The 60948-nt window shown below is 44.0% G+C and overlaps 2 protein-coding genes and 1 long non-coding RNA gene across 6 annotated transcripts in view; 1 reads left to right on the forward strand and 2 right to left on the reverse strand.

The window, feature by feature from the left end:
• Positions 1–5040, forward strand: part of LOC130162054 (uncharacterized) — a 6307-nt gene extending 1267 nt beyond the window's left edge. The window contains exons 3-4 of the long non-coding RNA XR_008826224.1: positions 1095–4072; positions 4184–5040. This is a non-coding gene — a long non-coding RNA (uncharacterized LOC130162054). The remainder of the gene's footprint in view (positions 1–1094; positions 4073–4183) is intronic.
• Positions 5041–7529: 2489 nt separating this feature from the next.
• Positions 7530–10905, reverse strand: wfikkn2b (WAP, follistatin/kazal, immunoglobulin, kunitz and netrin domain containing 2b). Its single transcript, XM_056365938.1, has 2 exons — positions 9864–10905; positions 7530–9701 (listed from the first exon to the last, which is right to left on the reverse strand). Exons 1-2 carry the CDS (start codon positions 10110–10112, stop codon positions 8163–8165), a joined length of 1788 nt encoding a protein of 595 aa, XP_056221913.1. The 5' UTR covers positions 10113–10905; the 3' UTR covers positions 7530–8162.
• Positions 10906–15104: 4199 nt separating this feature from the next.
• Positions 15105–59945, reverse strand: abcc3 (ATP-binding cassette, sub-family C (CFTR/MRP), member 3). Of its 4 annotated transcripts, none has more exons than XM_056365934.1 (31): positions 59489–59939; positions 44892–45068; positions 43403–43528; positions 42214–42351; positions 39761–39886; positions 39478–39539; positions 38052–38183; positions 33918–34178; positions 31289–31466; positions 31016–31177; positions 30532–30624; positions 29951–30154; positions 29035–29181; positions 28823–28910; positions 28337–28403; positions 28119–28245; positions 27514–27690; positions 27235–27402; positions 26596–26779; positions 26395–26503; positions 26094–26250; positions 25681–25888; positions 23605–23918; positions 20283–20482; positions 19100–19226; positions 18029–18130; positions 17366–17512; positions 17118–17276; positions 16394–16560; positions 16094–16288; positions 15105–15840 (listed from the first exon to the last, which is right to left on the reverse strand). In XM_056365934.1, exons 1-31 carry the CDS (start codon positions 59522–59524, stop codon positions 15729–15731), a joined length of 4650 nt encoding a protein of 1549 aa, XP_056221909.1. In that variant the 5' UTR covers positions 59525–59939; the 3' UTR covers positions 15105–15728. The 4 variants fall into 4 exon arrangements, with proteins under 4 accessions (XP_056221909.1, XP_056221910.1, XP_056221912.1 ...); XM_056365935.1 differs by lacking the exon at positions 23605–23918 and adding an exon at positions 25018–25328 and having other exon boundaries at positions 59489–59936; XM_056365936.1 differs by lacking the exons at positions 15105–15840; positions 16094–16288; positions 16394–16560; ... (2 more) ...; positions 18029–18130; positions 19100–19226 and having other exon boundaries at positions 20364–20482; positions 23699–23918; positions 59489–59945.
• Between the last annotated feature and the right edge of the window lie 1003 nt (positions 59946–60948).

The raw sequence follows: 60948 nt of genomic DNA on the forward strand, positions 1-60948 counted from the left end.
CAAAGACTCTGTAAAAGAAGAAATGGTTTTGTCAACATCTGTGTCGTGATGCATAGAAAACTGTAAAACTCTGGTCAGAAGTTCCCACAGTGACACTGAAGTGATTGACAGTGACACTGGGAATGTTGCTCAGTTTTACAGTTTTCTGCTCTTTATCTCTGAACACAGACGTCCACAAAAGCTTTTCTTCTTTCCCTGTCTGAACCTCACCACTGATTTCTTCAGTTCTCATTCAGACTTTAAACAAACAAATCTCTTTCTACATGTGAAACAATTGTGGTTGTGGAAAACTTGAATTTCTCATGCAGATTTATTTTCCAGTCTAATAGATTGCAAATATAAAATCAGCTGGCTAGCATTTGCATTAGCAGCTAGTTTGCTATCATTAGGTTTGTTTTTTTTTTTGTGTGTGTGTCCTGGAAAGAAACAGGGTCAAACTGAAGGCAACATGGGGGGGTAGCTTATTAGCATTAGCAGCTAGCATTGTTCATTGATGAATTAACCTAATTTCATAAGAATGCAAAATAACGAGTAGACAAGTGAGTGTATATAAAGTGACATTGTATGTGTGTGTGTATATATGACAATAGTTAAAATTATAATTGTAAAAAAAACAAAACAATTATAATGCTAACAATGATATATTGAAATAAATGATAATGGCAACAATGAACTTGTGCACATACAGTACAGAGAGCTGACCCCATTTTAATTAGCGCTGGCCTTGGTCATTGATGAATTTAACGATTTCATTATAAAATTGCAAAATGACAAGTGGGGGGCTAGTTTGCTAGTATTAGCAGCTAGCTTGCTCGCATTGTTCATCGATGAAAGAATTTAACGATTTATAAGATTATTCAAAATAATACAATGGTAAAAAAAGTGAGAACTTTCTAAATGTGTCTAACTGATTGATCTGTCCAACAGCCGTCTCTAGTTTTCTTTCCCACCAGGGAGTTTCTCTAGGACGAGGTGTGATTCAGGCAGTTGATGTTCTTACAGCTGCTTTCACACCACTGCTGTTTTAAACTCACACACAACATTTGAACGTTAAAATTTGAAACCTTTTCTCCGTCTCTCTCTCCCCTTCCAAGTGACAAAGACGTTCGCTGGTGCTGCTTCTGAAACAGTTGCCTGGGTTACCAATGTTGGCGTTTTGGCTTTCCAGGATGGCGGCCAGAATGATGACGCCACATCTTGGAGGCTTTACTGGATTCTCTCTGCATCCAGGACATTTGGAGAAATTACAGTAGAAATGTAAAATAATCCTTCATAGCTCAGTGAGGACAGAGCAACAGTCTGACAGGTCGACCGGAAGCTGTTGCAGCCGTCCATAAGTGATGGAGGGAAGGAGCCGTTATTCATCATCAGTCTTAGTGTTAGAAAACGTTTTACAGTTTAACGTTAGCACACATGCTAACTTCAGCTACAATAACAAGTTACTCCTCACATATATGATATTAGCCTGTAAGACTAATGTAACAGTTGTGACAGCTAACCGTGTTAGCAGCATCTTAGCACGGCTCAGCCAGGAGCCTGTTGATGCAGGTGGGTTTACCTGGTGTCCTCGAGGACACAGGTCAGATCCACCCCTCCCTCCTCCCCAGCTCCACCCTCTCATCCAAATATAAAAGAAACCCAAGATGGCGACGTCGTCCAGTAACCCAAACTCATGGCTTCAAAATGGAAGTTTGCCACTTGACACAGACGCATAGACAACAGAACAGTGTTTTAGTGTTTGGTCTGACTGAAGATCTTGTTTATTGAACAAAGTTCCCTGAGCTGATGGAATCTGGTGCCAAAGCAAATGAATTGGTGATTGTCAAGTTTGTACTGTTTTCTTTTATGGTATATGGTGCACAAACACACAGACTAGTAAAGTCCAGGCAGGAAGAGAACAACAAGAAGCAGCTGGTTCAGCTTCAACCCTGGTTCTTTCCTGCAGTGTTGCGTGTTCTCCTTGTTTCCTCCAGGACTCTGATCACTAGAACAAAGACATGACATTTCATTCACTGAGGAATCTAAACTGTCCGTAGGTTTGATTATGTGTCTGTGTTGTGTGATAAACCATTTACCTTCTTTCCTCCCAGTGCATGCTGGGATACATTCCAGTACTTCAGACTTTTTTGTTTGAAGTTTGAATGTTTGATGTGATGAAGAAAAGTTTGTTTCATTTCAGCCAGAGTCACAAAGTTTGAATGTAGAAGTCACATAAATGTCAAACTAATTAGATTTACCCTGAAATTACAGAGATCTTTAAATTGTTTGTATTCACATTAACCTTTATAATAATAAGTTACATTTTTAATTACAGATCATTACTGTCCTTTTACACAGATTTGTATGTAATTTAAGCACAAAAAATACTGTATAAATAAGTAATTTCTCTTTACAAAAAATGGGAAATAAATCATTATTATTGGCGTAATGCTTAAAATTGAATTACAGACTTTTGTTCACAATTTAAAACAGAAAATTACTGTTAAAGTTATTTTGCTTAAAATTAGGATTTTTTTTTATAGTGTAAGACATTTTTAATTTTTATACCTTACTATACATACTTTTTTTAAATTTTTATGACACTTTACTATGACTTTTTTTTATTTTCATGCCTTAATTTACTGACGTTTTTATCCCTTACTAAACAAGGTTTTTATTCTCACATTCCTTGTTAGTACAGTGGATAAAACTGTCGCCTTTACAATGAGAAAGTTCTTGGTTCAAATCCTGAACACGGAGGGTTTTTTTTGACAATGTTACGCTTTACTGTAGTGTGACGTTTTTATAGCCAACTATACTGTTTTTTTTAATTTTCATGCCTTACTATACTATGTTTTTATGCCTGAATGTACTGTGAAATTTTTGGGCATTTTTATCACTTACTAAACAAAGTTTTTATTCTCATATTCCTTTGTAGTGCTTTGGTTAGAACAGCTGCCTTCCAGTGAGAAGGTTCTGGGTTTGAATCGTGGGCCTTGGGCCATTCTGCATGTTCTCCCTGCACCTTCATGGGTTCTCTCTCTGTACTCCTGCTTTCTTAAGGTTTCCTTAAAACGTTCACTGAAGTTTTCTCCTTATACTTAAGGAATCATTTAAAGTTAATGAAATCGTTGCTCAAAAGACCTTAGTGACCAAAGTAGGTAAAAGTCACCTCTGAGTTTAATGTGATGAATGGAGAAAATGAATGTAACCCAAGAAGACGCACCTATTCTACAGCTTTTCCTTAACTAAGGAAACCTTTACCTTTACTGTTACCTACACACACACCTTAGCTCCTGCTGTAGCTAACTATACATCTCCAGCCCCACTGCTTCCTGTCAGTAAATCTGTAGAGTATGGGTTGAGCTAAATACTCACAGCAGACCAAACTGTAGAGCCACCTCAGTCAACACCAGAGGATGCTGTGGTTCACAACCTGCACTGCAGGAAAAGAGGCAAACACACTCCTCTGCACTAATGAGATCGGCTTCACTGTGGTAAACACCAGCTTTATGTGTTTTTAACTGGGCAACAAATATGACCTAATTAATATCTCTTCATTTTGCCACAGTTGTGAAAACCAAACTAAAGATAAAGGGTGTAGGGGTGTAAAAGGTTTCATTATGTTCTGACCTGGAATCAGTCAAAAAAACTCACAAAGGCCCCAGACTTCTGCTGCAGGCCAAGAAATGTAGTTTAGTATTAAATCTTAGAGAAATCCACCAGAGGAGCCAGAATCAGTGACAGTGAGTGACACAAATGTAAAGTATCAGTGACAGTGTTTCAGGATCTCAGAGATGGATTTCACTTGTTTAAAGAAAAATAAGATCATTAGACTCAGAACTAGAATAATGAGTTGATGAATGTTTTTTTTCCTGGCTTTCAGTCGATCACTCGCTGATGGTCTTTTCAGAGAAACAGCATCTGTCACTGTTGACAAAGGAGGGTTTGTGGGTGAAGTGCCTTGCTCAAGGCCACAGGAGTGACAGCATTTCCCCCCCCACCCCCCAACCTACCAGCTTAAAGGCTTTGAGCTGCTGCTGCCCCAGGATGATATACTGCCCCGGGTCCTGCTCATCTCCAGTCGCTGCGTGTGAGTGGCTACTGTATCTTTTCAATAGACGTTCCAAATGATATGACCATAACAGATGCACATCATGAATCAAAGGTCTTAAACCACCCGGCTGGCTGATGTGTTCCACAGGTGCTTCGGTCCCTTCTCCTCAGGATACACAGCATGGAGGCAGCGCACAGAAATACACTGAGAGAGGAGCCGGCCCCGACGCTCCCCGCTCGGCTGTCAGCCGCTGTCCCTTCTACCTGATGCAGGTCTACGTCTGAGCCTCACATGGACCTCTCTGACTGCTCCTGCCTGGAGTGAACCGAGCCTGTGAACGCAATGACCCCGTCCAATCAACAGCCCCCGAGAGGAAGGAGAGGGGGAAAAAAAAAAAAACCTTCTGCGCAGCATATCAAAGCAGAACTCCTGTACCCCTCGCTTCAAATTAGAAAAGCATAAAAGTGCGAGAAAAATAAGCATCACACATGTTTCGAATATGCGGCGTTTTAATTGATAATAAATAGTGTTTTTGTGGACTGAAGTGCTGAGGTGGTAAAAGGAGGTTTTTTTTAATGGAAAATCAGCCGAGGAGAAAAATAATTGATGGTTGTTTTGATAGTTGAACCAGTTCCCTCAGCTGACCTGATGCTGCACCTGCGAATGATATTAACTTCAGTCAGACTCAATTGTTGCTGCATTAGAGGAATAATAATGTGAACATGTGTATCAGTGATAACCAGATTATCAGGCTCCAGTCCAGTGGCCCCCGACCTTTTACACTGACCATGAACCCTGTGACTCGTCTCTGCTGCCGCTTTTTAACAGAGACGTAAAATCCCCCAAAACGTCGTGACGTCTGAGTTCAGACAACAAGAGGCCTGAAGAGCTGAACGTGTCCGTTTTTAATGTAGATAGTCAAGGCAAGTTTATTTACAGAGCATCATTCAAACACAAGGCAACTCAAAGTGTTTTACAGAGGCGAAGAAATACATTAAAAACATTAAAAACATTTAAAAACATTAAAAACTCATTTGAATAAATAAAAATCGGTCATATGAAGATTTCATAAAATCACGTAGGACACCATTTTAAAAAGTGCTGCACATGGACCTCTGCAGTAAACTGGGATGTTTACAGGCCTGAGATCAGCTGACAGTCTCAGCTCAGCTCAGGTGTTCAGGAAGCTCGTGCCACAGGTGAGGAACTCAAAGCTGCTTCACCTGGTTCTGATTCTGGGAACACTGAGTGAACCTGTCCCTCCTCACCTGAGGGTCCACAAGTCTGTCGGACGAGAGTTTTCCTTCCTCTTTGTTTCTGTCACCACACACGTTACAACAGCTGACGAACACAGCAGCGGAGAAACTGTTACATCACAGTTACATCAGTTACATCACTGTTACATCACTGTTACATCAGTTACATCACTGTTACATCAGTTACATCACTGTTACATCACTGTTACATCACAGTTACATCACAGTTACATCACTGTTACATCAGTTACATCACAGTTACATCACAGTTACATCACAGTTACATCACAGTTACATCACAGTTACATCACTGTTACATCACTGTTACATCAGTTACATCACTGTTACATCACTGTTACATCAGTTACATCACTGTTACATCACTGTTACATCACTGTTACATCACTGTTACATCAGTTACATCACAGTTACATCACACTGTCACTGTCATAAAGGTTTGTTCAAACTTTGACTGAGTATCTAATAATGTTGAATTAGGAAGTCAAACATTTTAGAGTCACTGAACTAACTGACTGAGCTTCATCCACACGCACACACAGACGCACACAAAGATACACACACACACAGTTTACTCTGGTAATCTGAACATATATATAACAATACAGTATGTTATTCTCTGAGCTCGGTCTAAGTGTTTGCATGTGTGTGTATGTGCAGCAGGAGGCTTCAGAATAAGTGAATAATCACTTGGTGATTGTGTCCAAACCCTAATGTTGTGTCCCACTGTCCCACTGTCTCTCTGCACCACTGTCCCACTGTCTCACTGCACCACTGTCTCACTGCACCACTGTCTCACTGCACCACTGTCTCTCTGCACCACTGTCCCACTGTCTCTCTGCACCACTGTCCCACTGCACCACTGTCCCACTGCACCACTGTCTCACTGTCTCACTGCACCACTGTCCCACTGCACCACTGTGTCAGTCTTTGAACGACCTTAGCAACAACCTCACTGGCTCCCAGGATCTTTTAGAAGAGATTTGTTCGTGGTTCGGGGCCGACACACACACACACACACACACACACACACACACACACACACACACACACACACACACACTCTCTCAGATCTTCTACTGTCACACTTTTAAATACACACAGTTTTACACACAAGAAAAGAGGCAGTGCAGATTTTTATTTAAACTACAGAAAACCTGCCAAGAGCTGGAAGAGATGCTCAGTGAACATTTTTAAACTTGGCTTTTAATTAATTCTCTCATTGGTTTCTGTTTGATTTCTATTTTCATTCTCCTTCTTTTGCCCTTTTCTTATTCTATTTGATTTTTTTTATTGTGAAACATTTTCAGCTGCGAGTCTTTTATGAAAAAGTTTATTATATCATTAATATTAAATCATATTTTTCCTTCCAGCTGTTTCACATAAAGAATGAATGAATATTTGATTTAATCACGTTGATGTTTGATGGTTGTGTTTGGACTGAACACAGATAAACATCATGTGACCAGTGTGAACGCACCAGTCAAACCAGTGGATAAAACTGTTCCCCGTGAATCAGAAAGTGATAAAACGCTTGAGGAGCTGTTGTTGTGTTTGTGTTGTTGACGTGAGCCGATCTGGTCCAAGGTGCTGCAGATCTAATCCCTCTCTGCTCCAGAGCCCCAACAGCTGCTGAAGTGCAGGTCTGAGCTCCCCGGTGGTTTCGCCAGTAAAGGAACGCCGTACATGGGCCGGTCTCCCGCCCTCCCTCGCCGCTCTGGATGGGAGAAACAGAATCTCATCTGGGAAGGAGAACACCCTCGTCGAAGCCCACCAAGGCCTGTTCCCAGGAACCCAGAGATGCCTGCTGGCACGCCATCAAACACATAACTCTTGTAAGGGAGTGGATCTGAGGTTTACAGCTTGGGCTCTTTACCCAATTAGACTGGATGATGGAGGCAAAGCAAAATAGGGTGAAGTTTTTACAACGCCACAGGGGTCTTTAGAATGGATGGGCTCTGTTTGGGGGTTTTTTTTTTTTTTTTTGGGAGGAGGGTGGGGGCAGGGTGGGCTGGGGACACGCTATTCCCACGTCTCTTTTATCACAGGCTGTCAGAGGAGCCACACAGGTACATGGAGCGGCAGGTACAGACAGATGAACACGAATCTGTACAAGTCATTGTGTACCTCAGCTTGAAGAGACAAAACCCTTTCATCAGTCCTGCGTCTGTCATTCAGATATAACTGATGTAAACACAGATTAAAGAAGGAGACGGATGAAAAATCACAAATCTTTATTTTCTTTAACACAAAATGACAAAACGCCATTTCACTTCAGAGGGAGGGGAAGTATGAAACAAGACAAAAGAAAAGCCTACATGATAATAAATAGATAAAAAGTGATAAAAACATAAATGACGGGTTGTGAGAAAATGTGCTGGTTAATAAAATATATTACAACTCAGTTATCTGGATGAAGTCTTGTGTGCACAGGTGCTGCTGAGAAACAGAGTAAATGTTTGAAGGTAAAGAAAGAATCAGAGCTGGAGAAGAAAGAAGCAGAAGAAGAGTGACAGTTAAATCCTGTACATGAGAATCAAACGTGTCTGTTTTCTGCTTCACTGAACGTCTGCAACCTCCATCTCTGCCGGGGCGGGAGAGGGCACGCGGGGCGACGGGGTCTGGGGCTTTAAGGAAACGAGAGGATCGTGATGGATGTCTCCTGTGTTCACAGACATGGTATTTCAATCACCGGCAGCGGCGACCGCAGCGTAACAGGATGAAGACGCTTCTGTACGTTGGAGAAGTGGAACGAGCCGGTTCCTTCAGAACCGCAGAGAAAGTCCTGTGACTGTGGGGGGAACGTTAGCACAGTGACAGTCCAGAGGAAACAGCTGCTGCAGACTCCGCCCCTACTGAGGGCTGTTGGTGATGGCTTTCAGAATGTCACACGTGTTCTTAGAGATGACCTCTCTCAGCTTCCGTACGCGGCGAGGGCTGGAAGCTCCCACGTAGCTCTCCGGCTGAAGGACCGCCATGCCGTCGTTGACGTTGCCCATGATGATGACCTGACCCTCGGCGGCGGCGCCCGTGATGTTGGGGCAGGGGCAGTTCCAGTCCATGTTGAGGAAGGTGACCTGCAGCGGCTCCTTGCCAAAGAAGCGGAGCCCCATCTTCTCGTCCTTCAGGATCTCCTCCACCGTCACGAGGGCGTGGCCCGAGTCCTTCTCCTCCGTCAGCTCCGTCATGCGACCCAGGACGACGAAGTCGCTGCGGCAGAAGCTCGTCACGATCTTGCCTCGGGGCTTGCAGGACTTGCAGTGGTGGTTTTTGGGGAAGGGGCACATTTCCTCGCAGGCTTCCTTAGATTCAAAGTTGTTGTCGTTGCCGTCACATCCTCCGTAGATGAAGGACTGGCACTGACGCAGCACGCCGCTGTAGGCCCAGCGCGGCTCGTAGGCTTTACAGGGGCCCTGCAGGCTGGGGAGGCCGCAGGGGCCCGTGAGCTCGGGGCCGCAGCACTGTATGCACTTCTCATACGTGTCGAAGGCCTTCGCCGGCTGCTGGCTGTGGTCGCCGTGACAGTGGGTGAAGGAGACGCAGTTGTTGGCCTTGGGCTCGTAGTACCAGCTGACTCTCTCCAGCTCACTCCCACAATCCTCTGGGTTATCGGGGGGCTTCAGACACTCCTCAGGCAGGCAGCGGCTCACGTTCTTGGGCTCGGGGGTTTTGGGCGGCTCTGTGGGCAGCACCGTGAGCGGGTGGTTGGCCCGCACCGAGCCGGACGGGTTCTGGGCCGTGCAGGTGTAGACGCCTGAGTCATGCGGCTGGGCGTTGTAGATGACCAGCTGACCGATGTTGGTGACCACCATGTTTCCTCGCACGTGATTGGGCCTCATGACCACCTTCTCCGCCCCCTCAGGCAGCTGCTTCTCCCAGGTGATCTCGGGCGGGGGGCGACCCGTCACGTCACACAGGAAGCTGGCCGTGTCGCCCACGCTCACCGTCTGGTGCACGGGGCTGCTGACCTCGATTGGTGGCTGAGGGGGGGGGACAGTCGCCTGAAGGGGAGCGGTGGTGGGGCGGAGGGTGGTCGCCTGGGGCAACGAGGGGCTGGTGTTGGGCCAGGTGAGGTGGAAGCGGCAGGTGACGACAGACAGGGTGATGCCTTTGGAGCACGCCTCCGCGTCCATGTAGCACTTGTTGTAATACGTCATGCCGTCGGAGGCGCAGGTGAAGTGCGGCTCCCTCTCACAGCGGTCGCGGCATTTACACACCGGCTGCCCGTCCCAGATGTCGCACTCGGACCCCTGCTGCGTGCACATGAAGCTGGCGCACGTGGCTTCCTTCGGCATTCCCATTGGACCTTTCTGCCCGTCCACGTACCGAGCCGCCACGCAGCTGCGGTTCCCGCACACATTCTGGCAGCACTTCTCGAAGGACTCGCACTCCTGCAATGATGGAGTAAAAACCCAGAGAGCTCAGGAAATATGATGAATATGAATAAAAACACACATGACATTTCATTTCTATAATCCAGAACCTGCAGGTGAAACAGCTTCACGTTTACAAACTGTGCGGAGGATGAGCTTTGATCCTAAAGGTGACTTTACCTGGTCGGTGTCGCACTCTCGCGTGCAGGTGCTCATGGCGTCCACCCACAGGTTGGGGTTCATGTCATTCGGGCAGATTCCCGCGTGTGAGTAGGTGATTTGGGGCCGAACTCCGACCTGGACCTCCATCCACACTGACACACAGAGCAGGAACCAGATCCAGCGTGGAAACAGCATCCACCACATCTCCAGAGCGGAGCTGGACTCAGCACGTGGAGAAGACGAACACACTTCTTCCTCTCTCAACATAAAAAGAAGTGAAACTACAGAAACAATCAAACGCGCATCGCACGTGTGAGTCTGAGTGTGTGTGTGTGTGTGTGTGTGTGTGTGTGTGTGTGTGAGAGAGAGTCCGGGTTGTAGGTCCTGGTTCCGCGGCGGTGATGCTGTGTATCACCGGTCTGCAGCCGTTACCGTGACCCGCCAAGTCCCTCACAACATGACACAGAGTTTCTCCTGAGATGCTGAAGAAGCTTTTAAAAGTCAGAGGTCTGGGCTGGAGCTGCAGCTGCAGCTGGCGGGGCATCTGTCTGTTAGAGGCATTGCTGTTACCCCGTTAACCCTTTGTGAGCGGAGTGATCTCAGCGCTCAGACACTTTCACGTTATTAACGATCACACCAATTCAAACCACGTGTTCAGTTTAACGTTCAGAACTCACCCGTGTTATATATGTGAGTTAATATAGTTTAATTACATGTAATAGAAACTTAATAAAAAAAACATCAGTATTTATTGTTACATTCATGAAAGATTCATATTTATAAAATAAGAAAAATCATTTGCTGAATGGGTTTAATTTTTTTTTAATTTGCCATAATTTCGACACATTTATTTTTGCTGCAATAAAAATCACTTTGAACTGTAACGTTGTGGAACTAGAAACTGTAGCAGTTAAAGTTCGGGTCACAGTCACAGACTCGGTTCTGGGATGTTCAGAGCTTCAGTCCCTTTGACCTCAGACATTCAGATCAAATTCAACCTGTTTCCTCACACACAACAGACTAATATCTTCTGATCGATCGATGTGTGATTGATCCCACAGGAAATATACGACGCTGGGTTCAGATAATCATTATTATCTCTTAATATTACACAGTAGATTTTTAGTTAGATTTTTTCCTGAATATTATAATAATGTTTAGTTAAACCTTCTTACATTCATAAAACCAATTTATGAAAAATCTAATGTATTAGTCCTAAAGAAATGAAGTGGTTTTTATTTGTGTCCAACAATAATAAATGCAGAGTAAATTTATTTCAGGTTTCACCTGATTTATAATCTGTTCAAATAAAAAAGGACGAAACATTTCAATAAATAAAATCATATTAAATCTGAGTGCAGATGATTTTTACAGAACAAACACTGAACATAATTGTTTCTCCTGTAAAAAGCCTCATGATTTATTTGTAAAATCGATAAATAAAGCAGATTCAGAGATATGTTGATAATGGTTTCACACTTTTGGCATGTTGAGTGAATGTTGTGGTGATTAGGAGTTTTTCCTGTGACATGTGACCAGTGATGTGTTTCTGCTGCTGCTCAGCGTTCAGCCGTGGATTTAACCTCCACCGTCCACAGAGCCTGTTTTTCTACACAGGATTAGTTTCATCAGTCCAAGTGTTTTCTGTGAATTTATGGAAACTTACAGACTCACAGATATAAACAGTAGGACATTATACTGAGGAGAAAACTTTAATTGCAACATCATCAGTTATCAGTCAACACTCAGGTCTGAGTAAGAGTTGGCTCCAAATCTACGACTTAAAATAGCAAACAGCACTCTGGGCCAGCAGAGGTGAGATGAGGACAATACAACCTAAAAAAAACACTTTGAAGCTCAGGTGATGTGCTCCACAGTCGGTGTGTGTGTGTGTGTGTGTGTGTGTGTGTGTGTGTGTTGGCAGAGGATTTAATGAATGAAGGTGTTATTATAATTTGCACCACTCATTTCTCCTCTGTGTAAACTACTTTCCTCCACAGTTCAGCTGAGGACAGAGGAGCTGTTAGACCGCCTTCCCTGCAATAACAGCGGACTCACGCTGTGTCAGACTGTTTGTGCGGTAGATTGTTTGTTCTTGATGCAGACATAGTGATTTTTGAGTGTGTGTGTGTGTGTGTGTGTGTGTGTGTGTGTGTTCGCATGACAAGCAAATAAATAAAGCCTGTTTATCTGGAGCTTTCTGAGCTTCCAGAGCTGCAGGTCTCAATCCTGTAAGAAGGATTATATTTGCTCCATTTCACTTCCAATGACAAACAACTGCACATATTGTGCATGTATGATTAACTATATCAGCTCATTGTAACAGTTCCATAACAGCTCTAATTCTCATGTCTCAGGTCACTTTCTGCACAGTCTACCTGTAAAAACCTGTTTACATGTACGAGCTGATCATTACATTCATTCTCACAGCTGATTTTGTATATGTCTGTGTAGGACAAAAAAATATCAAATCATTTCCCTCGAGAGGAAGAAGTCAGCTCACCTCAAGCAACCCTCAGTCTGAAGCTGTAATTTACAAATGAGACGTTTTGTACGAAGGAATTAATAAACTCCAGTCAAACCCGGTGAGGATGGATACATCTGCAGGCTACAAATATACAGGAAATGATAGACTTTAATCAACTAACAGGAACCCTGAAGAGCACAGTCATCCAATGGCACGTTGTCAGGACAGAGGTTATCTGAGGATCCCAGTTTCAATAAAACTAACAGTTAGTCGTGAATTTCGAGGGGGTCGAATGTCAAAACATGTTCTGTGCAAGCGGAGTGCAATCACTGGTTTGGTTTTATTCTCGCAACCTACAAATAACACTGAAGATTCAATCCAACATGAGATGTGAACACGCAGAAACTTAGATATCGAATGAAATAAATAACGAACACAAACAAGGTGTTATGGAGAAAGCTGAAGCATGACTCCGTTTGTTGTGGGAAATACACTTATTCACTTTTTTGCAGAGAGTTAGACGAGAAGATGGATCTCGTGATTGTTCATTAAATATGAAGCTAGAGCCAGCAGCTGGTTAGCTTAGCTTAGCATGAATACTAAAGTATTAATATCAACCTACAGTTCCTCTAATGCTGGTCAACATGTTGTATCTCAGTCTGGACTGGCTGCCTCACAACCTCACTGTGAAAGGACGTCAACGCTTCCTGCAAAGAAATAGTCTGACATGTAAACCCTCGTAAAACTGACAACTTGTCTGTTTTTTGTGGATAAAAGCAACATGTTACTGATGGTTAGAGGAGCTGGTCGGTGGATCTGTGTCCTCTGTGCTGAGCTAACCAGTTGCTAGCTTTAGCCCCAGCTGACGGCGGAAACAATCATCTCATCTAACACCCCAAGAAAGAAAATACGTCAATTTCCCCAAATATCAACCAGTCCTCCAGCCTGAACAACCGTACAGGTTGTCATGGTTACAATAGAGCCGGACCTTTGTAGTCATGGTTACAATAATAAACGGTCATGACTTGGTTAGGTTTAGGAAAAAGTTGTTGTTTGGGTCATAAAAAGTAATTCCTCATTCCTTTGTTGTCATGGTTACAGCAATAATTTTGTCGAACCGTCATTAATGACAGAAACAACATATAAACAGCTGGTTTCACATGCGAATCGAACATCTGTCCGTCCACCACCATGTCCTGACTTGGACTCTGTCACCGACACTTTTCCCTTCGCTCCTGCATCATTACTACAACCACTACATGTCGCCTAGCAACAAAACGTGACCATAGGTCACAGTAACCTGCTGCAGAAAGCACATAACCACATATTATTGTTTTAACACGTGTTTGTATGAAGAAAAAACAAAACATGTTAGCAGGCTTTAAAACTGCTAGTAGGAGGACTAACAGAGCTAAGCTAGCTGATGAAGTGGTTGCTAGCTGTGGCTGAATCAAATGACTGATGATTGATAGATTAAATAATTTGCAACACCAGTAGCTGGTTAGCTTAGCTTAGCTTAGCTCAAAGAGTGGAAACATGGGGAGAAATGTAGCCTGGCTGCATCCAAAGGGAACAAAGTGGTGAACAATCTAAATAACATGATAACCAGCTTTACAGGTGCTGGTGGACAGATGTTGTCAGAGCCGGGCTAGCTGTCTCCCCATTTCCAGTCTTTATGCTAAGCTAAGCTAACCAGCTGCTGATTGTAGCTTCATATTTTGTGTACAGATATGAGTGATATTCACTTTCATGTTGAACGCTCAGCAAGAAAGTAAATAAGATTATTTCCCATAAACACTCAACTGTTTAGACAACTGTAGGTGGCCTGAAGAACAGAACAACCAGGATCAGATTGTTATTCAGACGTAACATTGAGCAACACTCAGACAAATCATGACTGGAAAAACAAGGAGCTTCTGGCTTTGTCACCACTCTGCTGAACACTGAGGATCCAGCGCCTGCAGCACAAACTGACGGGGCCTGTCAGCAGACAGCCAGCGCCAAGCCTCTGCCACTTCATGCAGCTTTGCCTATGGGCAGGCACATTACCAAAGAAGCTGGCAGCCAAGCACTCATTCATACTGGTGCTATCAGCATCTGTCAGAGACACAGAGCCAGTGTGTGTTCGGTGTCAGTAACTGGATGAGAACACTGCAGCGGTCCATGAAGAATATGTGTGTGGGGCAAGAGACGTCTTGCCGTGAGGGATCTGTGGTGAACTTCTTCTTCTTGGCACCGAGCAGTTGATGAAACATCAAAAAGATCAACTGAATCCGGTTGATACACAAAGTACACAACAAAATCCTGAAACCCTGTCAAGATGTTGATTGGGACGGTAATTACCACGCATTTAATTATTTGACATTTGAAATAAATGATTGTCCTCATTTAGTCTTCAGAGAAAGTGCAGCATCATGTAAACTGTGTGGTAACTTCAGTGTGATCTGCCTTAATGCTTTTATTGATAATCATCAAGTTTAAATATTATTTAAAGGAATCAGAGGGAGTTTATAATAAACTCATACTGCATATTAACGTCTCGTGGATCCTTGACTGACTGTGAGCGCACTCTAGTGGACGACTGGAATAATTACATTCTTCTGTAAAGTTCATTTTCCTTATTTTATTTTCCGATTATCACTCAGCACCAGGACTGATGATTTCTGTGGGATGTAATTAAAATATAAACTCAGCTGCAGGTTGATAAACCAACAGCAGCTTCAAGGACAAGTTCACATTGTTCACATCTTTCATGAACACATCTGTGATTTAAAGACAGCACACACACAGTCTTCTTCCTTTTTTTTTTTTAATAAAGGCATTATCATATTTAATATTTTGGTGGTACAGAATTCAAGTTTTTATAAATTTGGTTCACAGAAGAATCACATGTTAAACTGAGCAAACTTCCCTATGAGAAAAATCTTTAAAAAGTGGCTTAAATAAAGGTACAGTACAAAAATAAGTGGGTTTATCACAAAGTGTATGTTTGTTTTTTTTGTCTGAGGAAAGTACAGTGGCACAGCATTTCTCTGGTAGAAAAAATAAAATAAAAAAGCTCCTCCTTTTTGTTGTTTGTTTTGCAGCTGATTAGAAAACGATACATTCACTGGCTTCTTCGTCCCACTGGCAGAAGGCACTGAAGAGCAGACTTGGATCAACCAGCACTTGCACATATGGCTTGTTTTTGTCCTATATAGATACAAAAGGACCGTTTGCCCCACAGGACAATACGGTCAGTCACATGTCCTGATGTCGGTTCGACTGTTTGCAACTGCTGACTGATCCAAGCTGGGAAAGGAGCTCAGGTTTAGTTCAGAACCAGCAGGAAGTGCCCTGAAAATATACCAACTGCACGTGGAGGTACTCTTCAGTTGAACTGCCAGAATTCAGAGTCAAACTGAGCTGATCCTCATCTACTGCACCAGTCCTGCATCTTTAGCCATGCTGTAGAAGATTCCTCTCTGTGATATGAGGTTTGTCGGAGTGTCGAACTCAGCCACCTCTCCCTTGTCCAACACCAGGACCCTGCAGGAGGACAGAGGACACGGTGGTTCGGGTACAGAGTCTGGACAGTTTAGAGAACATGTTCACAAAGACACTAGATATACAGTTTATACAAGATTTTAATCTAAAACCACCCTGTGATGTTCCTGCAGCCCTTTTGAAGACACACGTGTGATCTGCGTCTGCTGCTGTAGTCTCTCCGCTAAAGGTTTTCATGTCCCTGTTTTGTTTGAGGGTGTGAAGACGCACATTCAGTGTTACGCAGAGATCTTACCTGGTGTAATCCATGACTGTGTTGAGTCTGTGTGCGATGGTGAAGACGGTGCAGTCTTCAAACTGAGTCCTGATGGTGGACTGGATCAGATCGTCCGTCTCCAGGTCGATAGCAGCTGTAGCTTCATCCAGGACGAGGATCCTCGTCTTCCTCAGGAGAGCTCGAGCCAAACACACCAGCTGCCTCTGACCCACACTGAGGACACAACAGCACAGGACACATCACAGCGCTGCAGACAGCTGCACGGACGTCTGTCCACTAACTAAGACCAGTAATGTCCGTCTCCTCCTCCGCACCGACCTGAGGTTCTCTCCTCCCTCTGAACACTCCAGATTCAGTTTGGACGGCTGGTTGCTGACGAACTTGCGGAGGTGAGAATGTTCCAGAGCTTTCCACACCTCCTCATCACTACACTGCTCAAAGGGGTCGAGGTTCATCCGCAGGGTCCCCGAGAACAGCACAGGCTCCTGAGACAGAGAGCGGCCGTGAGGTTAGACAGGAGGACGGAGCAGAGACTGACCCATCGCTGCATCCGTCCAAAACCTGAGGACTCACAGTTACAGTGGCCAAAAAGCCCGGGACAGAATCACCCTCATACAAATGCTGTTTAAATAATTCACAGGAGTCTGTTTATAGTGTTCACACGTGAGTGAAGTGTGATGTCACAGTTCATGATTTTATCTTTAAATCAGTAAATAACTCATCTGTTTTATCCATGTAATACATTTACAAATCATCTCAACTCCTTTTCAGGCAGACACAGGAAATTCTGGGGATTTAAGCTACTGATAAAAACATTTACTTCACATCTTTGACTGAAAATGAATCACTAATCATTTCACCAATAAAGTTTCCGTTCACTTTTCCTTCGACTGAATCTCAGAGACACAGCTGACGACGACCACCGAAAAGCTTTTCCCATCAGTCAAAGAGATCATCAGCTGTTCTGCTATCAGAAGCTCTGAGTCCTGTGTGTGTGTGTGTGTGTGTGTGTGTGTGTGTGTGTGTGTGTGTGTGTTGTTACCTGTGGAATGATGGTGAGTTTGGACCTCAGGTCATGCAGGCCTATCTCAGAGATCTTCACCTTGTCGATGGTGATCTCTCCTGCTGCGGCCTCCAGCAGTCTGAAGAGGCAAAGCGTCATGGAGGACTTTCCCGCTCCGGTGCGACCCACGATACCGATCTGCACAGAAACACACACAGACCTGATTAGTGAAGCCGTTTTCTTGACCCACCATCCTTTAGTGATTGTCCCACCACACCCTCGCCCACCTTCTCTCCTCCGTTGACGCTCAGTGTCAGGTTCTTCAGGACGAGGTCCAGTCCCTCTCGGTACCGAACGCTGTAATCCTGGAACTGCACGTTTCCCTCCATGGGCCATTCAGGAGGGGGCTTCTTGTCCTCCACCTCCCAGGGGGCCTGTGAAGGTAAACGCAGCGTTTCTGACCAGGGAAACTTTCTGAACAACTCATTAGCTGCTTGGCTTTTCACACAACTGATTTGTTTCTCACTCTAAGAACCTGAGTCGGTCGCCACAGTCACTCGGAGCTGCCAAACATTTACTTCCCCTCTGGGACAAACTGGACGCTCCAGACAAAGGCTTTCACTAACAACTATACCAGCGATAGAGGGGCCCTTATTGTGAAAGAGCTGCAAGAGTACACTGTGTACAGTACAAATGCCCTGTTTATCTTATGCAACACAGGGGCCCATGTTGGCATCAGGTAATCTAATATTTCTGGATCTAGTTATAGTTTATAGGTCCTGTGTTTGTAAGGAACATGACTTGGCAGCAGGACAATTTTTTTAGAATGTAAGTAAATTCCTACATTTAACAGCAGCTCAAAGCCGACGCTGTTTTACTCCTGAAAGCAAACACATGCAGAGTCCGACTGAAGCGTCTGCGGAGAGAGAGACACACTCTTCATAACACACCTCTGTCTTGGTCTCAGAATATTCCTTCACTCTCTCCACAGCTACGATGTTGCTCTCCAGATCTGACGTCATCCGCACCATCCAGTTCAGAGACATGGTCACCTACAAGAACAACACAGGCTTTAAAGTGATCCTTAAAAACAAAGGTTTGCACCCCACAGGGCGCTAATGCTGTTGGCCGGGATGGGGGTTACAGTTAGCTAAAAGCTAATGGATAAACAGTTAGAACAGTTAGCTAAAAGCTAATGGATATACGGTTAGAACAGTTAGCTAAAAGCTAATGGATAAACAGTTAAAACAGTTAGCTAAAAGCTAATGGATAAACAGTTAGAACAGTTAGCTAAAAGCTAATAGATAAACGGTTAGAACAGTTAGCTAAAAGCTAATGGATAAACAGTTAGAACAGTTAGCTAGAAGCTAATGGATAAACAGTTAGAACAGTTAGCTAGAAGCTAATGGATAAACAGTTAGAACAGTTAGCTAAAAGCTAATGGATAAACAGTTAGAACAGTTAGCTAAAAGCTAATAGATAAACAGTAAGAACAGTTAGCTAAAAGCTAATAGATAAACAGTAAGAACAGTTAGCTAGAAGTTAATGGATAAACAGTTGAAATAGCTGAAAGTATTTTTTTTGGCCACTTTGAGGCAGCAGAAGAAGCATTAAATATAGTGAACTTGTTAGCAAACAGTTATTTATCTACATATCCAGCAACTGTGAGCAATATCATTTGGAGTCATGTTTCTGTCTACCCGTCTTTTTTTATCTCTATTTTAGTGTTCAACAACTCCAGAGAAATTAGGTTCTCTAGATGCTAAATGCTCCTCTATGTTCTATGTTAGCTAGTCGCTAACTTTGTTTTTTCTGAGAGCTGAGTTTGTGGTTGGAAAACCAAAATAATGAGCTAAAAGAGACTAAAAGGTCTGGTGATGAGTCAGTTACACATTGTATGTAGTCATGTCATCCTGATCTAGCTAACTAATAAGGTAAAGGAAACCACCTTCAGCAGCTGAACTCAGACAGCAGTTAAATGCTCCATGCGGATCATTAACGGCAGGTATTTTGAAGCGTACCTGTAGAGCGTAGGACACAGACAGACCCACGAGGCCGGGGTTCAGATTCTCCTTTCCGGTCACAGCGAACAGAGCAGCAAACAGCACTATGCAGTTCCCGATGAACTCAATACGCACTCCCAGCCACCTGTGTGACAGAGTTACAGCACAGTTACAGGTAATAAGATATAAATAAGGTGATATAAATATGTAAGTGAGTGCAAAAACAATAAACTGTAAAATAAATCAGCATCAAGTCTTTTCAGGCACGCTGCAGAGTGACCTTACTGATTGACTTATCCTCCACATGAATGTCTCATATATCAGGGAGTGATATGTTTGTTTTCACAGTACTGATTAATTATTATAAGCTCTTTTCTCTGCAGACATTTTTACAGGCCAAAGCAGAAGAAGCATAATTACATTACTTATTAAGTAAAGAGGAGCTGGACGTGTGCTGTAAGACTTCTGTAACTAAGTATACTGTACAATAAGCATTCTGTATGTGAGTTTATACAGCGTGTGCTGTGCAGCTGAGGGAACTCGTCTCTCTGCAGCGAGACTCTGAAACGCTGGTGTGTGTTTGTTCAGTGAAACGTGTCAGCGGCTGCGTTCCAGTGTTGAAATCTTTTCATTTTCTTTCACCGGTTCGAAATGACTGGCAGTTTACTTTAGTGAGGTGATTATTAGGGATCGACCGATATGGTTTTTTTCAGGGCCGATACCGACATGCCAACACAGAACTACTGCTGTATGAGGAACCTACACACTACATCCTCCACAGCGATCATCTACAACTGTCTAAAACTATTTTAATAAAAACTGTAATTATAATCTTCATGAAGGAGGATTTACTGCAGGACTGACTACATCAGTTTTACCTACATGTTCCTAATAAACTGAACACTGAATGTATATTAGTAATTATCAGCTGTGTGCACAGACTGCAAAGAGCCTGGCTGGAATTAATTGGTTGATTTCTGATTCACCTGGTAACCTAAAGATGCTCTTTGATTTAATGCTTTTATCATTTATTATCATCATCACCAAATAAGATGTTTTACCCCTTCCCCCTTTTTAAAATGTAACGCACTAACATGTTTATTTTATTGGTTAAAATGCTGAATATTACCACCGATAATCGGTCGATCCCCACTGATAATGTGTGTTTCACACCAGCGGCTCTGTGCAGGAGGACACGTACCTGTTGGACACTATACCAGGGTAGTAACTCTTTTGGTTCTCATCCACTTTCATATCACTCATCAGAACAAAGGCAGAGTGTCTGCCATAGGCTCGGATTACACTAGAGCCCGTGATGGTCTCAGAGAAATGGGAGTATATGGGAGAGCGGCTGACCGACTCCAGGCGCTTTAGCTGCCGAGACGTGGCAACGTAAAATCTCTACAGGCGTCGAGGGAGGGGGGGGGGAGAAAAAGAAACACAACATTACAACTGAACAAGACATGACAGATGTTCAGATATTCAAAATAATCATTATGATGCACACAGACGAGCCCACACACATACACAGTCGCAAGCACTCGGAGTAATAAAGAGCCTGTTTGAACAAACCACCTGCAGTGGTGGTTTGATATTCCTCTCTTCAGATAAGGAGCCAGCTAATGTTACATAAGCTCCTCCCAGGTGGTGATTTCCAAGCGTACGTGCAAATCAGCTCACCTGCATTCACCTCGGGAATGTCTTACAACACACTTTTGAAATTTAGAATTTAGTATAATCATTATTATTATTATTATTGCATCATAACTTCATCCATGTTTTTCCACGAGGCCCAAAGGACTGGTGATTTTAACTGCAGGTGTTTTGTTTTTCATTACATCAAAAATCTAATTTACAGTCTATAAAATAAAGTTGTTTTGAAAATGTTAAAAGCCTGAAGCAGCAGTTCCCTGAGCACCAACAGTATGTGCAGACGTGGAGTTACAGTGAGGACAGACACATGATGCCATGCAGGATAGATGCCATGACAAAGCCACAGGAGTGAGATAAGCTTCTGTTAGCACGGGTGATATTAATCATTTGGAAGTCAGGTTAGTAGCAAAGAGGTGAGCACACAGACCCTGAACGCCTCATGAATCTCTGCTCTGTCGCCACTTTAATGACCTGCACACATCGGCGTATGTGCAGGTTTAAAGATACTGACTGTGTCTTCACAGAGTCACACTGGATGTGCTTCTGTGTGATGCACAGACAAACTGATCGACTCTCTCACCTGATTGGTTGACAGACTGTGAGTCGTCTCTACCCAGCGTGGTTAAAGGGGTACTCCAGCAGTTTAGTCACTTCCACAAAATTGGGGGAATCACACGTGTTAAAAGTAAAATATACTGTAAAAGTATATATAAGTTTCTCATTTGTTCACTTTGAATCTGTGCTGTAGATGAGGCTGTTTGCTCTATCCGACCCGGCCGACGTCTGTTCTCTGTGCTCGGTAATGTAAAGTGTTTCACTGCTGCTCGTACGTTCCACATCTGAAGAAAATCACACTGCCGAGACAAACGCCCTGATTCAGTATTTGGCTTCGCAGCAGCACAAAGAAACAACGAGTTCAGAAAAGACAAACAGGCAGTTTGCACAGTTTGCAGAGCCGTTTAGGATGTACAGGCTGTAGACAGTGTGGACTCTGTTTTCTGACATGGTGCATGTGACTGGACTGACTGTACACGACTCAGTGACCTCGACAGATTTAACCTCTGCACCTGCGGTCGGAGCTCCGCACACGTCGGGATTCTGCTCTTTTTGAAGATGAAAACCGGGAGAAACTTTTTGAAAAGACACAAACAATATTTCACGAGGCATTGAAAGAACTAACGGGCTTTTAAAAAACAAGCTCACAAAAATGATGGAGGAGGAGGAGACTTAGAAAGTGATCTGGTCCTGGTCCTGAGTCTTTAATGACGCAATTTCTGCCACAAACTTTGCCACTGACTTTTACTTCCTCGTACGGTTGAAGCTCCGAGAACACTGGACGCTTTCAGTCGTCACACTTACAGTTTGTAACTCTGAAAACTCCCACAGCCGACGTCACACGACCGCAGCACTCCAGACAAGAGAGCTGAACTTCATGTGTGGAATTGGTGGAGTGCCCCTTTAACCGGAGGTAACAGCAGAAATATACCAAAGTGTGCCACCTAGAGGTCGGGTACAGGAGTGCAATCCTTTTCTACACCTACACTCATCAGCTCTTCTTCACCTGAACACAACACGAGCACAAACAACCGTCACCTTTAACCTGGTCTGAATCAAACGTCCTGATCACAGTAATGATTCTGAAAACACTGGTGATCATCTCCAGCGTTGAGACGTGAAAGTTAGTGCTGGATTTGAATTCGCTTGAATATTAGTGTCTGATTCAACACTACAAACGACAACAACCCTGAGAGGTCAGACGGCGGCGCTCGGTGACAGAAACAACCTGCAACTGTGGCCGAAAGGAGACTGGAGGACAGGTGAAGCAGATTAAAAGTTAAACTACTGAGGAAGATTCAGGAGTCTGCTGCTCGACAGGCGGACTGGGTTTTCAGTCAGCTGCAGATTCTGAGCTCAGACGTGATGAAAGCTCTCTCTCTACATCGCTCCAGGTCACGTCTGATTGGATATGGATGAGATCAAACTGTCCAACCACTGAGTTTATTTCTGTCTCCAGAGCAGCTCTGCCTCTGAGAACTGTGTCAGTTTACCAGTAATAACAAAAGTTACTGTTATAATAATTATAATTATTAATAATTCCAACATTATCAAGTGGCAATTTACAGGTTCGAACCCTTTTGTGCTCAACAAAAACACTTAATTATGGATTATGGATTGGGCCGATTGGGATCATATTTCTAGTTATGGTTAAGGCTTGAAATGGCAAATATTGATGAATAAGTCACGCCCACTCAATATTTCGGTTAATAATTGCCTCCAGGACATGTGCAACAAATTTGGTGAGATTCTGTCCACCAGGTTTTGAGGTGTTTGTGGCGCCCCCTGTGGGTCGGGCTCAAAATGCTTTAATAGGCCTACTGTCTGTCACGCCATGAAGTTACCTACCCAGTCTCATGATGACTGGACCAATGGTTAATGAGTTACGGCTCGAGCTCCGTCCATAGAGAAAACACTTTGTTTGATGGCGGCCATGTTTTGTTTTTTGACTGATTTTGCTCATTTATAGTAGAAATGTGTATGAATTCATCATGTCATTTTACTGTTTTACACATTATGAATATCGGCACAAAAATCCATCTGCGGACTCTAGTGATCCAAGAGGCTCGAGGGTTCGAACCCTGACTAATTACCGCTGATTCCTAACGAAGCTAACGAAGCTAACGGAGCTAACGGAGCTCCACTGGGTCACTACAGACCGAGCAGCTACACTACTGCACTACAACACTGCAGCTACTCCTCTACAGCCACGGTCACCACGTCAACCACATGCAACAGTCGAGCAGCACGCACTCAACAACACTCTCAGACATGCATGTTGTATTAATGAGTTAGCAGACTTGTTTCCTATTTACCTGAACCCACCAATAGAACACCATTAATGGGGCTATGACTATGAGGAACATTGGGGTGAGGGCAGAGCATATGAGCAGCACATTCAGTGTGTACCAGAAAGTGCGCATCCATATGTCAATATTTTCTGGGATGTGGGAGTCTATAGCGTCCATGTCTTTGCTGAAGCGGTTCAGTAACCGCCCAGTGGGGGTGCTCTCGAAGAAGGCCTGCGGGGCCCGCAGGACCCCCTGGAGCAGGTTGCGGTGTGTGAGCTTGGCCGCCCGCAGCATACTGTAGCCGCGGCACAACAGGCAGTTAACCAACAACAGCACACCTGCGAGAGAGGGGAGGGGTGGGGGGGGTGGGTGGAGGGGTCAAGTGTGACAACACAAGAACACCTGTTTTAAATGGATTAGGAGCCATTCCTCATGGGGGGGGGGGGCTGTCAGTACAAATCAGGAAATAAACTTCTTTCTCCTAAGACTGGTGAATAGCAGCGAGGCCTCAGCCATGTGAGAAAAATAACCTGCCAAATAAACGAGGTAGCTACGACCTCCTCAGGTGGATGTAAAACTCCACACAGCTGGAAATGTATCAGGGTCATGGCTCTTTAAAGCTGATCACAGAAGTCGTGAACGGGGACGTGGTCTCAGACTTCTGGACCCCGCTGTGAACACAACACACAGAGTACTGATCCAACACCAGGGCTCTCTGTTTCCCAGGTGTAAAACCCGTGTACTCACTGTATGGAAAACATTCATGTCTATATATGAGACACATACACGAGGCACTAAAATCCACCCTCTCGTAAAACTGGAGCTCAGTCATGTTTAAACCTACTGACAGATTCTACCTCTGTAGCTGGGATTAAATAAAACCCTGAATATTAAACACATCAAACACATCAGTTCAGATTGTTCCATGTTTCAGTGGCAATAAAAAAAAACACTCATATACACAAACTGCACATCAACAGATCTGACTCAGTCGCACCGGGCCACCACTAGAGGGAGCTGGTGGATCAGCAAAGACTGAGGGACATGGTGCTGTGTGTGTGTGTGTGTGTGTGTGTGTGTGTGGAGCATGTGTGTGTGTATGTGTATGTGTGTGTGTGTGTGTGTGTGTGTGTGTGTGTGTGTGTGTGTGTGTGTGTGTGAGAGAGAGGAAGGGCGTGGCAGCAGGCTGTGGGCGGGACAGGAAGTGTTTCAGCTGCGGAGAGAGAGAGCAAAGTGAATTCATGATTGCAGATAAAGATAATCGCAGCGGCAGACGCTCGTCACGGACACCATCACAGGCTGCGGAGAAACAGACGCCCCCCAAAAAAATGCAAAGGTTAGAAAGCTGCAAGCCACATGCGATTCCAGGGACGGGAGGAGTGGAGGGAGGAGGAGCAGGGAGGGCGTCTGCCACACCAGCACATTTCTCCTGAGTACCTGGACAAAGACGTATGTGAAAGCCAGCGGCACTATGACAACGGCAAAGATGGGCGTGCTGGAAACGATAACTATCATGGTGGAGAGGGAAACGAAGAAGGTGCCCAGGAACATGAGCACGGTGGAAGGCAGAGCCTCGTCGATCACGTAGACGTCCTTGGAGAAGCGGTTGATGATGCGTCCTATAGGCGTGGTGTCAAAGAAAGACTGGGGCGTGTGAAGTTTGTTGGAGAGCAGGTTATAGTGCAGCTTCCGGGCTGCGCCGATGTTCCCCATGGCTAGAGTGAAGGAAGAGATCATGACCAGGATACCTGGGGTGGAGGTGAACCAGAGGAGGAGGAGCAGAGATATCAGAGAGGGAGGTTTATTATGGGATGAGACAGACAGACACAGGCAGCGTCCGTCCTGAAGGTAAAGACACGAAGACACTGGAAGAGAAGCATCAACGTCCACGAGTCTGACGCTTCACAACGACAACAACAACAACAACAACAACAACAACAACGACATCTCCTGCTCTCCGCTCAGCAAGGCGCAGTGTGGGCGGAGTCAGGTGCACGAGCTCCAGGTGGAGTTGAAGTATCTGTTCAGCTCCACCATTAAACCTGTTTGAGTCTCTACGCAACAATAAACCCATAAACACTAACAGGCTGTGACTCTTACCTTGTGCGATGCCCAGTGCTGCGTACACCCCCACCCTCATGTGAACGTTCTCCTTAGTCTGATTCCTCGAGGCGTCGTTGGTCCACTGGCTGAGCCAGATGTTCGCTCCGATGGCGGCGGCGCTCTGGCAGCCGTACAGGAAACAGATGAGCACTGACAGCAGGGGTCCCACCGCCTTCGCATACTCCAGGTACACTTTAGTTTTCACCTGGTGAGGAGGGAGAGTTCAGCCGAGGTCACTAAGGTATAAACCACTGCTTTGTTGTTGCTGTTTGACGTCTGAACAGAATGTGTTGTGGACGTTTCTGGGTCCAGAACTTATTGAACTTTATTCACCTGGGAACAACAGTTCGACCTGTGGATTTAAGGACAACTAGAACAAGTGGAAAAAGGGGAAATAAAAGCGTGCTGACCCTGCCCGTCTCTGTGGTCTCCGTCTGGATCAGCTTCTCCACCTCTCGCGGTTTCTTCTTCTCTTGTGCCTCGGAGTGTTTCCTCTGGCTGCAGCCGTGTCTCCTCACTGAGCGACACCTGGCGTTTTCCCCGTCTGCTGAAATGATGCTGATCTGCCTGTGAGAATGAGAGGGGGGGGGGGGGGGGGGGGGAGTTTCTCTCTTTATTCTGATTAAACAAGTTAAAGCCCAGTTTCAAACAATAATGTTAATTTAGCAGCAGCTGTAATCATCACTCATCGTTCTGAAATATTTCTGATACCTTATAAAGTTCCTCTTGGCTTCGTTGATCCCTGGTTCGTTGTCCACCAGGTCTGTGTGGTTGCTAAGGGCGTCGTCAGGGAACAGCTCCTCATCTTCAATCAACTCCTCTGTGAAAGAGAGAAACAGTTTGATGAAGCACAAACAGACGAGCGTCAGCCTGACGCGAGCTGAGGCGGCGGAGGAGGAAGCAGAGCTCCACCTATGGCGTCGTCCTCCTCCACGATGTCCTCCAGGGCGTAGTTCCTCAGGAACTCTGCGAAGGCCCCGTTCTGTTTGAGCAGCTCCTGGTGGGAGCCCATCTCTGACACCCGGCCCTCCACCATCACCATGATGTTGTCCACCTGAGGCAGGAAGCTGATGCCGTGCGTCACCAGAATACGTGTCTGGAGTAAAGCAACAGAATAAAACTGTTATTATCTAATAAAACACACATAAATAACACACACACACACTTTTTATTACCAACAGATCCAATGACAGAAGCTCAAACAGATCGTATCACAGTCATAAACTGATAAGACTTCCTCAGTGGTAAAGATCAAACTTCCTCTTACAGTCTAAACAGCACAGTGTGTGTCACAGTAACGTGTCTGAATACTTATGTCAATGTGAGATTTCACTTTTTACTTTTCAATACAGTTGAAAAAATGTCTAAAATTATTATTATTATCATTATTATTATTGTTATTATTGTTATTAGTATTATTATGGAGGATTGATGAGGGAAACATGAATATTTATTTCATCATCATCTGAACTGAATGAACTGTAAATGCTAACGTGCTAAAGTTTAGCAGGTATAATGTTTAAACTCCTCCCTCCGTCAGCACAGTCTCACCTTCCCCTTCAGCACGCCCTCCGGGCCGATCAGGTTGTCGAAGATGTGTTTGGACACGTGGGCGTCCACGGCGGACAGCGGGTCGTCCAGCAGGTAGACGTCAGCGTCGCTGTACAGAGCTCTGGCCAGACTCACCCTCTGTCTCTGACCGCCGGACAGATTGATGCCCTGCAGGGGTCAGACAGGAAGAGAAACTCAGACGCCATGACACCTGCAGAGAGAAAACTAAACAAGGAGGCGGCTGATGAACGGAGACCGGAGGGTCCTCGTCTCTCGTACCTTCTCTCCTATCTCAGTCATGTCTCCTCCAGGCAGCACCTCCAGGTCAGGGGTCAGGGCGCAGGCTTCCAGAACGCAGCGGTACTTCTGCTCATTGTAGGGTTTCCCAAACAGGATGTTGTCCCGCAGCGTGGCGTTCTGTATCCACGCCTGCTGAGGTACGTACGCCATCGATCCCTGAGGACAGAGGCCGACAAACGTTCCTTTACACCACAGAGCTTCTCAAAGCTGTCGGGTCATCGAGGGTCGTTATTTACCTACTTGTACATCCTGTAAAAACCGACCTGATTTTTTCTAATGTTTCTCATCCTGCTGCTCTGAGGAAACTTCTGATGTTTCCCAACAGTAAGAGAAAGAATTTTATAAGATGTACAGGTAGATAATTACTTAGTTATTCAGCTCATTTCTCAGATATTCAGCAGACCATAAATGGAGATCATGATATAAGTCACAGACTGTGGTCACTGAAGAAGAACCAAAACAAAGAGCTGGAAGAGGCTGATATGGAGCTGAGGCTGCAGATCTGAGCGATGGTTCTGTGTTCATTAGTGAAGCTCTGACGGAGACAAAGAAGCTACAGGTGAGAAGATGAGATGATGTCGTACCCGAATAGAAACCTCTCCCTCCAGTTTCTCCATTTCCCCCAGCAGGGCGGAGATCAGCGACGACTTCCCACAGCCAACATGGCCGACCACGGCCAGCAGGGAGCCCTGAGGCACCATCACGTTAATGCTGCAAACACACAGTCGACAGGTGTCACACAAACAGTCTCAGGTACAACGACACAAACACGTGACACGCGCAGACACACGGCGCGACATACCTGTGCAGGACGGGAGGATCCTCTCTGGCCCAGCTGAACTTCCCGTTGACGACGGTCACAGAAAAATCTGTGGAGCAACAAAACGTCACGTGACTTTCTCTCTGAAGAAGTGTGTGTGTGTGTGTGTGTGTGTGTGCGTGTGTGTGTGTGTGTGTGTGTGTGTGTGCGTGCGTGTGTGTAGAGACAGGACAAAAGACTGAAAGACATTTCTGAGCGGTGAGTCATCTCAGTCTCTGGGTGAGAGGTCGGAGTCTACACACAGGACTGATGACATGTAATGACGGAGCAGGTTCACTGAGCCGCTACAGTCTGTTTAAAGAAGCGTTTCTCAAAGCGTGGTCCGTGGACCATCAGGGGTCGCTGCTTCTGGAGAAAATCTGTTAAAATCTCATGTTTAAATTTAGTGTTTCTCAAACTGTCTGAGATCCACACGGCGAGTGTGTATGTGTCTCCTCACGCAGCTACAACAGTTAATGATGACTCCACCTGTGGCTGTGTTCTTCCTGTCCACAGAGTCTGGATCCAGCTCATCATGACTCAGGAAATTCTGGATCCGCTTCAATGAGACACTGGTCTGAGAAGGAGAGTGAACACACAGACATTCAGTGACACCTTAACAAACAGACAGGAGGAGGAAGAGGAGGAGGGGGAGGAGGAGGAAGAGGAGGAGGAAGAAGAGGAGGAGGAGGAGCTCCCACCTGCACCATGCTGCTGATGACCTGAGGAAGCATGTTGAGAGGAAACCTGAGGATGTTGAAGAGTGACAGCGACACAAAGGCCTTCTCCGCATCCAGGACGTTGTTCTCATCCACAGTCACATACACAGCAAACGTTGTCAAGGCAACCTGGAGACACATCAGGAAACAGCTCCATCAGTTACTGTTGCGACGAGTTCACCAGTGACTCATCGATAACCTCGTTATCAGCTGATACTGATCACATGACAGTTCATCATCACTCAGATACACGAGCTCATCTATCAACCAATAATCAGCTCAGGCCGATATTAAATGTTTCCTCAGAGAGATTGTTGATCCATCAGAAGATATAAAAACCATCTCAGTGTAGTTTTACATCTCCTCTCTCAGGCTTCTCTCTGCAGCTCTAGTAACAACAGGTCGGTGAGCCAATCAGAAGAGAGGAGGCTCTGAGCCTCTCTTCTGATTGGCTCACTGTTCTCTGAGTGATCCAATAAAAATAAAGCAGATTTCAGGTAAAAACACTCAGAGAAACCAAATCCTGCAAGGTTTGGATGGTGGGTCCAGGTGGGCGGGGCTTGGTGACTGCTTCGTTGTGACATCACAAAGTTCCAGAAGTCCTGACGGCTGGTTTTAAGGCTCAGTTTCTGAATACAGGCTGTGTGCATTTCTCTGTGGACTGAGGCTTTGATACTTTCACAGTATTAATATAGAAGCTAGAGCTGATCTATAATCACACTACACATGGATTTATTGTTTATTTCACTGTGGGTTCTGTGAATCATTTATAACAGGTTTCTAAAAATGGTTTCGCAGCTTGATTCTGTTTGAATCTGCTGCACTTCATGTGTCATCATGAAAGTTTAACTCCTGACCGGCTTCACCGCCAGCTTCTGGTCATGTGGACTGAGCCTACCAGGAAAGGTGCGCTGGTCCAGGCCATGGTGGACAGCGCTCCCAGGTAGGCGGTCTTGCGCAGCACGTTGAGCTCCTTCTGTCTGATGGCCAGGACCTTCTCTTTGAAGGACGTCTCCCAGGCGTACAGCTTCAGGACCTTGATGCCGTTCAGGATCTCGTTCATCAGCTTGATACGAGCGTCCTTGTGCTGCATCTGCTCCACCTGGGAGGGAGGAAGAGGAGGACGAAGAGGAGGACAAGAAGTCAAACTGCTTATTTACAAGTTAACACTCTTCAAACAAACCAAACACCAAATACAGAGAAACGTCTGCAAACCAAAGGACATCACAGTAGATTTTCAAACTCACTCTAAACAAACTGATAAACTCAGAGATTAAACCTGGGAAACTCATAATATTTTGAGATATTTATACATGTATTAAAAAATCACATATAAACTGTTATTAATGAACTATTCTCTAGTGTCATGGATTCATCAGAATTCTTTTTAAATAAATGTTTAAAAATATAAAACAACATGTTCCTGTCACTGTTGTGGCTCCACTGAAAACCAACAGAGACGCAGTCCGAGGGACACACCTGGTAGGTTCTGGTCTTCATGGCGATCACGGCGTTAAAAGGGATCAGCATGATCATGACGGCGACTCCAGCCAGAACCGACGGACCAAGGTTCTGTCGGACACAAACACAGCAGAGCGAGAAAATCAGGCCAAAGACAAGTAAATAAATACAGATAAACCTCTGATCAATAAAACATGCTCCACGCACTGAGCCGGACGTTTCCACCCACAGTCACAATGAGCAGCATCAGTGTCTGAGACGCTCACGATTGTCTTGAGATGAACTTTCTCACATCTTTTCATTTTAAGACAACCTTCATCATTTTAACGTCATGAAGCCATCGGCGTTTCAGACCCTGATGTTTCTCAGTTTTTTATTATTTGTGGGTGTGACACACGGACCCAGCCACACCTCCAGCCTGCAGGGAGGGGCTCGACAATAACAACAACAACAACAACAACAACTGAGAGACGGTGCCACTTCCTGCAGCGTGTGCACAGACCTGCCACAGGAAGTAAAGAGCCAGCATGATCTGCAGAGGAGCAGACCACAGCATGTTGAGGAAGGTGGTGAGGTCCATGAACCTCTGCGCGTCCACGGACATCAGGTTGACCACCTCTCCCACTGTGGAGGAACGCTTGGCGGCGTTCGTTATCACCAGCGCCTGCACAACGACGACGGACAAAAACAGACACAACTGTAACGACACTGCATCAGCTAGTGTGTGTGTGTGGTGTGTGTGTGTGTGTGTGTGTGTGTGTGCAGTCTTCCACACCTTCCTGTACAGAGCTCCGATGATGGCTGTGCGGACGTTCATGCCCGTGACGAAGCAGTACTGGAAGTGACGGTGGAGGATGAGGGTCTGCAGGAAGGCGGTGAAGAACATGAGGAAGGCCAGCGAGTACCCCCACCAGTCAGGAACCCCCCTCTGTTTGGTGAATGAGATCAGCATCCTGCAAAAGCACCGAGAGGGAAACGTCACGGTCTGAAGATAACCGGGTCGAACCTCTGCGAGCAGGGAAACATGGAGGAAGCTCCAGACTGACTCATCACAGTGAGACACCTTATAAACAATGAGGAGCTTTTAATGTTTTTAAAGATCATTTCTTTTTAACGCATTTAAAAACATTATGTGGAGCCATGATAAACACTTTGCACACATTCGAGCAAGGCAGCGTCTCCACAGGTCGGGGGATGTTTCCTCCACCAACCAGAGACGTCACAGGAAACATGTCACAGTTTCTCCTTCCTGAGTTAGTGTTGAATAATTACCAGAACATTATGATGTCACAGTGAAGTTGACCTTTGACCTTTTGGATATAAAAATGTCATCACTTCATTTTTATCCTCATGGACATTTGAGTTGAATTGTGTCGTAATTATTGAATTAATTTGTGAGTTATGGCCAAAAACGTGTGTTTTTGTGAGGTCACAGTGACCTTTGACCTTTGACCACCAAACACTAACCTGACTGTTCACCTCCTGTAGCAGACAGTGATGAAGGGTAAAACACACTGACGGAGAGACGCTGCTGTGACAGTCAAACTTACACTATTTAGCAGATGATTTTTTCGTCCCACTTGTAATACCTCCACGGCCCACCAGGGGGCCGCCGCCCACAGGTTGGATCCACTGAGCTACAGGTTGGAGTTTATGCAAATTCCAGCAGCATGGTGAGTTTAGAGGATTTCATCTGTTGTTTTTTACTTCACAATTAAATAAAGCTTTGATGGATAAACTCGTCCACGCTTCCACTGAATCAGTTCTGAGCCAAGTCCCTCCTATTCCATGTGCTTAACATCTGAATTATAACATTAATATATGAAAATTAAAGTTGTATAAAGTTTTTTTTTTCGTTTGACAAAGCAAATATCAGTATTAATGAAGCTTCTGTAACAACATACACAGAGGAAATGTATGTGGTCTCCAGCTCTGACGGCTTATCTCACTGGCTCACAGATAAGATTCCTCACAGCAGCTGTTATCACTTCGCTCCACTTCCACCTTAAAGAAGAAACATATCAGAATGACTCTGCACGCTGAGCAGAGTGCGCTTGGCTTGTTTCCCACGATTCAGTCTGCTGTGGAAACACGGCAAGGGGACGAACTCAGAAAGTAAAAGAGCGTGGTGACGATGCTAATGCTAATGCTAACTCCATCAAACGCCGTCTGGTACACACACTGAGATGCAGATGAAACCAGGTCACAACAACATGAGTCGAGAGAGCAGCGCAGCCTGATGCTGAGATGGAGGAGTGTGACCTGGAACCTGAAGAGGCGCGACACACCGGGAATTACTGACTCAACAAAACAACATCCTGAAGCAGAGGAAGTGATAACACCGAGGAATCTGCGGCTGAATATCTGAAGTCACAGTTCACTACACCGGACCAAACTGAAAACACAGCTCTGAGCCAGCGACCGCTCAGGAAGCTCTGCAGAGATTCACGGTGATAACTCTCTGGAGCAAACAAGAAAACAAAGATCATATTGGAGATTTTTACAAAGACGAAAGAGTCTTTAACCAGGAGAAACAGACGCAGCGAGGAGGAGAGGAGAGTGCGACGCTTCGGAGAGAAGAGGCCGAGGATCTATAACGATGAACGAGACGCTGCAGAAAGACGGTTTCCATCACACGGGACAGAGAACGCAGCTCGAGTCTGAAACCATAAAAGCTGACGTAGCGGAAAGGAGGAGATAAGAGTTATTAACCACATACAACCGAAGCTGAGCTCGTTCTGCTGATAACAGGGTGGTGTCCCGTGATCATAGATTCCCACTAATGATTCTATGAATATCAATAATCATCGTTAATGATTGTTAATAATTTGCTAGAAAACCTCCTCGTGGTTGTTTCCTCCGTCAACCAGACGAGTTACAGGAAACGAGGTCACAGTCTCTTCTCCCTGAGTTACAGTGTTGAATGTTTTTGCAGAACATTATGATGTCACAGTGAAGTTGACCTTTGACCTTTTGGATATAAACCTCATTCCTTCACTTCACTTCATTTACCCTTTTAGGCATTCGGGTTAAATTGTGTCATAATGAATGTGAAAGAATGAAGTAGTGAGTTATGGCCAAAAACGTGTTTCGCGAGGTCACAGTGACCTTGACCTTTGACCTTTCTCCACCGAAATCTAATCAGTCCACCTTTGAGTCATAGTGAATGTTTGTGCCAAATGTGAAGACGTTCCCTCGAGGTGTTACTGAGATGCGGTGTCCACGAGAATGAGACAGACGGTCAGAACGACCCCGTGGAGAAAACAAACCAACATGCAAAAACACCGACACAAAATACAAAGAGACTGAAACAGGACGTGAAAACACTGGAACAACTGCAGATTGTTGCCGTTGACAACTAGCAAATACAGGGACGCGGCAATAACGTGAGTGTCGTGGTTCACCTGAGCAGCTGAGGGTTGACGAAGGTGATGATGTCCTGCAGCAGCTTGTAGCCGGAGCCAATCAGAAAGTACGGTCCGAAGGCTCTGATCAGGGCGCGCAGGAAGGACGGCTGACGGGGAGCCGCTTTCTGATTGGACAGCAGCACCTCCACTTCCTCCGGGCTGGTGTCACCCCCTCCCCCTCCCACTCCTCCTGCTATGTGGTTGGTGGTGGACTGCAGGGGCTTGGAGTACACAGCCTGACTGGACACACTCGGTTCACTGTGGAGGGGGGGGGGGGGGGGGGGGGGACAGGTGAGGACAGGTGACTCTCAACATGTCAGCGAAAACAGTTTAACTCCTATTATTGATCCTATTAATAAAACCAATAATAATATTAACAGATAAAACATCAGAGCGGCGTCGATGAAAGGACAGAAGACAGAAGTCGTTCAATCTGTAACTTTTCAGAGAAGAAACTATTTTTATTCAATTCATCGATGACTGGAAATAATCCTAATAAATAAAATAAAAATCTGTTTACTGCATTAAGAAGAAACCGTTCTCCTCTCGGGTTCTCGTGGAACTTCTCTCCTTCATATTTAATATATATCTACATAAAAAGGTCTCCAGTTTTTACAGAATTCACCAGGTGAGTCTCATTTTCTTCTTGCCTCGTATAATATCAGATACATCCTCATATTTTAGTAGAATAAGACGACGGGGAAGCAGCGTAGAGAGAGAGCTGTAACAGGACACGGGTCTACGGACACTTCAAGGACCTCTGAAAGTGTCTGAACAATAAAACATTCCTGTTGTTTTTTCTCACGGATTATTGCTGCATTTTTTATTCCATTTCATTTTTGCAACAGTTGAACTTTAGGTCGTGAAACATGTTCATCCTGCTTCCCTTTGTCTTCTGCTTTTGCAGGTTGGATCTGTGTGTGAGTTTCCCACAGAGGAGGTGTGGACTCGTTTTATTATATCTATGTCTGACGATGCTGAGGGAGGAACGCGGCGCCCTGTAGAGCTTCGATATTAAGCCTTGAAATGATGCTAATAGTCAATATGAGAATATGGAGGAAGTCGTGGAACTGTTTCTGGACAACATCACAAAATGTGCATAAAGAAACCCTGCAGGGTTTCATGTCTTTGTTCTGCCTCTGTAGGAACACATGTATTTCCAGACTAACAGATCTGAACCAGGTCCTGGTTTTCTCTTTAACTTTATCTTTAGTTTAAAGCAGCCGTTACTCGGCACTAAGAGGCCGATTCATACGGTCGTAAATCTGACCAATGAAAACCTGTTACAGATAAAAGGAGCAGGTTACATATCACACCTTCTACAAACAGTCAGGTTACAAACCCACAGCCTCAGTGTCTGACCTGTCAGTGAACACACCCTGTTGAATGCTGGGAGGCTGTTATTTCTTTATTGATGATTTACCAAACGAGTCACACAAGTTCAGTCAGGAAGAGACAAAAGACAGAGGTTCAGCTGCTCAGGCTCCATTTCATCACAATTTAAAGCTGCTGCAATCAATATGTTCATATTAACAGTTGATTTAATCTTTACTTTAATGTGAAAGGGTTTGTTCAAAGCAACAAACCTGTGGATAATTATCACCTCAGCTCTGCCCCCCCCCCCCAAAAAAAAACAGACTAGAAAAGTAGATGAGTTTTTCTGTGTGAAAAACATGTTAAACTGAATATTAAGAGTTTCAACGACTGTGTTCATTATTAATTAACGGGATAACGACTTCAAACTTCACTGTTTCTGATAAATTCTCTCTGGTAACACAAAAAAGCCAGTAACAATACAAACAGTGCAAAACCCCCTGAGGACGACGACTGCGGGAGCGTCTTAGCTTGCGGTTGCATTCGTTTAATTTGTTAATGTTCATTTGTTTAGCAGGATCTCAGGCAGAGAGACACGGTGCGATAAAAGCTTCTGGTTTTCCAACGGCAGCTTAAAAACACAGGAGTCAGATTCCAGCAGCGAAAGAATCAGCGACGACGGTTCAACAGCTCAACGCCAAACAGGTTTACAAACCACCTGTGAAAAGATGAAATCAGGCTTCACCGTATCGGTTTACAGGATGTTCTCAGTGAGAACGCTGAATGAAACCAACAGGGAAACAGCAGCAGAGAGAGAGAGAGAGAGAGAGAGAGAGGAAGCCGTCTGATGGAGGTCAGAGGTCAGCAGACTGGTCATGTGTTTGTGCATGATATCGCCTTTTTGTGTCGGAGCTCAGCTGCCGCTCTCAGTGGAAACGGACGCACGGGGAATGTAAAATTACAGACATGAGAAAAGTCATTAACTGTGCAGAACATCACACAGAGGAGGACGGAGTTAATCCTGCAAACCGAACGCACTCAAACGCAACACGTCAGAGCAACAACACGACAACAGAAAGATCTGTTCTCTGTGATGTGTGCACACGCTGCGTGGTCTTCAGCTTCCCTTTAAAGTGTGTGTAGCAGCAGGAACCTGTTTCATGTCTTAGATGAAGCTATCCTGCTGCCAAAGTTAAAAACACACTTGTGGTTTCACTTGTCATGTCCGTGCAAATACGCACACACACACACACACACACACACACACGCACGCACACACGTGTCTCAAGTCCTGACCTTAAACACAACATCCTCTCCTCTCTCTGTTCTGACGTGGACGTGAAGGGAAACGATTTAAACTTGGAGTTTTATATAAAAACAAAAGCAGAAAGTAAAATCACCTCCTCCAACAAACAGAGACGCTACAGGAAACATGGTCGCAGTCTCTCCTTCCTGAAGTTACACTGTTGAATAACGACCAGAACATTGCGATGCCAAAGTGAAGTTGACCTTTGACCTTTCGGATATAAAATGTCATCACTTAATTTTGTCCCCATAGACATTTGAGTTAAACTGCGTCATAATTAGTGAGTTACAGTGTTAAATGTCAGCCACTAATATTTTAAATGGAGCTGCGACTAACTGTCTGTCTGTCAGTCCTCAGTAACGGCTAAAACTTGTATTCTGAAATCAACATGACCTTTGACCTTTAACCTACATCCACCAAAATCCAATCACTTCGTCCCTGAGTCCTGGTGAATGTTTGTGCCAAATTTGAGGAAGTTCCCTGAAGGCGTCACTGAGCTGGGATGAGAGAACCGGACATGCCTGTGAGACTGAGGGAGGGGGCGGGGCTACCTGTCCCCTGCAGCGTCCTGCACAGACACACGAGAAGCTGTAGATCATCCGCGCACTGAGAGTTTTGTTTTGTCGAGATTGGTTTCAGTAACTTCAACCGACACAAACATCGTGTTAAACAAATTCAAACCAGCGACCGAAGAGCGAGCGAGACACGGTGGAGTTCTGTTCGCCGCTCTCCGTCCTGAGTGACGACAAGTAACATTTATGTCTCTGTTAAAACGAAACTGTCGTCACATGCAAAACATTAATTATTCACATTCAGACAAACAATCAAAAGTCAGAGGGAGGAGAACAGCTGTTTGTCTCTCTCTCTCTGAAAGCAGCAGCTTAGAAACTGAACAATCAGCCGTCGCTCTAATGTTCATTTATCACTTATAAAAATGATCTTATATTTTATGGTCAAAAAACAAAGAATGAATTGATCCTCGTTACTGTGTGAATCTAAAGCCTGATACATCTTCTTCCTCTGTGCCGTAGAGATCAATGAGCCACTTCCTCCTTTTTTGAGCAACGCTTGGTAAAAACTACAGTGACAGGAAATTTCCTTTTTTTAAAAATGTGTTTTTGAAGAACTGCTGTGTGTTCAGTAGGAACCAATGAGCCTGAGACGGGGGGACGGGGGGGGGATCACTGTGGGACACTAGAGGACCAACGGTGTCTCCCTCTACAGAGTCTGGTCTCTCAGTGTCCATCAGTACAGACGCTCCAACCAGGAAGAGAAAACAAAATAAAAGCCTCTGAAGCCGCAGCATCGCATGTCAGTAACAGAGTCGCCCCCGTTCAAAACACAGTAATGTATAAACCTGATTACCGATCAGCTGTACATTATAAGGTACAGCAGCTCTCGGGTTTCCAGCTCTAACCTGATTTCTGTCAATGAGCTTCTGTCTCTGCAACGTAAACACACGGGAGAAGACGCACCGAGGAGGCGGAGCTGTTCGGTGCCGTGACACTCACCTCCGGGCGTCGGCCTGCTCCTTGTCCCACTCTCTGAGGAGCTTCGGCACCATCACCTTGGAGCTGTCGCGCTGGTTCAGGGACCACAGGTCTTTGGCCTCCAGGGAAACCTTGTAGCCTTTGATGGCCAATCTGAGAGAGGGAAACTGCCCTTTAATTCAATCTGGTGCATTAAAGTCACGGAAGAGTCTTCAGCCTCGCTGTACTCCAGACATGTTTCAGTATATTTTCTGTCCCCCGAGTGTGTTTCATTCACTGGCTGAAATTTGATTCTCAAACTAAAACCCTTTTATCTCACAGACAACTTAATAAGAATTGCTTTTCTTAATGGAGTTTCCTGGATTTGCTGATCATGATTATTGCACCAGTGGATCAGATTCCACCAGAAATTGGCTTCATCTTATTTCCAGCACGAGGGGAAAACAAGAAACAAGGAGCTGAGCGTCCATGAGAAAAACAGCAACTACATGAGAAGTGAACTGTCGCTGTGAGACTGAGGCTCTCAAACATGAGCTTCGATTACTGAGGATTCAATCATTATTATTATTATTCTGTCTGCTGAAAGTGTTCAATATTTAATAAATAGAAAGACATTATGATAGAAATAATTATATGATATTTCATCATTCTTGTTACATTAAAAAAATTTATTTAAAGCTCCATATTTTTTTCTTCTTCTGTGTTTAATTTGAAGTGTTGATCTATAAGGAGATATATTTGTGGTTTCATCTCGGTGTAGTTTTACATCTCCTCTCTCAGGCTTCTCTCTGCAGCTCTAGTAACAACAGGTCGGTGAGCCAATCAGAAGAGAGGAGGCTCTGAGCCTCTCTTCTGATTGGCTGACTGTTTTCTGAGTGATCCAATAAAAATACATCAGATTTCAGGTAAAAACACTCAGAGAAACCAAATCCTGCAAGGTTTGGATGGTGGGTCCAGGTGGGCGGGGCTTGGTGACTGCTTTGTTGTGACATCACAAAGTTCCAGAAGTCCTGACGGCTGGTTTTAAGGCTCAGTTTCTGAATACAGGCTGTGTGCATTTCTCTGTGGACTGAGGCTTTGATACTTTCACAGTATTAATATAGAAGCTAGAGCTGATCTATAATCACACTACACATGGACACAGACCTTTACACTGGAGGAGCTTTAATTCAATTTTTATTCTGAGTCTGTTTTCATTTCATTACGGGTTTTTTCCCAACAACATGTTTATCCATGTCACTTTTTATTTGTTACACTCTCCATGACAGAGTGGTCACTCTGCACCCCGCCCTCACCTTTATGATCTGATTATTCACATTATAATGTCTTTTTTATTTAATATTGAACAGTTTGAAACTCTGAGCTCTGTAATGACATTGTAATTACTGAAGCAGATCAGTGTGTGTCTGTGTTGTTGGTGCGGTGGTAGAGAGCAGAACAAACCCACCTTGTGAACCACCAAAATGTCATGGTGGAGAGAAAACCTGCCGTGGTCTCCGGGCAGGGGTTCTGAGGAGACAGTGAGAAGAGGCCGGAGAGGTTAAACCAGGACGAGGAGGAGCAGCAGCGAACAACTGAGTGTGACCTGCTTTAACAAGAGTGGAGGGGCCCCACAGCTCTCAGACCTTCAGCTTCTCACAACAGCCAGTCAGCAGGAACAACACACACACACACACACACACACACACACACACACACACACACACAGACTGCAGCAGGATGTGACTCACTGGGTCTGTGACGACGCTGGAGAAGAGAGGAGGTTTCTCATTGAAGCAGCAGAGGATCAGCTCACACACCACCAGGCTGAAGTAGAAGTAGAACGTGGAGAATCGCAGCTTGTCTGTCACTTCACTCTGGGAGGTAAAACAAGGACACGCACACACACACACGTGCACACACACACACACACACACACACACACACACAGAAAGAGATGAATTCACATATACTGTTGCAAGCACCTGTCACGCAGTGTGTTTACACAGGCAAATTAGTCACGGGTGTCGGAGTGTGAGTTTTCCTACACAAAAAGACAAAGATATAAAGATTATATTAAGATTTGAATAATGCATGGCGGCATGGATAGTAGTAGTTCACACAGTAGTAGTAGTAACAGGACTACGAGTTAGGGCTGAACAATTAATCATATATATATATATATATATATATATATATATATATATATATATATATATATATATATATATATATATGTGGTGCTACAGATCATATTCTTCAGATGTAAAACAACAGAATTGTTTGGTACAAACTCCATAAAAAAATCACATCATCTTCATTTTTTAAACTAATTTTTTTCAGTGAAAAATTAAATCCAAAAATGACCATTCACACTGAAATCTGACTCATATGTCGTTCAGCCCTATTAAGAAGCTACAGCCATGCTAGCAGCTAGTGGCTAGCAGCTAGCGGCTAGCAGCTCTGTGAGACACCCGCTGATGTTGAGCAGCATGCTAACTACGTGTTGACTCGTGCTAACACAGCCACAGACTTTGTGTTTATGAACGCAGCGTTCAGGTGAGGCTGACGACACCGTCAGGAGTTCTGCAGGTATCGAGTCATAAATCAAATGATGGGACAGGAGCGATTGACCTGCAGATGGCGCCACGTGAGAGTCGGAGTAAAGTCCCGGTCGAAGCGACGACTCAAACTGTGGTTAACGTTTGGGACGACAGCAACACAGCTTACATGTCACAAGGACCCGAGCTTGAGTTACAGTTCCCTGACGCACGGCTTCTCCATCACACACTGACGGCACATCAGCGGCAGTGTGGGGTTCAGTGTCAGAGTTTGGAGCCGGGAATCGAACCACCGACCTTTCGATTGCCTCTGTGAATGAGGTTACTATTACACCTTACTCCAAACTGAATATTCCCAATAACCGAATATTGTGTTTCCATGTGGCTCACCTGGTCGAGAGTGAACCACACAGGCTTAGTCCTAAAAACAGCAGGCATGAACTAAAGGTCAACTTCCATCTATTCATTTGAGTTCTCAAAACACACACACACACACACACACACACACATAAAGTAACTCACTCTTCCTTCCTCAGCTGCACACAATCATATAAATGAGCCAAACACGATAATGAATGGAGATGTCGCTGTGGACAAAATCACTTCACTTTTCCTCAGTCATCTTTGTTCATACTTGTATGTGGACCTATTGTCTGAGGCCAACCTGATTATAGTGGCCTGCTCTGACCCCAGCACAGGGCTGCCTGCCTGTCTGTCTGCCTGTCTGCCTGCCTGCCTGCCTGCCTGTCTGTCTGCCTCATGTACGACTGCTGTTGGTTTTTACCTTCAACGTCAAAGCAGCCACAAGAAATTACAAGCTGTCTTGAAGGAGTGGTTTGGAAAGCTTTCAGCTCCGAGGATTGATGCCAAAGACTGACACACCTTCTGCACCGATCAGCCTCGACTTTAAAACCAGTAAAACTGCTGGAAATTCACTTATTTTTCTTACAGTTTCCAGCCGTTGTAGTAGAAACGTTTAGTAGGTCACTGACCACTTTGCTCCCAGAAGAAAAGGAGACTTATGTGGGAGTCTTGTAATTCCAGTAGATTAAAACTGTGCAGGTCTGGAAGCCAGAACTCTCAGCACCTAACCCAGTAAATACCTGGGTCACTGCTATTTACCAACAACCACATCCATCCCCATGCACATGATCAGCGGTTTGAGCTGCAGCTCTGTGTCTACATATGTAACGTTGTCCTCTGCCTGTGTGCGTCTCCTCCGGCCTGACTCCGCCCTCTGTCCGCCCGTCTCCTCTCGCTGCCAGCAGGATTTGTTTGGCGTGTGCTGCGGCTCTGTCGGAGAGGTGAGATAAGTCCGCTCCGAACAACAGGCCCACTATTCCCTCTTCGCTCTCTGCTTAGTGGTGTCCTGGCCTGACCCTCCAAAACATCCACTCACTGTAAGCTGCAAACCAGCTCCTGAGACAGCGTGGCGGGGGAGGAAGGGGGAGGAAGGGGGAGGAAGGGGGAGGAGGTGGTGGAGGCAGGGTTGACTGATCTAGTGTTCTTAAACGTCAGTAAGACAGAGGAGGAGGAGACGCAGAAGAACGAGGAGGGAGGAGATGAGCAGCGGGACAGTCAGGTGAGGCGGGGGTGAGGACAGACGTGTCGAGGCCCCCCCGGGGGCCGCGGCGGTCTCTCACCTGGCTGGAGGCCTGCAGGATCTTGGAGCGGAAAGGCACGATGGCACACAGCACAGACAGGAACCAGAAGATGAAGAGGACCCCTGAGGACTGAACCCCACGTAACCTCTCAAACTGGATCAGGAATGTGGCCAGCAGCTGAGAGCGGGAGGGAGGGGAGGGGGGAGGGGAGGGGAGGGGAGGGGGGGCAGAGGGAGAGACTGAGTTAGATTAGCCAAGACAGAATCACTCAGGGCATGTGAGGTGAACCTCGGTCGGACTGGGTCAGGCTTTCATGCTGACTGTGCCTCCAGTCCGCCGCAGCCTCACCGTCACTGCTGCTGGTGAACAGGGACGCCAGACACTGGAAGGTCTGACAGGAAGTAAAGACTAATGATGAATAATTAAATAATATTAATAAAATAATGAATAATGAATCTTTTCTTCAGTTAATTTACAAAGCAGTTTACTGCATCATGATATATACATTACTGTGATACACTGAGACAGAAGCTTTTAGCCATATGCTCCAGCACTAGCTCGTATTAGCTTCCTCCCAACACCTGATATTCCTCCGTTTACTCTCTACACAGAAACCAAATCCCTGCAGTTTCCAAACAGGATCAATGTCAGTGACCGCTCACTGATGACTTCCTGTTAGAGAAGTCAGTCTGTGACCAGCGGATCAATGAAAGAGCCCCTCCCTCATTGCCCCACCTCACTGAGGTGTCTCGGACCGAGGCCCTGGATCCCCCTCCAAACTTTAATGTGGAGCCCTGAAGCCTCCAGGTCACAAACACTGAGAACACACTGAGGCAGGATTTACATCACATTTTCAAAAGAGGAAGAAGGACGAGAATTGAACTTTGTTTGTGAAATAAATAAATCAACAGACAGAATTTGTTAATCAAAGCAGATTATTTTTATACGTCTTAAAACGTCAATGGGATCCAGAGCTGAAAAGATTTCCTACGTGTCCTATGATAACATCTCCATATTTGCATATGTAAAAAAATGTTTGTATAATTCCACAGTAAAATCTGCATAGAGTAACATATGCTGCTTTCAAACCGGGAATTATTAAAAAACCGTCTATTTTTACAGATATGAATGTCGATCATAAAGAAGGTCATTAAACCTGTGAGAGAGCATTAGGTGAAACCACAGAGCCACACCTTGTCTGACTGATAACTACAGGATAAACTCTCACCATCGTCATGCCCAGAACCAGCGGGGTGATGAAGTAGATGGGCGGCTGGCTGCTTCCCTGCCGCAGCTCGTGGAATGTGTAGAAGAGATCCGTCCAACACACGATCCACAACATCAGGCCGAACACCTGAGAGACAGTGAGACAGAAAAACACACATGAAACACTGTAAAAACACGCGGAGGAAAAGTTCTGTTCACTGCTGGTCGAAAACACCTAGAGGAACCATAATATTCCTCAAACTACAGTCGCTGGTGTCGGTTGTGGTTCAGCAGTTACAACAGAGAACACTGTAGTTTCCCGAAAGTAAATCTGGAAACTTTTCATTTTACATATTAACGATATTGTGAAGTATTTGTATTTAAGTGTTTGTTTGTTTGCAGATACAGTTTTTTTAAATCTTGTAAATCATATAAAGACAGAATTACATCATCAACATAAACGTTTCTGCTGTTTACGTTGATGTTGAATGTGATGACGATCATAGAAGGAAATTTCCTTTGCAACAACATTACAGCAGATGTGTAATACAGATGTGGAATGAGACATGTTGTTCTACTCTGTCATTTAAGAAAACAGTATAAACACAAACTGAATGAGTTATGTTTATGTGTTGTCATCTGTCACTGTTTCAGTGTGTGTCTGTTTTGTCACTCCTGTCACTATTACATGACTCTGCAGAGGGCTTTTAATTTGAAACGACGGATTAAGTGGAGACATGGGCAACACCCAGCCAAGGTGAGATGGAACGAGAGAGAGAGACAGGCAGATTTAACTAGTTGACATTAAGGTAGACAGATTTTATTACCTACTGATATTCACCCTGACTGCCTGTGTACTACATGCGCGCACCACCCTGGTACAACAAAACCCTACACAGTCTGACCCTCGGACATATCAGATAAATCCCAGTGGAGAAAATTCATGTTCTGTTGTGTCAATCTCTCTGTGTGCCTGTAATTCAGGGTGCGCATGAGAGCGTGCAGCGTGCATAGTCCAGGTGTCCAGGCTCACTTCACAGACAGCGGTGTAGTGCTGACAGAGCGTCGCAGAACATATCATGTAGAGAGCTAATAAAAAAGATGAAATGGTCAACGTTGTCATATTGACATTTAAGGTGTATTGATTGATTTCTAAACGTCAATCAAGCATTAAGTAACACACAAGAAAACATTCCACCTTAAAACACGCCGGTATCTGCCGGTAGCCGCTGAGCTGCTCAGTGAGTTAAAGGGTTAATAAGTAAAGATGAAAAGACAGAAACCATCCTTTCCATACACCTGACCTAACACCTGACCTTTGACCTTTTAGATATTACACGTCTTCTCCCTGCTCCTTCTCAAACATGGAAATGCGCATTTTTTGGTTACAGATGTGAGTTGTGTTAGATTGTATGTTGGACGTGTAGCTGAAGTGACTGAAAAAAGATGGATGAATGGATGAATGGATGAATGGATGAATGAATGGATGAATGGATGAAGTCCCGTCTCACCGTTTTGAACCTGTTGAGGATGGACATCATGATGTAACCTCTGTTGTTCCTCTTCAGATAGAACAGGTAGATGGGGCAGGCGGCCCACAGGTAGATGCACGGCAGCCATGACAGGACTGACAGCTGGAAACACTCCGGGAGGTCGGGCCGGTCTGTGTGGAGCGTCTGATTGGCTACCTGCAGAGGGACACAGGAAGTGGAGCAGAGCTTCAGTTTACAGAACAACACACACACACACACACACACACACACACACACACACACACACACACACACACACACACACACAGCTTCATCATACCAGATGTTTTCCTTGAACTGAAATCTGTAAACACTTTGAGCCCATGTGCCTGGGGGGGTGGGGGGGGGGGGGGGGGTGAGATCCAGCTCTTGGCAGAAATAGTAAAAGGAACAAAACAACTGTAAACTCTAGCTTTTGGTGTATACACACACACACACACACACACACACACACACATATATATAAAAGTATATACACACATTATTATGAATGAAAAGTTCACTGCTCTTTGAAAGGCTGTAGTTGCATTATTATGTTATTATATTATCATTATATCAGTGGCATCAAATGGTCTTAAAACGACAATAACATTGTTTGAATTATTTCTGGGACTATATCATCCAACAGAAGCTGTCGTCATGCCGTTCACAGAAGCTGTGTGCTGATGTGACATGTTAAAACAACAGTGTGATTCATTATTTAGCTGAGTGACCACAGTGGAGGAGGAGGAGGAAGAGGAGGAGGAGGAGGAGGAGGATGGTTCAGTAAACATGACTCAGTGGTTATCGTGCTCCCCTGGACAAACACGATTGAAGGCCCACCCACGGACAGAACAAGATAAACACAGCTGCCAGCCTCTCCATACATCACCACCACACCCGCCCGCTGAGTGTAGTGGTAGTAAAGGAAGTGAGGGGTTAGCGTGTTAGTGTGTGTGTGTGTGTGTGTGTGTGTGTTTTAAACAGAGCAAAAAGATTCTTTCATTTTTTTTAACCCAGACTTTTAATTTGAAAATTTTTCATTCACACACTCTGAACTGAAGCTTGATGAATGATGCAGCAGAAAATAGGAGAAAAAAAAACACGTCAGACCTGAACACATCATCATTTTTACATCTCAATGATTCTGGTTCTAATGAACCTCTGATATTTAAAGACACACAGAGCTCCACATGGACGAAGCCTCTGCAGGGATAAAGAAGAGTTCATCTATTATTGGGTTGTTTAAACCAATAAATGATGTAGCACGATGCTAATGTCCGTCTGTTGTCCCTGAGCTAATAATAAAATAAATAAACATAACAGTAAAAATACACATAATCATCAGAACTTAATGACAATATGCCTGTTTGTCTTTCAACCATTTTAACATTACATTTAATTAAACTAATTAAAACTATAATATAAGTAGAGATACCGCTCCACTGTTCTCCCCTCATGTCTTATTTCACCAAGGGCTGTTAAATAGCTGAAGGTGTGTGTGTGTGTGTGTGTGTGTGTGTGTGTGTGTGTGTGTGTGTGTGTGTGTGTGTGTGTGTGTGTGTATGGGGTGGGGGGGTGGGGGTGTGGTTATCTGAGTTGAATAATGACCAGAACATTATTATGTCACAGTGAAGTTGACCTTTGACCTTTTGGATATAAAATGTCATCACTTCATTTGAGTTAAATTGTGTCATAATTAATAAATTTGGATTTTGTGAGACCACCGTGACCTTTGACCTTTGACCACCAAATTCTAATCAGTTCATCTTTGAGTCCGACTGAATGTTTGAACTTAATTAAATTAAAGTCAGACTCAATCCTGGACCCACATCAGACATGTTCGTACTCCACAGCTCCTCCAGGTGAGGCTGAGCAGACCGGACCACGTCACCGTGACAGGTTCAAATCAGTCAGTAAATACCAGTTTAATGACTGACCACACACACACAAACACACACACACACGCGCGTCTCGTTAGCTCTTCTCTCTCCGGTTTTAATTCGTTTCTGCTGCTGACTGATCTTTCACATTCATGTCAACATAAAGAGACGATGTCAGCAGATGTTTACACAGAAAACCTGCTTTAAAGAAATCACTATTAATAATACTAAACGTAAAGCTCTGCGGTTGCTATGAGACACTCTCTCTGCTCTTCATCTAAGCCGTGGTCGAACGTGTTTAAACTTTTCAATCAGAGACCGAAGGTTTTCTACCTGCACTGAATGCACGACCTTTATTCCATTTCACAGACTTTCAGGCTGTTATCAGTCCACTTAAGACCTGAAACACGACACTCCAACAAAACAGGAGATTAACAGGGTGAGGTGAAGCCAGCAGAGGAGGAGGAGGAGGAGGAGGCTTCACTCAACCAGGGAGAAACCTCATGAGAGCGAGCAGAGAGACTGAAGCCCGTCAGCTGTGACAGGAGAAGTTTAACCTGCAGGTTCCTCACTCATCACTGTGGCACCGCTCCTGGTTCCATCAGTCACACCTGACTTCATTAGAACAAAGTCACCTCAGGTAGTGAGAATAATTGTTGCTTGATGAGAAAACGAAATCCGTGTTAAAGTACGTTGAATCAAGCCTAGGTATCTTTATCTTTATCTAGATGTCTTAACTTTTCATCAATTAATTAATGGCAGCGGCTCAGCAGTGAAACTGGCTCCACACTCTCATTCAAGCGTCGCTAAACTCTGATTGGTGCTTGGACGTAGGCGACGTCAGCTCAGTCCATGTGAGCCCCGCCCTCTTCAAACAACACACACACACACACACACACACACACACACTCCACAGCTCCACGGAAGAAGCTGATGAATCGTTTTCTCCAGAAAACAGAGTGTAAATCAGCAATAAATCAAGATCTGAATGATGATTATCTCCAACAGAGCTGCTGCTGTACGACGAGTCCCGACATTTACCACGTCTCAAGTTTCTCCCGTTCCTGGAAGAAACTCAGGGTTCGGATTTAGAATCTGGTTTATTGCCAAGTAGGTTTTCGACATACAGGGAATTTGCTTTGGTATTAAGACTACAAAGCAAAGAAATATAAACCACAATAAAACAAACAAGCGCTGCAGGTCAGATATCTGAAATATAAACAATAAGATAAAATATTTGCGATAAAAAACACAGATTCCTGTTCCAGGTCCACATCACCAGCAGGAACCTTTCCCTCCTCCTTCATCCACTGAATCTTCATATTATGACTCATTTAATCCAGATTATTATCTGTCACTTTCACTTCTCTTTGTCGACCTTTCACCCGCTGACACAGTCTGAGTTCAAACGACACACACAAACTCCAACCCTCTGATAAATGATCAATCAAACCCATGGATCCGTTCCAGTCCCATTCATGCTCATCTCATCTAAAGGTGAAACGATTAGTGAGAGGAAGAGGTTTGTCTGCTGCAGACAGGTGATCACACTGTGAAGGTAAACTGTTGAATTTCTCTCGATGACAAACAGCTGCTCACTAAAGACGAACAGAGCGCCGAGGTTCTGACCCGACACAATGAGCAGTGGTTTGTTGTCTCAGCTAAACTGAACCAAACTTTATTATCTTTATTATTATCATTATTATTAACAGAAGGTTTTTTTTTTTGGTTGATCAAACATTTTACTTGAGTTTAAATTTTTTTTAAATTAAAGTTTGTGCAAAATGTCTCCTCTTATGTTAGCATGTTAGCATGTTAGCACCAGTGGTGGAGGAAGTCTTCACCACACTGTCAAAGTAAAAGTCCTGCATGGAAAATGTTAAGTTAAAGTCTGTGAGTATTATCATGAAAATGTACATGAATACAATCATATATGATCTCATTAGATTAGATATAATGATTACTGTCATTATGATTAAGCAGCTGATTATTTCTCCAATAATTCATTTACTGTACGTGTCAGCAAGACTGGTTCTGTCTGTAACACACACTCGCTGATGTCAGCCTCAGTGTGTGTGTGTGTGTGTGTGTGTGTGTGTGTGATGAATCTAATCAGTTCATCTGTGATTCCCAGTGAGCGGCTGAGTGCAGCGGGGCATCAGCAGGAACCTGTTCGTGTTAACAGAGCTGCAGGTCAGAAAACAGTGAGGCTGAATAAACCTCACACACACACACACACACACACACACACACACACACACACACACACACTTGAGTTACACAGCTCAACACAGCTGGACATTTAAACTGCTGCTTTCTCGATCGTTATTTTCCTGACTGAGGTCGTTGAGCTCACATCTCACTTCTGTCACACTAATATTTGCTTCATCACAACAGACAAGTTCAAGCAAGTTCAGCTTTTCCTGATTCACTGTGATCATCAGCTCCGACTCACAGGTTAGAGTTCACCCGAGTTCACCTCTGAGCGAGCAGGTGAGACTGTAGATGGAGACCATGTTGTAAAAGCTTGTTTTATCATTATATTTACTGCTGTCATTTACTCTCTGATCAGTGTTTATTATTACCAGCTTCAGAAACATGACATCATGTTGTTTTCAGGGGTTAAAGGTCACTGAACCTTTGAGGTCAAGGGTCCAAAACAGGAAGAGAAAAGTTTGAACTTCTGGGAAATAAACTCTTTTACTTTCTTACACAACTCTCTGTAACTGAACCGTAAAGCTCAAACACTAGCCGGTTAGCTTAGCTTAGCATAAAGACTAAACAGGGAACCAGCTAGCCTGGCTTCAGTTTCTGTAGGGATTTAAGAAACACACGAGTTGATCATAGACTGTAAACAAGGATGGACGTCACCTCTGTGATATCACCCACAGGTTTCTGAAGAGCTCAGACTGAGCTGCTCCACCGTTGCCATCTTGGCAGTGCCAGACTCCAGCTTCATCTTCTCAGATTAATGAGGAGCAACAAATATTATATTTTAGTATATTATATCAACTCAGAGATCAAATTTCATTTTCCAGAAGGAATTTTATCATGTGTCAAAACACTACAGACAACAGAGCCAGCAGTAAATTACCAAAGGGCTGAAGAGATAACGGGTTTTTTTGACGGTGCACACTGACCAGCTGGTCATCTCAGGAGCCGGTAGGACGGTACGCACGTCTCCGAACACGCCAAAGCAAATTTCCAAACAGCCGTTATTTGGATAAACTGACGACATACTTGAAGTCTTAGTGGAAAAAACATCAGAACTCAGTGAAGTGACATAAAAACAGTCGTAGAGTGAAATTTAGTTCAAATTTGAGCCCGTCACTATTTGGTGCGAAAATGTAATTCTGGGATACTTAGCTGTCCCACGTCCGCACCGATGCATCATCGATTAAAACGAACACTTGACGACATTGGATCTGTACTTGGGTGGATGTGGACTTTGAACAGCACTTGAGCTGCGACTGAGGATGTTTCACAAGAACAGAGAAGAATGCAGATTGAGAAACGGCTCATGTTTGCGCCACAGCTGAAGAAATTCCCTCTAGGTGTTACTGAGATATCACGTTCATGAGAATGGGACGACCTGAGAACATGAAGCCTCGGGTCCTGACAGTCATAAGAACCGCTGGTGTGAGTCTGACTGACTCCACTTATACTTGTACAGAGTTCAGAGAAAGGCTGGGCGATAAAACGATAACAATAATTATCGCAAAATTATTTTTCTCGATAGAAACATTAAAAATGTTCAATAAATATTTATTTATATAATTAATTTCTATGCTTATAGCACGTCCACAAATGAATCACGAACAGCCAATCATGTCGCAGGAATAGAGATCTGCATTGCGCAAGTTATGACGCACGGTGAGAGAAAAAGAAAAAGCAGAACGCAGCTCGGAGGACGAAGCTATCGTTACAGTCCTGCACACTGTGCCGGAGACACGGTCCATCAAAGACAGGCACAAACCTGCTTCATCATCTGAAACAAGATCACCTGTTAGAACAACCAGGAAGTAGGAAATCACAGGCCCAAACCAGTGTTAGTTAGTGGACGAGCACCAGGTCAGAACTCAGTGCAAATCTTCTTCGTCTATTTATTTTTTAATTTATTTTGCAGTTTGATCGTGTTACATGTGTGCTGTACCACACTGCAGAACTTAATTTTCTATTCACTCTGTTGAGTAAAAAAAGGGCTGAAAAGGATTTTGATCATGCGTATTTTATCATATTTTGAACGTTTGTACCTCAGACTTTTTTAAATGTTCTGTGTTTCTCTATAAAACTATAATTGACTCAATTCAGGAGCGAAAATCAGCCTTTAAACCTGAAAGAAATAACGAAGTGGCATTTATCGTGATAAATATCGATACTGACTGAGATGGAAACTTTTATCGTGATGATGGCGGGAAGAGGAGACGAGCTGCAGCGGCTGGTCTGAGGGGAAGGCTGACGACAGTAAAGACAGCGGGGCGACAGGAACTGCTGCCGGTCATGTTCACCAACGCTCTGACATCACGCGCATTCCTGTCTGCTGTTGGATTCAGAGGAGTGATGATGATTCAGGGAGATTTCTGCCTTTTACTTGTATGAAAACCACTAGAAAATATCACAGAGCAGACAGGAAGTGAGCGAGACTGTGGAGACTGAAGATAATAAATCACAGACCAGCTGCTGCGAGACGACATGGAGGAACAACGCACAGGTCTGATGGGAATCCGACTCTTTCTACAGGATGTTTCTGATAAGCGACTCTCTCTATCACCAGTTTATCACACGGTTGCGTCCTGACATCCCGAGGTGAAAACCACAGTTTCACAACTTCTCCATTCCTGATTTTCTGCTGTGTTAGCAGCTCAGGAAACAGATCCCCTGTTTTCTGTAAAAACACTACTACAGTGTTAGAGGCCGGGGTTGACTGGGAGGAGATCAGACTTCCCGCCTCCATCCAGTAAACAACACTATGGAAACTTTAACACAATAATGTTAAATAACAGAAGGAATGATAACTGACATATTGTATGTAAGTTTGTTTCAGTTGCACTAATGAAATGAGAGTTTTGAAGAAATAATATCATGTGGATGAGTAACGGGAAGAGAAAGTACTTTCCATTCATCAGGATTCAACTGTGACACTGAAGTCAACCAGACCTCGTTACAGTCGTACTCATTAATAAAACCTCATTTATAAAACTACATTACCAGGATTCCTGAACTCACTTCACGTTACATTCTAGTCACTACAGTGAAATGTGGTATTATATTTACTGATATGTCGTTTCTGGCTGGACCACAGCCCTATAATCACAAATATCTGTGACTGACTGAGTGATCAGAGTTTCACTATTGATCATCCAAATGCCACGTGACTGAGTTGGAGTTTCCCCATTGATTTCCCATTTTTTGGACAAACCTTGGCTGTAAAAGAGTCTCCGGTTCTGCCCTCTCTGAATGATAACAGGAAGAGATGATGTCAGTTGTTTACAGTTTATCTACGCCCTGGCTTTCACACGTTGACCATATGTGGTCAGGACAGATACTAGGTTTAGACCTGGTCACAATGACCAACGGCTGAGGAGCTCAGACATCAGCTAAACTGAACCAGCTGACAGCTCTCAGTCTCATCTTCACCTGCTGAGCTAACATAAACAGCACTAGCTAACTATTAGCTAACTACTAGCTAACGTTATAGTTTTACACACTGACGGAAACAAGCTGCTGCTCAGCTCTGGGTGTCAGGTGCCAGTCACTCAGTGTGACTAACTGGTGCTGAACAATTAATCAAAATATAATGAAAATATATAAATTCACAGGAGCTGCTTTTTGATAAAGGTAAAATGTGTCACAACAGACGTCAACATGTAAAAGAAACACGTTCGTTTGGTACAAGACTCGACAAAAATCACATCATCGTCGTTTTTGAATGTTATAAAATGTATTCATTGAAAATTACTGAACTCGTGACTCATCTTGTAATTGCAACATGTCTTTTGCACATCACTCAGCTCCACTAAAAACCAACTATAACTAAAGGATTCAGACTAATGTTTACCACCTGTTACCTGACGTGCACAGATACCTGACGCTACAGCCTGATGGGCTGATCATGGAATAACTCTGGACGCAGCTCATAAAAACTAAAAATGAGACGCCTGCCAACAGCTGTGATCCTGCCCCCTGATTTTAAGGAGGGAAACTGGAGCAGGGAGGTCGTCGCGAGGAGACACTTTAAATTTTAAAAGGTGTTGTAACGGCAGACACTCTGGCTCAGACCCTGCTGCTGTTTCATACAGTCATCCGGAAGAGAAACGAATGAATGGAGAGAAGAAGTGCAGTGATTGTGAGACGTTTCTGTGACACAGAAGAAAAAAAACTAATGAGTCATGAAGCCAAAAGGAGACAATAAATCCCTGATGACACTGTATGAAACACTGATCACTGTTGTTTGACCACAGTCAGATTTCTCGCTGACCCTGAAGCATCATCTCTATAACCCACGTCAGTTAAAAGGTAACACACACCTTAACTAACACACGCTAATGACTGGGAAACCCTGGACATTCCCACGAAACGCCGCTGTCGTCATGAGCACGACTTCTTCAATCACAGCGACTTCCTCTTCCTCGGTTTCTGTTGAGCTCACAGATTTACACTCAGTTCCTCCTCCTGCTCTTTCTCTTCGCTCACAGCTGTAATTCAAGCTGCCGCTGACAGAGTGAGCTGCTCTATAACGCTGAGGATAAACAGGCTTTACATCAGCCTGGTGCTGCGTGTGCTACCTGCTGCACCTTCCCCCGTCTGCACCCTGTGACCCTGACCCCCCCCCCGCTGCTCCGTTACACGCATACCACATACCACATACAACACACAACATACAACACACAACACACAACATACTACATACAACACACAACATACCACATACAACACACAACATACCACATACAACATATCACATACCACATACAACATACAACATACCACATACAACATATCACATACCACATACAACATACAACATACCACATACAACATATCACATACCACATACAACACACAACACACAACATACCACATACCACATACCACATACAACATACAACATACCACATACAACATACAACATACAACACACAACACACAACATACTACATACCACATACAACACACAACATACAACACACAACATACCACACACAACACACAACATACTACATACAACACACAACACACAACATACTACATACAACACACAACATACAACACACAACACACAACATACTACATACCACATACAACACACAACATACAACACACAACACACAACATACTACATACCACATACAACACACAACATACAACACACAACATACAACACACAACACACAACATACTACATACAACACACAACACACAACATACCACATACAACATACAACATACTACATACAACATACTACATACAACACACAACATACAACATACTACATACAACACACAACATACAACATACTACACACAACATACCACATACAACATACCACACACAACACACAACATACCACATACAACATACAACATACAACACACAACATACCACACACAACATACCACATACAACACACAACATACCACATACAACATACCACATACAACATACAACATACCACATACAACATACAACATACAACATACAACACACAACATACAACATACAACATACCACATACCACATACAACATACAACATACAACATACCATATACAACATATCACATACCACATACAACACACAACATACCACATACAACACACAACATACCACATACAACATACAACATACTACATACAACATACAACATACAACATACCAGATACAACATACCACATACAACATACCACATACAACATACAACATACCACATACAACACACAACATACCATATACAACATACAACATACTACATACAACATACAACATACAACATACCAGATACAACATACCACATACAACATACCACATACAACATACCACATACCACATACAACACACAACATACCACATACAACATACAACATACCAGATACAACATACCACATACAACATACCACATACAACACACAACATACCACATACAACATACTACATACAACACACAACATACCACATACAACATACAACATACCAGATACAACACACAACATACCACATACAACATACAACACACAACATACAACACACAACATACTACATACCACATACAACACACAACATACTACATACAACACACAACACACAACATACCACATACAACATACAACATACAACATACAACACACAACATACCACATACAACATACAACATACTACATACAACACACAACATACCACATACAACATACAACATACTACATACAACACACAACATACAACACACAACATACCACACACAACATACAACATACTACATACAACATACAACACACAACACACACACACACTCACACACACACACACAACACACAACACACAACATACCACATACAACACACAACATACCACATACAACATACCACATACAACATACAACATACAACACACAACATACAACATACCACACACCACACACAACACACAACACACAACATACAACATACAACATACAACACATGTATGTTTCTCCATGTGCGTGTTACATCAACAGCATGATAATTATTATATATCAGTATGTTTGAGCCGCCATTACTCTAGTACCTGAAATATCAAAAGGTATACACAGGAGAATAAGTATACTCAGTTCAAATATGTTCTGGAGCTTTCAGTTGTATCCCATGGTCTTCCCAAGTTTCCATTTTAAATTACAAATCCCACAATAACAATGATGATAAACTGATTCATTTTTGATAAATTAATATAAACTAAGACAAGGTTTACGTAAGATAAATAATAGATAAATAATATAGTAAAACAATATAGTATGTGCAGATAGATAGAAAATATGTTAAAATGTCATGTGATACAACTGAAAGCCCAAATCACTTCACTAAAGGGCTCTGAGGTTTAATGAGGAACATTTTTTACAAACAGCTGAAAAGTGACGGAGATCCATAAACAGCGCGACAAGAAGAAGAAAGTATCACAGGATTGTTTTTATGATGAAGCAGCTGCAGTCACATCACTCACACACACACACACACACACACACACACACACTCACACACACACACACACACTTTGTTTGTTGCTGCATCACAACAGAATATAATGACTATGATTCAGCAGAGCTGGAGGTTGATAATGTCAGAAATAATTATTCAGTTTATTATAATCTACCGTTTTAATTATTTTCTGACATTGTAAAAACCAAACAAGTGATTAATTATTAATCCAGAAAATAATCAGATGATTCATCAAAGGTGGAAATAATTATTATCGATGACCCTGATCTGTTAGATAGCGTTAATAGCTCTGACTTTATTACAGTAATAACATTAGACACAAACGATAAGAGACAGTGAAAGCACCATCGCAGTATTTACCTCTCCATGGTGAGAACACTGATTCACCACAGCTACAGTCCTGTAAACAGTCCGGCAGCTCAGGGACAAGGTGCTGGTTTTATCTTGATCTTATCCGTCTAATGAAGGTGTTATATCAACAGAGACTTTCATTAAGACGGAGCTCAGCTGTCACTCAGAGGCTGATTCATTAATCTACAACACTGACCTGATCTGAGGTCAGCTACAGATGAAGGAGCAGATTACATATCACACTTTTAAAAACAGACGGGTTACAAGCTCAGCCCGTGGCCGAGCCTCAGCGTTTGACCTGACCCTCAGAGAACAGGCCCTGTTGCATGCTGGGGGATTACAACTGGCTGCAGTTTGTTTGAAGTGGACGTAAACAGCAGCACAGAGTGAAGACTGGAAAACAACCAGGCCTCAGAGAAAAATCTGCTCCGGTCTTCATGAGACGACACTCCGCTGCAGAGCTGCAGCAGGTTCTTAAAGGCAGCGTGGGCCCAGGGCCTCCACACACACACACACACACACACACGCACACACACACACGCACACACACACGCACGCACACTCACACACACACGCGCACGCGCACACACGGCTAAAGCTGCACTGATCTAAACTTTCATACTAACAACAGATTAAAGCGACTGAGTGAAAGGAGACGGATCTACGGTGGCCCTGAGAGCTCAACACACTGCAACTTCAAGAAACACAAACCAGTTGAGAAAACACCTTCATCAATGTGACAACACACGAGCTGCAAATACTGATAACACAACAGAGGCCAGAGGCGTTTCCAGGGGACACTGAAAAGGGACGAACCCGGCTGTGATGCACTTGCGTGATGTCTTATATGTATTGTTGAGTTTTGAAGTTAAACGCATTGAACAACAAGTGTGCACTGATTATATGTATTAGATCAGATGGATTACAATACATGAGAAATAATTATTCCATTTATCAATGACTGGAAATCATCATGTACCATTTTAATTATCTTCTGATGTTTTAAAGACAAACAACTGATTAATTAACCCATAAAATAATCAGATTTATAAAAGAAAGTGAAAATAATTATGATCATGCATCCCAGCCAGGTTCGTCACTTTATAGTGTCCCCTGGAAACACCTCTGTAGTGTTATCAGTATTTGCAGCTCGTGTCTCCGGGTGGAGCAGAGACTCAGTCAGAGAAGAGCTGGTGAACGTGGAGGAGCATTTATCAGCTGAAGAGAAAGATATCTCTGTCAGGAGATGGTGGAGACCAAAACAGACAGGTGAATACTGACCTTACATTCCCCAAGGGTCAGAAACATGAGTCTGCTGGATGTGTTCATAAATACAAACTCACCATAACAGCCGAGTGTTGTGTCGCTCTGAGCCACGTGATCTAAAACAGTTACTGCAGGTTTAAAGGAGCTCTACACCGTCTTTACAGAACACAGTCACTATCTGCATTTCCACAACAAGCACTTTGCAGGGAGCTGATATCGACAAGACCACGAACAAAACTCCTCCAACCCCCCATGGAGATGTCAAAGAGAAAAATGTATGAGGAGGGGAAGACTTTTACTGTGACACACGGCAGGTCACAGGTAGTGACAGAGGAGGCTTTTTCGATTCTGCATCACAACAGGATTCAACAAATTTAATATTGTTACACTTTTATCTGATGTTAAAGTTCAACATGAAGCTTGTAAATAGTTTTGCCTCCATTCGTACTTTATGTTACATTATATTTGCAGCACAAACAACTGGAGACGTGCGGAAACTGCACAATGAACAGACTTCCACAGTCAAAGAATTCCCAACGTCCTCTGAAGGCAGCGCTTGGGTTCATAAACTGGTTCACGATAAAATCAAACACTGATCTGTATCTGACAACACAGCATGAGTACTTCTGGTGCTGCTGTTGTGTTTAATGACTGTGGGAAAACACACCAGTAACAGACCAGCAACAGGCTGCAACATCTGTATTGCTGCATGATTAAAATAAATAATAAAACTTTTTTAAAAAATTATTATTTTAAAACTGAACACACATATGGAAATATAATACATGGCATATATGTGTTTATATCAAGAGTAATGTCATATTATTATCACCTATATACATCCTTTGGACATATGAAGATATACTTTTATTGTCAAATCTGAACATGTACATACTGTATATTAAAAATGCTGAATCTATATATGGTTTAACAATATATATTAAATTAATATATATATATATATAAGTTTATCAGAACAACATAGATATAAAGAATTATATATGTTTATATAACTGGGAAAGTGGTCTCAGACTTTCGGACCCTAGTGTTTATAATATCAACATATATTAATGCGCTGTGTCTATATAAGCATACATACATAACATATTAACATTTATAAACATACATATTTGTATGAGCTAGACATGAAATTATTACAATGTCTAACAGGTTTCATATGTATTTTTTTTTACTTGTTTTTATCTTATATGTAAATGTATTTCATGTATGGAAATTCATTATGTACATATGTAATATTTGTATATGGGTGCGTGTGACTGCAGTTTCATCATCCAGGTGAGTCTCCAGGTGAACAGGTGATCTCTGAGGAAAAATAAAAGCTCCCATAATATTCCCACTGGGATTTAATGTGCGTGTCTGTGGTGTGAGATTCACGGTGCTGACACATTAAAGAGTTATAGTCAGTTAGGGATAATTGTCTCCTGTGAGTTTTCTATAAGGTGAAATATCGTGATGATCCTGCAGGAGCTACAGCTGCTGACTGAGATGAGTTCACGGACCTGATCTGTCACAAACACTACAACACATTCAGATAAACTTTACAACTCCATGTTCTTCCTCTGTAAACAACAACACGCTGTTTTTTTTTTTATATAAAGCTAAACGAATGGATGTGATGTAACCTCGTATTAATTGGTGTCTTGTTCACGTAGTAATCCGGTAATGACGCTGATATTTACGGTGAACCGCGAACTTCCGAACGTGGAACAAAAAACAAAAGCAGCCGGTCACATAACTTGTGTGCATCCTTTTTCAGATAGTACGCGAAGTACACACAACAAAGCCAGTGGAGTTACAGTATCTTGTGACACACACACACACACACACGCACACGCACACGCACACACACACACGGTCATGACGGAGACCGGGGACGACGCAGCGTACTCACCCAGAAGGGGAGCTGCGGTCCGCACAGCCGCTCCATCTCTGCCGCGGCGGGAGCCCGCGGAGCTTTGATCTCCTCTGAAGGTCGAGCCCTCTCTCACCGAGCTCCGCTTTCCTGATCCTCTCGCCGTGAGAAAAAAAAAAAGAAAAAAAAAAAGACGCTCGTTATCTGTCACGTGCCACACCGGCGGTCGGTTAGGCCCTGTGTTGTAGCGGAACCGCCTCGGTATTTTACTGCGCCGCCCCCCCCCCAACCCGCCCGGACAGCGTGGACCGACCTGCGTCAGGAAACGCTCCGTTCCTTCCGCTCTGCTGAGAGGCGAAGCGGAGAACTCATCCGGAGCCTGCGAAGAATTAACCGAGGTTGGGTGAAGGAAGGCAGGGCGGCTACTTACTAACCCCGCCCCCTACCTCTCTCTCTCTCTCTCTCTCTCTCTCTCTCTCTCACACACACGCACGCACGCACGCACACACACATACATACATACACACGTAGTCATGCTGAGTCACAGGGGTCAGATGTGAATTTACAGGTAAATAGCTCTGATTCAGTATGTGTTAGAAGCAATTAGCAACTTTATACACACACACACACACACACACACACACACACACACACACACACACACACACACACACACAAACACACACACACAAACACACACACACAACACACACACACAAAATAAACACTCCTCAGCTCCCCTCAGTGAGTAGGTACCTTGTACCTACCTGAGTATTAACGTACCCTTCACCTCCAAAACCTGTGTCAAAGGAAATTAAATTTAAAGTTCAGATGTTAAGCAGCGTCGTTTACAGAAAGTAGAGTTTAGTGGGATGATTGATGAGATAAGCCCTGAGAGCTCAACACAATGCAACGTGTAAACAGACAAAACACAGAAAAACACCCTCAACAATTTGACAACACACAACAGAAGTGTTTCCAGGGGGACGCTAAAAAAGTGACGAACCACACACTTCGGTTCACTCTGTGACTTCTGAAGTTAAAAGTATTCAACAAGGATGCAAAGGGTGTAAAATAATACAAGTGCGTCCCAGTAAACCATGACAATGAGCCGGTAGGTAAATAGTAGCGACTGGATGTAACTGCAGTTCTCCGGGCCCTGAACGCACCACATGCTGACAGACAGTGGGACATCCCAACCTGAAGATGCCCCGTGTGAAACAGCTGTTAGTCCAGTGCTAATGACTGCGAGCTCTGATGGCTCCTGCTGACGTGAACTATATTTACAAGTCAGAAATTCGTGATTACAGTAACTCCGATATCCCATGAACGCGACATTAACCAGGTGTGCAAAGGTGTGGGAGTAGAAAGGGGCTTTTTACACCCATCACACAAATATTTCATGTGTGCAACTGAGTGCAGCAAGAATACCTTGAAGGAGTGTGTGCGCCCTTATGTGCTTATTAGTTTCTATGACAACAGCCTCTTCACCCTCGTTA

The sequence above is a fragment of the Seriola aureovittata genome, chromosome 21, assembly GCF_021018895.1.
Source record: "Seriola aureovittata isolate HTS-2021-v1 ecotype China chromosome 21, ASM2101889v1, whole genome shotgun sequence".
Taxonomy (NCBI): domain Eukaryota; kingdom Metazoa; phylum Chordata; class Actinopteri; order Carangiformes; family Carangidae; genus Seriola; species Seriola aureovittata.

What these genes read in the sequence shown, in the direction of transcription:
- abcc3 (XM_056365934.1), bottom strand. Translation starts at nt 59,524, where the DNA reads ATGGAGCGGCTGTGCGGACCGCAGCTCCCCTTCTGG. An exon ending in ACATTTTGGTGGTTCACAAG is followed by an intron (nt 38,184 to 39,477) that starts GTGGGTTTGTTC and finishes TCCCTCTCTCAG; the next exon opens with ATTGGCCATCAAAGGCTACA. An exon ending in TGACTGAGATAGGAGAGAAG is followed by an intron (nt 27,403 to 27,513) that starts GTACGAGAGACG and finishes TGACCCCTGCAG; the next exon opens with GGCATCAATCTGTCCGGCGG.
- wfikkn2b (XM_056365938.1), bottom strand. Translation starts at nt 10,112, where the DNA reads ATGTTGAGAGAGGAAGAAGTGTGTTCGTCTTCTCCACGTGCTGAGTCC. An exon ending in GAGAGTGCGACACCGACCAG is followed by an intron (nt 9,702 to 9,863) that starts GTAAAGTCACCT and finishes CCATCATTGCAG; the next exon opens with GAGTGCGAGTCCTTCGAGAA.